Below are 72,089 nucleotides of genomic sequence, written 5' to 3' on the forward strand. Positions count from 1 at the left end.
CCATCCTGCGCAGCTCTTCCACTGCATCTGGTGCAGCAGCAGGTACACACACACACACACACACACACACACACACACACACACACACTTTCTTCTGTTTATGAATATTGTGATGAATGAATACAGTATTGCCACATAATTCTGTTACAATGCTAGGAATAGCACATGTAAGACACTTGTTTTGTCTTTTGTCCCTAACACCACATTTCGGTGTAAATCTGTTGAACCTCAGGTAATGGCGGTGGCCGGACTCGATGCTAGCAGAATTCGCCGCCTGTCTCCTACTCGGTCGCTTCGCTCCTGGGTCACGCCTCCTGCCTCACCCATCAGCCGCGACTGCTCGCCCTGCTACACGCCACTCATACAGGTCTGGTTCACTGTGTAATAAAAGACCACATTTAAAGATAAATCGTAGGTCGTTTCATCAAGATTAGGTGAATATTACCTTAGATGTGAAAGTAAATGACGAAAATGTATTAAATAAATAAATAATTATTATTTTTATTATTTTTTCTGTTGATGTACTCATCAAGCCTTTGAATGCTGATATTAGTCAATCAATCTGATACCAGGACTTTATTAAAGAAGCATCTTAATCAGTGTGTGTGTGTGTGTGTGTGTGTGTGTGTGTGTGTGTGTGTGTGTGTGTGTGTATGTGCTGGTGTGTGTGTGTGTGTGCTACTCAGGTGGACTGGCGCAGTCCCGGCAGCATCAGCAGCATCCCCGGAGCATTGAAGAGGAGTTTGTGGTATACAGACGGCCAGGGCGGTCCTCCCAGCCGCAGCCACTCTCCGTCACGTCTGCAGTTGCCTGCAGAGAGCTGCTCACACCTTCTGCAGAAGAGAGGCAGCGCTGACAGTGTGGTGGAGGCTGTGAGTAAAAACCCCCAAACCCTCGAACATTAGGACTAGGTGACGCTGTTGGCTGAGTGGTTAGAGCAGTCTCCCCATGTAAAGAGGCTGAAGGTCCTCGAGGCAGCGGCCAAGGGTTCATCTCAGACCAGCAGCCCTTTGCTGCATGTCTCACCCTCTTTCTCTCACCCCATTTCCTGTCTGTTCTATATAATAAAGGCTTCGAAAACTGCCAAAAAAATCTTAAAAAAACAAACATTAGGACTACAGACCACTTTGATAAGATTTCATTGATATGTCTTTGGAGGTTTGAGAGTTTGACTGACCTAAAAATCACAGCCATTCTCTTTTTGAATTAGAGTAGGGTTGCAATGGATAATAAATAAGCTCATCCACATTTGAACATTTCTTAGAACACGCGCACACACACACACACACACACACACACACACACACACACACACACACACACACACACACACACACACACACACACACACACACACACACACACACACACACACACACACACACACAATCAGACATCCATAATTGTCCCTGAGACCTCGAGAATCTCACATTTATTTGAATTCTGACATGAATGAAGTGATAAAATCATCAATTTCAGTTTTGTTCCACTTCCTTGTCATCAGGTGTTGATCTGTGAGGGTCTGGGGAAATTCGCCAAGGACCCCAAGTTCGTGTCAGCGACCAAACATGAAATCGCAGACGCCTGCGAGATGACCATCGATGAGATGGAGAGCGCCGCCAGTAACCTGCTAAATGGGAGTATGGCTAATGGCAACAGTGGGGGAACGGGGAGCGTCAGTTCGGACCCTCATTCCACCGTGCTTCACAGAGACCGCAGTATCCGTGACTACAGTGACGAGGAGCCGTATGTGGCTCTGAAATGCGAGGAGGACCTAACAGACGAGATGATATGCATTACGTCGCTATAGCAGCGGCTCACACAGGATTATTTAGGTTTTTTCAATTAAAACTCTACAGCTTTTCCACAGTGAGAGGATGTGTCTGTTCAGGAGCACCCTTCAGGACAGAAAATGTTAAACATGGATGGATAAGAGAACAAAGTGCCTTGTTTTCTCTTTCTGTGGAGCGGAGAATGGAAATGCAGGAGAGATGAGAGAAACGGATGGCTGAATCAATCTACTCGCCAGCCTGCCTGTCATTTAGCAGGAATTCAGGATACTCCTTTTTTATTAACAGCGGTTTCTATGCTGCAGAATAACCTGCCAACCTTTGCAGAGTCAGCCCGTATAGTTAGGATATAGTCTAGCTGCTAAAAGCCGGACAGTTTGGTAAAATACTGGAAGTTGATATAATGATAGCAATCTGTATTTGTATCCATATCGAGTGAACAATGTCGAGATCTTTGGCCTGTCATGGTTCTGCTACACTGTCCTAAAATCGTGTGTGTGAACAAGGCCATGAATCGTACACTGTCCTCTCAATATGAAGAGCCGAACAGAAAATGTTTTAAACACAGTGATGTCTCAAAGAGGGAAGATGGCTTTTGCAACGCTGAATTTTATCCTCCCGGAAAATGTCTTTGGCTATCCAATGATTCCCTGTTTTCAGTTGAGTTTCATGTCATGTATATATAATGTGTGACTTTAACCTTTAGTGGTCATGATACAGAACAGACGCTGGTTATTTCCATTACATTTTGGCCTCCATGACTCAAATAACACAAGAATGGTGATTAACACACATATATTATATTTTTTGTTCATTTATTTCAGATAAGCCCAGTGCAGAATGATTATCAGGTTGAGCTGGGTTCAGGGTTAATCTTGGTACTCGTCTTGAAAAGGAAATCACATATCATTGAAAAAAAACCTGTTTCCTCAGGCATATCCTTCTGTTTCATGTGCTCACTGGTATGACACAGACAGTGTGTTTAGGTGTGTCCCCTTTTATACCAACAACAGACACTAAACTTACACCCATTTTACAAACTTCATTTCTTTAAACACCCTGAAAATAAAGGAAAAAATAGGATTACAGTCACACTTGCTTACTCTGACCCACTCGAGGCTATTTGAACGTGGAGTTATGAAAATAAGACAAACGGCCTGAGCGCTCACATATGGCTAAACAACAGTTTATACTCCTGTATGTCACTAAAGTATGTTGTGACAAGACTGCTGGTACGCTGCATGCGACAGAAAACAAACAGAGATTCCTGCCTGATAAATAATCAATACGGTATTGGTAACAATCCTACAACCAGTCTCAAATCAAGCATCTAAAAACATTGCTTCCATATTTATGTTCCTTTCCACATCACCACATTCAATTGGTTTCACCTACTGTTCTTAGCAGCAATGCAATTAAGAGGACACATTTGCAAATTTGTCACCATCTGCATGCCACAACAGAAACACTCTTGACTACATATAATTCCCGGGTATTTGTGTTTTTGGAGTGAGATGATACAAGTCAGCTGTTGCCTTTCATTTGTAGGCTTTTCCCCTTTAGTTCCAACACCAGTTTGAAAACAGCTGCCGTCTGTGAAGGGAGAATTACACGACCCACTGTTTGTCTACCACTGCCAACTGTAATAATGTCTTCAGGTCAATTTTTACAAAGCAACACTGGGTCCTGGAAGGACATTCTCGTTTTTCCTCAATCTAAGCACTGTTGTCAGGGCAACATATTTGATCTTTGCAATCAAAGGGCTCCTCAAAATTTTAAACCAAAACAGGGGATCATTAAGTGCATTTACACGCACATCAATATTCAAATACTATTCCTGATATGACGATTTTATTCCATTTTTAGGTTGTTGAAGGGTATAACATTTCTTGTCTACAATAATGTTAAAGGATTGATGCCAATATTACATTTTTTTTTTCTTGTTTACACCTAATAGTGAACACATACAGGTTAATTTAACCTGGTATCTGGAATACTCTTCATATGTACTGTAAATGCACCATTTCCTTTGTATCTATACAGGTTTTAGTGGCCAATACAGCTGATATATATGACTTATGCATTTTCTAACTGCATGTAAAGTTGTGTTTAACAAATTTCAATTACCTCTGTAACTATCCGGGTGTGTTGGTTAACGTGTCTGGGCCACTGTGGCAAAGGCTGCATTTGCACAAAATGAAAAAAAAACAACCTGAAAACATATTTAAGTTTTTATAATGTAAACATTTCTGCAGTGAGTAATCAGAATCAAAATTCTGTGTTTTGATTGGTTAAATGATCGGAGATGCAGACTCACACCTCCAAAATCTCAAGTCACCTCAGTGTTTGATTGACATGTGACTGTGTAGCAGTGAAATCACACAACCAACATCAGATTCATTTTTAAAAACATATTTTAGAGCAATTAAGAAAAGCCATCAAAAGCCATATTACACACATGCTGTAAACTGAAACGTGTATAAGTGCTGCAGGTGGTAAACCCGGTCGGATTGACACTCTGGTTGTCATGGGGATCAAACCTGTAATGGTTTCTCAGATGGGAGAAACAAATACGAATTTCAAGATCAAACCGTTTTTTAAATTAAAAATCATGTCATTCAGTGTTATCATTGATTGGTTTTAAAAACATCACTGTTTTAATAAAATCGATTCTGATTTTCTGATTTTATTTTATATTGGCCAACACAGCATAACCTTGTCAGTCCACAGTAAGAGTCCATAAAACCAAACATTGTGGCTCCCAACATGCCAACAACACCAGAAATAAATAATCATCTGCTGCTTATTCACAGTAAAAGAATCCAAATGCATCAAAATTTAGACTTTTATCAGAGAACCATCGTGACAAAAAAACAACACAAAGCTTTGTTGCGCAACTGACAGCTTTATTTTTTTCTACTGTTCCACTGCTTTACAGATGTCCGTGAAATGACAACAATGTAAACAATCTGTATAGTGTTTGTAAAAAGTAAGTGATGAAGATTTCTACCCATTTGTTGTATGGAAATTAAAAAATATACCTCTATCTACTTTGTAGCATAATTACTAGTACCTTATAGATTTTGTACCAAGGAAAAACAAAAACCCTGTTTTGTACATCTGAATTCTTGACAATGAACCTGCTGAGGATTTTTCTAAGGATCACTGAATAAAGTCATGAGGACAAAGGTCAGGACGGTTTCTAGTGTTTGTTCACAGTCGATACAAGAAAAAAAAATTAAGAAGTGCAAACATAAAGGCTGTTTAGAATTTCACAATCATTTCCCCTTAAAAAATCCTTGTGTTACTCCTTCATTAGGACCCAAATGATTTAAACGTTCAAGTCATATTGTACAACACTGCATATAATGTAAACAATAATTGTCACTATAATAGAAATACTTCATAGAGTAGTGCAAAGATTAAGACCATTAGAGTTCATTCTAGCACTTGGCTGATAATAAAAACGTGGTGAATTGAATTTAAATCAATACTTCATGTATGAATTTGAGGATGATTTTCAGTGAAGCTGATTCTAAAGTGTATTCAGCACCATTGTGTTTCAGTCATGGCTGCACTGAACAAACACATCGGTGACATACTGTAGGCCATATTCAATCATTCACATTTTTACAGGCATGCATGATATTTGTTATACACAATCATCTTCAAAAGCTTCGTTGTAAACATCCACAATAGATCCAGAAAACATTATAAACACAAGAGTAGCATTAACATCTTTTTTTTTTTTAGTTTCTAAAAGCTTTCAGTGTATTAATTACATCAAGAGTATTTTAACACAAGACCTACACTAGCCAGATATAATGAGCAATCTGCATGTATTGCTACTTGAATAAAACAGCTACTATATCGTCCTGAACCAAGAGGCAACTAAAAGCTGTGAGCTGCACTAATGCCAGTGGGGTGCAGGTGAGTCTACTATAACTTTTTCCCACTACCTATTCCATATTAGCATCATCTGATAGTTAAAGTTTCTGCACATCTCTATTATTAAATAATAATTATCTGAAAGCGTATTTAAATCAAACCTATGTGTAATTGTAGCCCCTTTGCTGATTTTAATTGTGTGCAACACACCAACGACAAAAGTATTTTATCAGTAGTGGAATCAGCACGTTTTCAGGAAGGAAGAGGATTGTTACCTTGGAGACGACTGATTTGACAGAACAGACAAAACAAAAAAGGTGCTGCTGAGGCTGTTTGGGTAAACGGTCTGCATGAAACATGTTGCTGATCAACAGTGAGACCGCACGCACGCACGCAAAATGCAGCTGTAAACAGCATTTGATAAAGAGATATAATTTACAAAGGCAGAGGAGAAAATAAAAAATATTTTTCTAGTAGTCTTAGTTTCCTCCGAACTTGGCTCATCTGTGGCTGAAATGAAAAGCTTCATTAGTGGATTCACTTTTTAGAGTATATAGTTGTTTTAGTATTTTGACAGGCATTGAATTTTTTCATTGCAAAACTAATGGCCTATTTAAAGCAGTTAATGCGCCGTAGAATTTAACCAGAAACCCCGCTATGGGTGGGATGACGGATGACAAAGTGTGGTTGAAATGTTATCCATTAGAAGGAGGGTTAGATCACCGTTAATGTCAGAGAAGTCTCTTGTTTTGTGAAGGTGTGTACTTTGAAAGACTTGTGTTCTTTACACACATGCACAAACATGTCACAGTTGATGTATTGTTCTTTGGTAACAAGGTAACGCCAGGCAAACATTGTGAACAGCAAATTTCCATTACGTTCACAGTGCCTTTGTCTAGCATCTTTCCCAGGAACCATGCAGTGCCATAATGTGCCAGCTTGCTGCTGACCGTATACATGTCTTAATTTAATTTGGAACAATGAGGCAGGAAGTTTTCATCACATTAGCTTTAAGATTATTTAAGAAATGTAATTTAGGATAGAAAAATAAGACCATAAAAGGTAGAAAGCATACATCAGCCCTTCATTATTATTGTTAACCTGTGACTCACATCTTACACTGACGTTACTTTGTGTGTGCAAATCAGGGGTGTCAACAAGACAACACACTCACATTATTCACTTACAATATCAGATCCAGAGCAGAATGATCAGCTCCTGAACCCACAATTAGCTGTTCACTGCTGTTGTTGCCTAATAATGGATTGTGTTGTGAACTGTTTACCCTTTACTCCTTTTCTCTGTTCATCTCTGCGTCTCGAGTGTCGCTGGTCGGTAAACGGGAACCCCCGGGTCGACGAGAGGAGGGCGACCTCTGATGATGTCAGCGGCCTTCTCTGCCATCATGATGGTCGGAGCATTCAGGTTGCCGCTGACGATGCTGGGCATGATGGAAGCGTCTACCACGCGCAGCCGCTCCAGCCCCAGAACGCGCGCGCTGGAGTCGACAACTGTCATCGGGTCGGATGGGGAGCCCATCTTGCATGTGCAGGATGGGTGGTAGGCGCTGTCAGCTTTTCGTCGTACAAAAGCGTCAATGTCGGCGTCGGACTGGACCTGAGGACCGGGCTGGACTTCGGGACCACGGAATGGGTCAAAGGCCTTCTGGGTAAAAATCTCTCTGGAGTGTTTGACACACTCCCTGAACTCCCAAACATCAAGATCTTAGAGGAGAGAGGAGAATCAAAAACTGGCTTTATTATCGGCAGTTTTACATACAACCCAACTCCAGACTCCTGCTGAGATATACTTGAGCGAATACATGTTTTACTCAGAGTTACAGTAAGTACAAATGTTTCAAATTACAATGATCCTTCAAAATGAGCTAGGCCTTCAGAGGGACGGGAACTGAGCAGGTCTCTGAAAGTATGCTCTCTTGGGAAGTTCTCAAAATATTTGATGAATTTGGTGCTTGACAGTGACTGAATCTTACCGGTGGAGAGATAGTTTGGCTGCAGAATCGGGTGATCCAAAGGGTTGGCGCTTTTTAGCTTCATCCAACCGACACTGGTGCTTCTCATTGGTCCGACATGAACCTAAACCACAAACATAGAGGCTCATCTCTGTGGTAAGTTGTGTACATGCAGGAGTTAAAGGCCATATGTATTGTATGGTTAGATTGAGGAGGTGAGGAAATCCCTTCATGACACAACATATACTTTAAAACTTCTTTGTGCAATGAAAACTGTTGTGTTGCATCAGGAGCAACCAAACGGATACAGAACAGTTCCCTCAAAAACCTGTAATTTCGGAAAACTCCAGAACTTCGACTGGCCAAAGTGTTAAGAATCACTTCATGTTTTTGAGTGTGCCTACATTCACTTAACACTTTCAAAACAACTGATTTATTGTCTTTTCTAGTTCTACAGATGCATTACGCCATTTCAAATGTTATAGCATTTGAAATTCACGAAATGCACTCATTAACTCATAAAACAAACCCACACATTCTTCCAAAACAAACGAGCCAAAGCCTTTTGTAGCACATCAACAAAAACCTCACTTTAGAATGGACATGTACAAACACGAGGAGCGTGAAGTCAAAACCAAAAAACGTTTGTCTCAATAAAGATACCATCACATCTTCTACCTGCACAAAAGCGGCCAGCTTTTGCTAAACACACACCTGGTACGCCTCGATCTTGGAGGCAACTCGCCCGTGGTCGATGACCTGAGAGGGTAGGAAGTGAAACTGGATGTCAGGGTGTGTGATGTGTGGCCGACTACGGATGAACCCTCCGCTCTCCAAGTGGGCTGTTGCTCCATAGCCTAGGGCACAGTCATCATGGTTAGTGAGATGATGGGGCACGGTGTCATGAGACAGGCAGCGTCTGACTTGTCTAACTCAAAAACAAATAACAGTAACTTTAAACTCACACTATGAGTGTCATTGGTGATTTGTATGGGCAGATTGTGCGTTGGGATATTTCAATCTCTGTCTTGTCTTTTGGTGTGTTGGATGACTTACCAGTGCTGTGACACACGTATTTAGCTTGTGTCTGTAATTAAGAGGTATGCCCACATTCTGACTGTGTCAACGGGAAAAAAATGTTGATATGTCTGTATGAGACGCACCAGGCTTTCACCTGACTCCAGTGTTGAACCATCCACATCAATATTACATGTTCAGAGCAAGTTCTCTGGAAGTCAGGATGTAGTATACTCAGGGTGGAGGTCAGGGCGGATGTTTGGGTCATATACACAATGGACTTCAATGCAGGAGTCTGCGGTCCGGGGTGTGCTTGTGTTCCGTCACTTGTGAAAGTGAAATTTAATTACAAACGGACTTAGTTTAACCCAAAACACCATTTTTTTCCCCAAACACATAACCATGTACTTTTGATGCCTAAACCTAATCACTGTTTAGAATGAATAGTTTTTGTTTGAATTCACAACGTTAAACACGTGTCTAAAAATTCACTCTGTGAGATTTTCATCTAGTTAATTGTCTTTTAAGTTCCTATCTATCAGAGTTTAAACAATGGTGATTGATCCTATGACCCACTAATGAAAGCACTTCTTATCGCCTTTTGCCAAATATTCCAATCTGTGTGTCTGTGGCAACATTCCCAGGTTAGATGTAAATACGCCGCCATGCTAGTGACGCTGCTGACAGCGGTTGGTCTGTCGGCCCAGATCGTCACTGACGGTTATGCTACTTTCACTTGTAATCGGAAATCTGGAGCTTTACTCTTGTAAAACCTATAAAAAACGGAATATTGTTATAGATGAGACAGTTTGCTGTCTAGTGGTTGTATTATGTGTTTTTCTTCTTTGTAATTGCAAGATAGGCAACCTGTCTTTCTATTATTTTTTAAATAGAAAAGTCAGTTTTTGTTATACTAGCAGTGACCACCATAAAGCTTCCGTTGCATCTGGCTGGTTATTATTATGTGGAGGAAAGCAGCTGAGTTACATCTGGAAAACCGTGCTGTGAATATCTGTATGTTAATGAGGAAAAGTAGTTGTTTTTCAAACTTCACAATCTCTATGTTTTAAGATCCAGATATTAACCCATACCTGTCCATAACTGATATTTCCTGTATTGATAACATTTGATAATAAAGTGATATTTACTCATGTTCAGTGATTTAAATCAACAGAAATTCATTATTTTGTATAACACTTGGGAGAATGTGTTTTGGTTACCAGTGAACATTGTTAGCCACTCCAGGCCTATCTTGACCATGTGAAAAGGTTTCTGGGCCTTGTACAGGGAGATGGGCTGAGTGCACTGCTGCTGGACGTACAGCTCCAAGTGATCCTGCAGATTACTGCCAACACCTGAGAAACGACAGAGACAAGAGGGGCATTAATATCAGTAATTATAATATAATGCAATATAAGTCTAACCATGAAAGAGGTGGACATGTTTCACTCTATCAGTCTGTATTGGTGTTTGTTGAAATGAGGCTTATTAAAGGCTTATATTGTTAAAACTAGATTTACCATCTTGCGGTTATATGCCTATGCTAAACAGTCAAGTTGCAGTTCACATTCATGTCTGTCTAGACCTACATAATATATGTAGTGAAGACTTTGAATCAATTGAAACATGAATGCTTTACACACATCTGCAACACAGCAGCACAAAAGATCTAAACAATCACCACAGTATCCACATTAGTGTTACCAGTTCAGTATCCAACCATCTGTTCCAATAATGGAAAAGCCTTTTTGCAGAACATTATGATGTCACTGTGAAGTTGGATGCGTAAATACCATCACCGTCATCATTTTATCCTATCATATCATAATTAGCGAAAAAATTCTCACGTTATGGCCAAAAAAGTGTTTTGAGAGGTCACAGTGACCTTGACCTTTGACCTCCAAAATCTAATCTGTTCATCCTTGAGTCCAAGTGGACATTTGTACCAAATCTGAAGACATTCCCTCCAGGCGTTCCTGAGATATTACATTCACAAGAATGGGATGGATGTACTGTACGGACCAAACCCCGACCACAGCAATTTCCTGGTTGATCCAATACGGAAGTGACAAAAAATGCAGTTCACCGAGTGGCCACTAGGGGCATGTTTCATAACAGAGCAATTCCTATTGATCCTGGGCTCGTTACAAAAAAACATTCTAGTATTTTTAGGTCATATCTCCATGACAACGATTGGATCAAGTTGAAAGAATGGACCTTGACGGGCATGCTACGTTTTTTCTACAGTCTATGGTACGGACACACAACCTGAATACACATTGCCTCTGGCCATGGCTGTCCCTAGCCTGGAGGCCAGGGAGGCTCTCACTGCACAAAATGTACCTGGTAAGTGCTGAACCACTGGGATGCCAAGTTGTTTCAGGTCATCAGCCTTTCCCACCCCAGACAGCATGAGAAGCTGAGGGGAGTTGATGGCTCCTCCGCTTAATATCACCTCTTTATCTGCAAACGCCTGAAGAGAGAGCAGAAAAACTGACGAGTGAATCAGTGAACAACAGTCTACATCCATGCTCGTGGCAATGGGATTTTCCCCAGCAGTCACAATGGCAATTATAACATGGAACTGTCAACCTCATGGTGGCACCAGGGGAAGAGTCAGGGCGCCATCAAAGTCATTAGATAATATTATATAAAATTGTCTGGAACCCTTAAGGTCTGAACAATAAATGTTGATTTTGGACAAGGGAAAATTCTGGAGGAATAGTCAGGAGGTTACCAAAGTCATTATGATTCATCCTTTGGGCAATGACGACATCTGCGCCATATTTGATGGCAATACGTTTAAAATGTAGAGGGAGAGTTCAGGAGACTGCTAAAGAATTTTAGCCAATACATCCAATAGTTACAGTGTATTTAGATAATAACAACAATAAGACATGCGCAGTAAGTGAATAGTACGTCGGAGAAAGGTAACCTCAATTTTGTTAGCTACTTTTTTAGATCATTTTTCAAAAATGAATATCACCTTTCACAGCATAATTTTCTTTTTCCCATTATTCAAAATTATATCCGTCTTACCCTCTTCTTTTCTCCTTTCTGTGTGTATTCCACACCCACGGCACGGTTCCCATCAAACAGGATCTTGGTTGTCAGGCAGCGTACCTCTGTTTTCAGGTTCGGTCGACCCAGGGCAGGTCTCAGGTAGGCACTGGCTGTGCTCCACCTCTTTCCTGGACAGATTTGGGCAGTGAGAGGTTGATGATATATAGAGTTTGTACGGGGATGTATAAATACTGCATTTTAATTACATGTGTTTCAATCAATCATTGGTTATCGGTTACAGTATTTTTTTTAACCTTTATAAATGGTCATATCCATCCAGCCCAAGCCCTCCTGTTGGTGTCCGTTCATGTCATCAGTAAAGGGGTATCCTGCCTGCTGCCCTGCCTCAATAAAAGCTTTGTGAAGAGGGTGGTTGGTCTTCCCTCTAGACACATGAAGAGGTCCGCTGCCTCCCCGGTACCTTCAGTACACACAAGAGACGCACATTTAATGTGTGACAAAGATGAAAGCAGTTCGGTCACAACAATCGGCCCATGGGAATATAGTATATATCAATATTGCATCGATATTAAACATTTCATGAACAGCAGTGGTACCTTTCTGTAGCCTGGCATCACCAGACTAATTTGTAAGCGTGCATTTGATCTCCAAGGAGCATTATCAACAATACAGATGCCAAAATGAGAATGCCTCTGGAAGCAATTAAATAGACCTCCAACCAATCCCAGCTACAAAGTGACATAGTGCTGGGCGACACATGCAAGCTGAGGTGGTGCTTGATCAGTTTTGAAGCAGGAAAAAAAATGGCAGCCGAGTCACAAATGTTGTCAAATTAGAGCTTTTGATACTCTGACACCGAAGGGTTAAGCTACCCGTGGATGCATGATGTAATAATTCCAGTCTTTGATAAATTACACTACATAGTACGTGATGAAATCTAATTCGTCTGTCTTTCTCTGCAACACAGACACACGCATCACGTCCATCTGATATGGATTTCCCAGAATGTTATATTTGTTTCCAGAGCGCACAAGTCTTTACCATCCTAGTTTTAACAAGCATGATAATATCTGAGCTGACATCTACTTTCTTCATTTGCATGTTTCCCGGTTTCTTGTACTAAAATTAGATTGGTGACGCACAGCTTTTAACCTTCGATGCTCATATGGCCAGGTTCTCTGTGTTAAGATATTCACTGAGCTAATGCATATTTACATTACATTAAATGTACCACCCAGGATGCATTTCAAGCCTGGTGATTCTGTGGGACTGAACAACTAGCACTGCCAGAGTAAGGGGTCCCTTTAACCTCAATTCATGCATACTAAAATTATTTGAACAAAAGTCAAAAGATACGCCAACAGCTGGACAAATAAATAAAAAGTCCTGCAGATGTTTTTGTTAAGTACCTGTTTTCTCCAAGCTCATGACACTGAGCTTTCCTGAAGTACGGCAGACAGTGTTCGTAATCCCAGCCCTCGGCCCCCTCTCTCTGCCAGCGGTTGTAGTCTTCAGCGTGTCCACGGATGTACACCATGGCATTGAGTGAAGAGGACCCACCCCAGACACGACCCCTCGGCCAGTACATCACCCGGTCGTTCATGTGAGCCTGAGGTAAAGTGTGGTAGTACCAGTTATATCTGAGGAGAAAAAGAAAAGAAGTACAGTATAGTATCAAAATGGAACCATTATCGGTCTGCTTACCGGTCCTGGAAAACAACTTTAATAATATGGTATTATATTGAGACTGATATAAAAACACTGTTGCATCAATTTTATACATGGATGATTAATTTGTTCAAATTATAATAATAAATGAATAATTCTGTAATGACAGAGCAGATTTCCTTCTTTCATATTAACAAAGACTGTGACAAAGCATTTTGAGTTGGCTTGTTGGTCAAAATGTTACACGCTTTCTACATATGTGTTGAAGTTTGTTGTGTTTGTACACACTTGTAAATATTGTAGTGTGTAGAATGACTAGGGAAATGCATCAGCACCAAAATATTTCACGTGAAATTATTGAACTACTGTACTTGTCATCACAGAGGTTGTAGGTCAGCGCAGCTGGCATGTGGATCTTCCATGAGAGTCGTATGTTGCCAAGCAACATGTCCTTAGGCCCAGCTTCCAGCTGCAGCACAGACTCATGGGCATCCTCACTGAGACGGTTGGCAAGGACGCAGCCAGCGGACCCTGCCCCAACAATGATATAACTGTAGGACGGTGTTTTCTGATTGGCTGCAGGTGAAGATGAAGCATTCAAATGAGCAGCGGAGGCACTAAAGTGTCTGTAATTGTTGGAGGGGGAGCAGGAAATGGACTGGCCCATCTTTCTTATCCTGGGGACAAATTCTAGCAAACGGGTAGAAAAGCACCTGCTGTCCCTCATAATACTCCCTCGAGTCGCAGACACAACTCGTCGGGCTCCAGTTTGGCCTGACATGGCCAAAGACAACATCCTGGTTCTGGGAGGGGTGTCTTCATTCACTGTAAACCACAATAACAAACATAAAAGGATGTACTTGAGGGTGGAAACTGAAGCTGGGATTCAAATATATCTGACGGTATGCAAATTCTGGGTTACAGAGAGGTCTCTGGTTGACATTTTAGTGATTATTACTTTAGCCACAATTTGTCCTTTTCATAGTCTCTCTCAAATCTCACTATTTTAATTTACAGGCAGTTAAATGAATAACTTGAACGACCTGACCTTGAGCCTGGTTATTTGGCATGCATGTCTCAACCACAAGAAAGTCATATACCCAAATAAATCCCTAAGATCAAATCCCTCAGACCCAATCAGGCCAGGTTAAAAAAGGGAATGTGATCATTCTGGTGCAAAAGGAAATCTTTTGACTGCATGCATGTGTGTGAGAGAGAGTAAGTGTGTAAAATGTTACAGAGTGAAGGCTACAATAAACTCTCTGATCTTGCAAATATTTGATTAAAGGGCTATTCTGTAGTGCGTTTCACTCCATAAAGAAAGTGGAGTCCTTGCATTCAGGACAAGGCAGGAATATATAGGTCAGGGCTGTCACTCACCACCAGTGACAAGCTGAACTCAACAAACAGCCTGAAATGCCAGTAAATACTTCATAAACTGAAACATCAACACATTCACAACAAGTGGGGAACAGCAGGGTGTCTCCAAGTTTCACTAACTTGTTCTGCTGAGTTAGTCTGAATTGAATGTTTACATGGAAAGAGAAATGTCGCAACCGTTTGCTTATCAGTGTAAAGCAGTCTCGGGTCTAACGGTCTGCTGCAGGACCTGGCTACATTTTTAGACACACTTCTGCTTCGTTAAAACAAACTTCAAACGCTTAAAAAACACGTGTAAAGTGTGTTTAACATCTTCATTGGGGGTTGGTCTGACGTTGGCAGCGACGTTGAGACGTTTTCGGGACTTTAACCGTCACGTTTATTAAGATTTAGTGTTCACGTCGTGTGAAATGCACAGCAGGACACGGACATAACTGGATGTAACTTTGAAAACTACGCTAAATTTAGCCCGAGGTGGTGTGTGGTAGTAGTCTCATACCGACGCAAACGTTAGCAACTGGGTTAAGCAACAGAAGAAAGCAGACCTTACCTATTTTTTCCACTGAAACCGGAGGTTCCGACCTTACGTCGGTTAGTTAACCCGAGCAAAAGCTCCAGTGGGCGGGGCTTAGAGGGCTGCGTTTATAAGTGACGGACAGACCCGGTGTGTCATTTTAACTGACAGCTCATTCAAGCGCACCGCAAGTGAGCAGCCAGCCAGATGCTCTGGATTGTAAACGTTTCCTCTATTTCTCTATTAGTTTGATCTAATCCTCCTTTTTTTTTTTAAAGGTCCAACAGGTGTCGATGATGTGGGGAGCCACGCTGATCTTGTTCTGCTATGTCGCGACCCAGGGGACAGCACATGAGATTGTAAATGATCACTTTGGATGCTTCATGCTTCATGCTTAATTAATTGTTTCAGTTCAAATCAAAAGTGATTTATCTATGTCTGGGGTTTCTTTGCAGAAAGTGGAGTGTCGTGGATTTTACGGTAAGTTATTTAATATATTCATACTCATAACAGTGGTGTAAAGTAACTAAGTAACATTTACTCAAGTGCTGTAGTGGTAAAGTAGTCCTTTCCTTGAGTAATTCCATTTTTATCTACTTTATACTTTTACATTTCAGAAGAAATATTGTTCTTATTACTCCAATAAATTTATTTGGTAACTTTAGATTATTAATACAAAAAATTATCAACAAATGAAATAACATATATTGGTAAGCTACACAGTTCTATATGAAGTAAATACAGTAAGACTCGCCTTTATCAGCTGTAACATTAAAGTGATATTAAGTTCAATCTATCAATAAATATAATCTGATATTATAATATTCTAAAATGGTTTATCCTACATGATGAGTACTTTTGCATTTTGTACTTAAAGTCCATTTAGATCCTAATACTTTTGTATTTCTGTATTTCTGCAGTGTGGTATTTTGACTTAGGTAAAAGCTCTGTGTACTTCTTCCACCACTGCTGGATAAGGACTCTGACCTCTTTCATGTGGGTTTTAAAGCAACTATGGGGTCTGATCCAAAACAGTGTTTGTTGGCAAAGGCAGAGATCATTATTTTAATCTATTTTGTACTGTTTGATTTATTTTTATTCTCCAAAGCTTTTAATCTTTTGCATGAAATGGAAAATGAGGCAGAATGACACAAAGTGGAAATTCCATTTGCTCTATATGTCACCCATGATCATATAAGTAAATTGAAATAAAATTGTATTCAATATGAAAAATAAGACAGACATTAAATGTAAAATATCTGACACACATTTTACAGATTCTTGTAAGTGTGAACATAATGTTTTTTTTCATTGAGTATTACCAGAAGTGTAACAGAAAGTACAATAGGCTGCATTTCAACTGCTGAATTGTCAGACAGCATCTGATAAAATCTCAGAATAATAATATGCACATTATAAAGTTCTTGTCTCTTGTTCCAGATTTCCCTCCTACCTCTAATGAGAACTCCCCATCTTTCCTGGAGGCCCTGAGAGTGAAGCAGGTGACAGTGGAGGGAGAGGTTATGATGAACATAAGCTGGGCAATCAACATTGATGGTAGGAGATAACACTTTTTTATTTTTATCCACATGGAAACATATAAATCCACTTAATTTTGTTGACTTTAAGACAGTTTTACATAACCAAACAGTAAGATGGTCCAGATGTCTCTGACATAGCATCTTCGTCCAGATGTCTCCGACATAGCATCTTCAATTAGTATTATTAAATATATCACTTAAATACTAGCATGCCGTGTACTGATTATTACTGATTATCTGTTACAATGGAAGCTGTTTATTAAATAACAGATGAGATTTGCCACTCTTTATTTTATTTACTTGACAAACAGGACTTTTGTTTGTTTGTAAGTGATAGCACTATAAACAAAAGGTAGAAATGTTTATATGAAATACAATATTTTACCTCGTACACTCAAAATATAAAATACAAGGCACCCTGATTATTTGAAGGTACTGCACCAAAGAAGTAGCCTATCATTTTAGAAATCATTATGAAAAATGCCACATTTCTATAGGGGCTTTAATGCAGTGTGTTAAAGTGAGAATCCCCAAAAGAAATCATAGAAAAATCATAAAAACAACCTCCATAGAAATACAGGTTACATGAAATGCTGAAACCATAATAATCAAAAGCTTGTATATAAGATGTGACAGGGAGAGCCACCTAATGCTAGAGAGAAAAACTGAAAAGTGTTTTATTTTTTATTTCTATTGCTGCAACATAACATTAGATGACACAACATAAATGATGGGTAAACAGTGGCACATACAGTACAGAGTTGTGTTATAGTTGGCGGGGACTAGGGGTTAATTGTGTGTGTGTGTATGTGTGTGTGTGTGTGTGTGTGTGTGTGTGTGTGTGTGGGGGGGGGGGGGGTTGTGTTGTTGTGTGGAAGGGTAAACATGAGAAAAGGAGGAGAGAATACAATATACTTATTATTTATACAAACTGTCTTCAGTCAGGCAGGTGTCAGGATTCTGGTCCTGTCAGTCTCTTCCCTCTTCCTTTTGTGTGAGTTTGTCTCCCTCTGTCGGTTTCTCCCTGCTTGTATCGTTCCCTTTGTGTTTGTCTGTCGGAGCTGGTAGGCGTGGTTCAGCCCAGCTATGGCTCATCTCCTCATCACCGTCTGGATAAATAGCCGGATGTGGCTCACATCCGGCGCCAGACTGTATTGCTATTTCGTTGTTCGTGTCTCTCTCTTGGTTGGCTACCTATTTCTGATGATCGTGTTCGCTATCCGTGTTGCGTTGTGTTTTGTTGATCGTTTCTTTGTTTATTTTGTTATAGTTTCCCAAGTTTGTGTTTTCCACCACCCGCGTTAGGTTTTCCCCTCGTCTTTACCTGGACCCTGTACCTGTTTCCCGTTCCCTGGTTTTTGTTTGCTTTCTCGTTTTGTTCATTAAATATTTTTTTAAACCTTACTCTGTGTCCTTGTCTGCATTTGGGTCCTGCTCCTCAGAGTTATTCCCCGCACCTTTCATGACAGCAGGATCACGGGGCGGGACTAGATGAGCTTTTGCTTTTCCTGCTTTCCCCTCTCAGTATTGTGAATTGTAAACCAAGATAATGTGTGATGATGATTTATCTAACTGAAATAAACAAACAAATAAATACATTTCTGGCATGTTCTGTCTCTTTGCAGCTAGTAATAAATATCTCACAGGCACTCGGATTGTAATTCAAGGGGAATCATACCACTGTAAATACAACCCTGATTTCGCTAAGGCAACATCACTCCTCAATGGATCAGAAAGGGTATAATGGATGGAATCTTGACTCATACATTTCTGTGTGTTGAATTAGCGATTGGAAATGATGAACTGAAATGAAAGGCATACCGAAGAGTATGTGAGGTTGAAATGATTGTCATCTCTTCAAATCCAGATATGGTTTCATCACTTACAAAAGGCAAGCTATGGCTCTTATCTCATCCAAGCTGCCAATCTCCCATTGCCTCCGACCGAGAGCGGCCCCTCTTACAACTATACCACTATTGTAATACCCCGTCGAGCAAGTATGTATACATTTTTTTATTTTTGCTTTTTTGATAGCTATTTTATTTGTATTTCATGTTGTTTAAAATGTTTAATACGTATTTCCTGTTTTCTTCAGGGGTTACATCAAAGCCAACTACAGTTCCTATAGGTGAGCAATCTCACTTGCTGGTGCGTGATGTGTGTATGTGTATACAATATACAGAACTTTACAACGAAGATGTTGATAATTCTATCTTTAACAATACTTTTTAAAATATTTCCCCGCAGTTGAGATTACAACTTTAGGTAAGACTCCACAATTACATACACCACTGTCAACCACTGTACACTCTCAATATAATAACATGAAGTAAAATGAGGAATATGTTTAGTGTGTATGTGTTTTTCCGTGCAGACTTTATAGAGTCCTCTTCAAGCAACCCTGCTAATGTCAACTACACCAGTTTAACAGTTGCTGTTTTTGGAGGACTGGCCGGTTTGATGATCCTGAGTTCCTGCTTCATAATCTGTGAATATAACACTTTTCAAATGCACATTTAGTTGGAAGAGGTGCTACATTATAGCCACCAAAATTGCAGATGATGAATAGGAAGAAAATCCTCACTACAGATGCCTGGGCTCACTTGCCAATCTTGTACACATGCTTTGGATATGTCCTTATTTAGCCACTGGACCAAAATATTTATAACTTGCAAAATGCTTCCTGACCCTTTCTGTCAACTTGCAAAAGAGCTAAAGCTTTAACCATTCTTGTGGCTAAAAGTCTTGTACTCTTGCAAGTTCCCATACTACTGTAGATCTGAAGGTTGGATGAAAGAAGTACTGAAATGTATCTATGTCATCACAAACAGGAAATCCCCTCTGGGTTATGTAAAATATTTGTCTTGCTGCATGGTACTGAAGATAACTAACATCTCTTTATCAATACTCTCTTACTCTCTAGATAAAAGCTGTGGAAACAACTTTGCCACCTCATTGAGTTTCAAAAGGTTGCCTACAACTCCGGTGGCTCCCGTCCCTGTCCTCGTGGTGTACCCTGCTGTGAATTCAGCCTTCCAGGGGGCTGTGGTGGCCCTGGCCGAGTTCCTGCAGTGGCACGGCGGCTGCAGCGTGGTGGTCGACATGTGGCAGCAGGGGAAGATCGCAGAGCTGGGGCCGATGTGCTGGCTTACAGAACAGGCCAAGGCTGCCAGAGTTCTTATTGTCTGCCCACAGGTGGAGATTGTAAGTTGTTTGTTATATTAATATTTGATTTCCCGCTGTCTGACTTGAAATTATTTTAAAAAAAAAATGATATATGTATATAAATTCACCCCTCTGTTCTCAACCCTCTTCCCAGCCCAGCCACTCTCCTCCCATCCACACCTTCCCAGAACCCACCATCCCAGCTGCGGCTCATGACCTTTACCCCCTGATTCTCAACATGGTGGCGAGCCAGGCAAAAAACGCCACCGACTTAGCTAAGTTCTGGGTGGTGCAGCTGGGCGAGCATCACAAGAAGCCGAGAAACCTGGCACCGCAACTGAGGGCCTGCAAGACTTTTTGTTTGATGAAGGACTTGAACAAGCTGTGCAGGAGTCTTCATACCCAGAGTCAGGATGACAAGAAGAGACCTGATCTGATCAGACCCAGGATTGCGTACAGTGAAAAGTGCACCGTGAAATTAAGGGATGCTGTTAAAAAGCTCAGTCAGCCAAGCATTTCCAGAGAGATGGAACCATTGAAATCTGTGGTCGCCATAGTTTGAACATCTGTAATGACCATGTTTAGTTTGATGGAGAAGGAGGGTGGGTCAAATAAAGCTGTTTTTTGAATAGCTGAGTCTTTCATTACGTGATCTAAAATATGTTTATTCAATTACTTTTTTTTTCATGTCATAGAACTACGCTTATTTTGGTTACTAAAACACTGGCATGGACAATGACTATATGTGTCTCTGTGAGTATTTCATCTGGTTTGCTGGACTGCATACTGAATTAAACTATTTTGTAATAACTTTATATTTTGTAATAGTACAATTTTGTTTCATGTGTCTCCATCATCATGTAGAAATTGTAAAGTGATGAACAAATAAAAAACAAAACCGAAAACAAAGCTTCTCTCTCTCTGTTTGTTATGTTTATTTCAATTTAAATATTCCTTAATATCAGTTAAAGAGAAATATGTGGTTGCTAAGGTAGACTCTTGCATTGTGTGAGCCTGAATAGGTAGCCTATTATTATAATTGATTATAACTTCAGTCCTCATGACCAGTTGCATATGGCTGTTGGTTAATAACTGCAATTACTGAGCCAGTTTGCAGACAATGACCCTTCCTACTTGTTTTTTTATCATGCTCATATGTCCATGCTACATTTTATTTTTAGGATTTTTAGCCTAGGCTGTTACTATTGATTATCTTAGTTGTGGAAAGTTTATATTTTTTATTTTTATACATGAAAGTTAGCAAAGCAATTTAAATATGTTTGACGCACAGGAAATATTATCTTTTTTCAAAACTTTATTTAGAACAATTCAGTCCATTACAACCTCTGGTAGGAATATTAAATTTGCATTTCTCCAAAACATTATGAAACCTATTCAAATCAGCAAGGCTCTTTTGACAATACATCAAGGTACATACACAAATAAATAAAAATAAAATAAAGGTCACAAACATAATAAAGTAAAAATACTTAAAGGTTGAATATTTAAAATCTTCATTAAAAGCTATTCTTACAAAATAAATAATACACCTATGGGGCGTATTGTGGGGTACAGAATGGGAGTAATGCTTTTCCATAAGAAAATACATTTAGTCTGAATTATAATTTTTTATTTTTTATTACGGGTTTGACACGAGCCCCACCACAGGGACTTCCTGAAGGGCCCAAAACTGCAGTTCTCCAAGTGTCCACTAGGGGTAGTTTGCACAGTAGACGAAATTGAACCTGACGAACCTGGCAACCTGAGTGATGGGATTATATTTTGTTGTTGCGACTACGATCTTGAGACACTAGTTGGCGGTGTTCTGCTCATTCTCCATATTCAACCTCTAAGGCAAGGCAGTACCCCCTTCTATCAGTCAATAACACAGTCCTTAAATAACTTTATTTGCACGAATAAATCAAAGTATTACTCATTATTTTTAATTGGGAGAACCTATCAACATATCACTGACATTTTTATAACAGAAAAAGAACTGAAAATATGTCATTGGACCATTGACAGTATGCATCTGACTCAGCGGACCAAGGAACAAATCTTTCGACGAATAGAAATCGCTGGTGTGTACCACGTGATCAAACACGGAAGTACAATCTGCCGTTGCCACAGTTGTCCTCGCTACCGCTTGTATTTTGCAGCACTTCACAAGCTCAAGGAGGGCTCGACTCATTACTTCTGACTAGTTAGTCGAGTTTATCAGTCACCATGACTCAGGCCGAGAAAGAGCAGGACAGCGGGAAGGAGAAAGAAAAGGAACGAGACAAGGAGAAAGAGAAGGAGCAACAACGCGGGGTGAAAAGACCCATCGCTCCTCCGGCCATCCCAGACCCCCTCCAGGAGGTGAGATGGGGACTGTGTCTCACTTGTTGTCTAATGCTCATATTTCCATACAGTTACATTAGCCAATGTCTTCGTCTTATTGTGTGTGTGTGTGTGTGTGTGTGTGTGTGTGTGTGTGTGTGTGTGTGTGTGTGTGTGTGTGTGTGTGTGTGTGTGTGTGTGTGTGTGTGTGTGTGTGTGTGTGTGTGTGTCTGTGTGTCTGTGTGTCTGTGTGTCTGTCTGTCTGTCTGTCTGTCTGTCTGTCTGTCTGTCTGTCTGTGTGTTTGTAATTTATGCATGTATCAAAGACTGTGTGTGTGTGTGTGTGTGTGTGTGTAATTTATGCATGTATCAAAGACTGTGTGTGTGTATGTAATTTATGCATGTATCAAAGACTGTATGTGTGTGCGTGTGTGTGTGTGTGTATACTCAATCAACAGTTTACATTGATTTGAAAAAGCTCATATTGATATGAGAGATATTAGAAATGCCATTTTGGTTGACAGTGTTGCAAAGACGATTTGTTTAAACCTCTCTCCCTTCCTCGATAAACCTTTAGTTTTATAACTGTAACAGTCAAGTACAAGTTTTTGGATGACCAGGTCATATACTGTTGTGTACTTTTGTTGCTACAGCATCCAATGATTACAAACATTAATGTGTGTCCAACGTTGAGGTTACAGTTTGGGCAAGACCATTTTCCAGTTTCCAGTTCTGGTGTTCTCATACTTTTGTGATTTCTTCTACCGTTGTGCCTGACATGGCTATGCTTATGCTGACCATCTCTATTTGCAATCCTCTTTTACAGCAAATACAGAGCAATTTTATAGTTGTCATCCACCCTGGTTCAAGGACACTCCGCATTGGGCGAGCAACAGACACTCTTCCGGTGATACTCCCACATGTGATAGCACGCCGACACAAGCAAACTGGACAGTCCAGATATGAAGATGCCTGGCTGTTGAGAGACGGTCTAAATGTAAATCACTCATCATGACTATATACACCCACAATACAGTCTTTTATTTTGTGTTCTAGTCCACTTTCCTCCAACTTATTTCTAATTTGTTTAATTTTTCATTTACCCTCCTTGCATCTACTTACTGTTCAACAGAAAGCAGAGAGTAATGAGCAGAGGCAGAATGGGCTTAAAATGGTCGACCAGGCCATCTGGTCCAAGAAGATGTCAAACGGAGTGCGGAGGACACCTGTGTCCGCTGAACAGGTGTGTAATATGAAAGAGAGAGAATCACTGCATATGTAGTATTGCAATATGCGACAGCCAGCAGCAACGTGGTATGATTTACATATTTTATTTAAAATTATTTGGAGTACTTTGGGCTGCATCATTTGTGTGAAAGGTTCTAGAGTAAATAAAGGGTTGATGGTTAATTTTAAAGTGCAACCCTGTTTCCTAAAGATTTGGGACGCCATGTGACATGTAAATAAAACCAAAATGTGATGATTTGCAAAACATTGAAAGCCCATTTTTAATTGAAAATAGAACAAACCTATCAAATGTTGAAACTAAGTAAAAGCATTGTTTTTTGAAAATGAAATGCACTTTTTGAATTTGATGCCATCAATAAGTTTCAAAAAAGTTGTGGCAGTGGAAACAAAAGACTGTAGACGATACTCCACCAGTTGTTTCCTGGAGAAGAAAACAACCCAGGCTGAGTGTTTCTTGAGTAAAGATGTGGAGGGGTTCATCACTCTGAAAGATCATCAAGCAAAAATGGGAAAACGTTCCTCTTTCTAAATGACAGAGTTGGTCTCCTCAGTTCCCAAATGCTTACTGAATGTCGTTGAGAGAAGGTGATGCAACAGTGGTAAACACAACCCTGTTTTTAATGTGTTGCTGGCATCAAAGTCTAAATGAAGATATCATTTTCAAAAACAATTACATTTTTCTGTTTAAACATTTGGAATATTGTCTTTGTGCTATTTTAAATGAAATATATACAGGTTTCAATATTTCACAAATCATGACATTCTGTTTTTATTTACATTTACAGCATCCAAACTCTTTTGGAAATGGCATTGTATAATGAATAACACTAGTGTTGTGCTAGTGTCTAGTGCTGTATACTTTCATGCGCAGACCTTCATTAAATAATCTATTTTGTGTGTGTGTGTGTGCGCGCTAAGGCCAGAGCTTATAACTGTCAGATCCGTCCGGCAGTACTAGACAGCAGCTCCAGAGTGAAGTGGACCAACACAGCCCACCAGCCTCCTCATCTGATGGGAGAAGAGGTCAGTGCATGTGTCTGATAACTCCCATAAAATTAGAGTATTTATTAGGTATCTAAAGCTACTACCCAAACTCTATGTCTTTTTTATTTATTTTTCTCTCTCCCCTCACTCTTCCATCCTGCCATCACCCAGGCTCTTTATGTGAATCCATCTGACTGTTACAACATCCACTGGCCTATAGTGAGAGGTCAGCTTAATGTGCATGCCAGTCCCGGTGGCTCACTGACCGCCGTCCTGGCTGACCTTGAGACGATCTGGAGCCACGTTATTCAAAAGCAACTCGAGATCCCCCTCAAAGACTTAAAGGTAGGAGAACCCTCATCACCTCCTCATATCTCTATCTTCTTTGGGGCTAAGTTGAAAGTACTTTTTCTTTCTCACATGAATGCTTTGCTTTGTGACTGGTTGTCAGTATTACAGGTGCATCCTATTGGTTCCCGATATCTACAACAGGCAGCACATCAAAGAAGTTGTCAACATGTTGCTGCTCAATATGGGCTTCTCAGGTACTACACATATTTATACATCTATGACAAAAACACACTGTTGTATTCTGCCATAGCCTATTCCGGGTAGGCCAAGGAACCATCTAGTATCTCTGTCTTTGCATCACCCTCTGTCCTTTTGTGTGTTTCTATGTTTAGCGATCATCGTGCACCAGGAGTCAGTGTGTGCTACATTCGGAAGTGGGTTGAGCAGTGCTTGTGTCGTGGATGTAGGAGACCAGAAGACCAGTCTTTGCTGTGTAGAGGACGGAGTGTCCCACCGGAACTCCAGGTGGGACTGGGAACCACTTTTATGTTCAATTTATGTCTATGACATAATTAATTTATCCAGGCTAGAATTGCAGATATCATGAGACCCAGAAAAGTGACATACAGCAGATAACAATACTGAATGTTTGTTAAAAAATGATGATCGTCCCTGGTCAGTTCATGTTAATGTCTGTATTATCTGAAGCCCCCGAAAGTTCATGGTGGGAATTTTGGTTTCTGAAATTCTTTTGAATTCCCTCACAACAACTTTTGCATTAAGTTTTTCATTCCATCACAATATTTTTGTATTTTTCTTCTGATCCAGTTATAATACACTGCCAGTTTAAGGAAACAAATCATTTCAAGATTTGTTTTGCTACTGTGATGTATCAGGGCCTCCATAGTATTACATTGTTCTTGTCTGTTGGATTTCGCAGGCTGAGTTTGGCATACGGTGGCTCAGATGTGACCCGTACTTTCTTCTGGCTCCTGCAAAGGGCAGGCTTTCCCCACAGAGACTGTCAGCTATCCAGCAGGCTGGACTGTCAGCTCCTGCAGAATCTCAAAGAGACCTTCTGCCATCTAAACCAAGTGTGTGTTGGTCATGGGGTGGTGTTTCAAGAAAGCATTAGCACCTTTTGTGTCTGTTTAGATTAGGGATGGGCACGAGTAGTTAATTACGAGATCAAGGGATCGCACCAATTGAGTACAGGTTTTCCTAAATCTATTTTTAGAAAACAACGTATCTTCCTGCAGGAATTATGACACCTATCTGACACCTAATGCTTATTCTCAATTTAAATAGTCACAGTAACCCTTTAAGGATTTATTTTTTCACAACCACAACTTAAAACATTGTTTCCTTACAAAAACATAATTAAATTTGGGTTTGCATTCTGTTAATGATCATTCATGCTATGGAGGTATGGTATGGCAGGTGCTGCTTTGCCAGAACGCTCAGTTTTTTGTACCGAAGTACTATTGGACTTCAACCACTCCAGTGGGTTTTTCTGAGGACGAATGCATGGCTCACTCAAACAAGTTTCTAGCTCATTGGCATCCCTATTTTTTTTAACTAGTCCTCCCTGAAGAGGGTGTCCAGTGCCTCTGTGCTTGCCTCCATGTCGTCTGGGCTTGCACAGTAACCCTGTCATGTAGGTCACACAACTTTTCTTGGATGGTGAAGCTAAGAGCCGGTTTCAAAAATCCAAAGTGTTTGTGTCTCGGGTCAAGCAAAGAAGCAAGAGTTGCTGCGCGGGCACACAAACACATATACAAAAAAACTTGAGTGCCATTGTTTACCAAACAGGTTCCTTGAAACGAGACTAATCGAGGAATCGATCACTCATGCCCATTCCTAGTTTAGATCATTATTGTCATTCTCAAGAATGGACAGAGAAAACTTCTGTTATTCAGATAAATTCCTAAATGTCTTTTCACAACTTATTCTTAATAGGACATATCAGGACTACAAGATCATGAATTCCAGACACGTTTCCCAGAAGCCCCAGCTCTTCTCTACCAGGTTCGACTAGGGGATGAGAAATTACAGGTACTTTGTTCAAATAGTGTGAAAAATTATGCTTTTTCGGTCTCCAGATTGTGTACTGCATTTACTTTTCATTTACTGCTTTATTTGTGTCTCCCCCTCACCTGTTTGCATATGTTAGGCACCCATGGGTCTTTTCTACCCGACCACATTTGGCATCGTAGGTCAGAGGATGACATCACTTCAGTACCGTTCCCAAGGCGACTCAGAGGATCCTCATGATGAACACTACCTGCTGACTACACAGAGCAAACAGGACCAGGTAACACACACACTCACATAGAGATTATATCATTATTATTATTTCTTCATAGATCTGTGATTCTTGTCTTGTTTGTTATTCTCCCATTTCTATCACCAGTCCTCCAAATCTGCTGCAGAGCGGAAGGGTGTTTCCAGACCAGCTGGAGTTTTAGATGGTGAGATGAGCAGTCAGGGGGGAACTGGAGAGCTCTCTGACCTGACCAGGGGCTGTGGGAGTGGTGGTGGAGGAGGGATAAAGGGGGAGATGGAGCTTGGGTCTGCCCAGGGAGAGTGTCTGATGGGGACAGGAGAGGCCGAAGAGCCCCTGTCTGCGCATCTCTCCAGGAAGACTGCTATCATGAGCCAGTTTGAGAGCAAAGCACTGGGCCTGGATAAGGCCATCTTACATAGCATCGACTGCTGTGGTAAGGAAAGACTGAGGGTGTGAAGTGAATTTTAAAAATAAAGGATGCAGAGGATAGATGTTTGATGGTGCTCAAGGTGTGCAATTTTAGCTAATCTCATATTTTTCATTTTCATAGGTTCAGACGAAACTAAACGCAAGATGTACAGCTCCATCCTAGTAGTGGGAGGAGGGCTCATGTTTCATGGTGCTCAGGAGTTTCTGCTTCACCGCATCATCAACAAGATGCCACCCTCTTTCAGAAGGCTGGTAGACAACGTGGAAGTTATCACACGGCCAAAGGTAACCTGGGATATATTGTACAGTCATAGAATAGGAATCTGTAATGCAGGCAAAGTAATACGTTGTTAAATGAGCTATATTTTTTACCATGTATGTCAAAGGCTGGAACATCTCCCCGGGGAGATGAAAATGAGCCAAGATTGCTAAACTTGTTCATTAATAGGCACTGTCCCTGTAAATCTAAAACCGTATAAATAAAATGAGTGTTCACGGCTCCCCTGATGTACTTTCATACTGATGTGATTGTGCTCTAGGACATGGACCCTCGGCTCATATCGTGGAAGGGGGGAGCATTGCTGGCGTGTCTGGACACCACTCAGGAGATGTGGATCCACCAGAGGGAGTGGCAACGCTTTGGTGTGCGAATGCTCCGTGAGAGAGCTGCCTTTGTCTGGTGAAACCAAACAGATTTGACTTGAAGCTAACACAGGAGGTGTAGTGTGAGCAGCAGCTTCAGTGCTCCGTCACTACCCGGGATGCTTTCAGGCACAATTATGCAGAAAGACTTGGCAGCAGAAAATTATAATGATGTTTTACAAATTAAAACAAGGACACCATCTCTGTGCATAGTGAGAGCATGCTGATAGCATCACTTTGACAAATTGCTAACACCATGTTTTCAAGCTTTCAGTTTTCACCAATCTTATTTTTCATCTGTTGGCTGTTTCATCCATCAGAGACCCAAATGAGGTCATTGTGGCTTTTGAACAGTCTTTAATAATGTTCTGTAAATATTGTACTTTTCCCATGTTAATGGAAGTTTGGACTTGTGTAAATAAACCTGGTACTTTGATACACAATTGTTGCATTTGATTGGAAAAAGGAACTCAATTTAGAAACTGAATTCATACAAAAGGTTTTAAAGGACAAATCTTTTTACACGTTTTTTTTTTTTAAAAGATTCTTTTTTTTGGCAGTTTTTCCACCCCTTATCATAAAGGACAGACAGGAAATGGCGTGAGAGAGGGGGGAGGCACGCAGCAAAGGGCCGCAGGTCGGAATTGAACCTGGGGCCGCTTCCTCGAGGACCCCCAGCCTCTCCACATGGGGCAACAGCTCCCTCTAACTCAATGTTTTTAAGTCTTGCATGCATTATGCAACTGTTGCAGCTGAGTTAAAAGGACAAATGCTTCCACTTGCTCTGCCACACTGTATTTCAGACACAAAACTGCCTACTTCTTAGACTGAATATTTTATCTACACATTATCCATAGTGAAGTACAGAGTCAAAAGTATGCCCCCTCCTTTTTTTTCTACATAGAGGCAAGTTGTGTTGTTACCAAATATGATAGTAATGGAACAAGACAAACTCAGTAGTAACATGTTTAAACGTCACATTTTTATTTAGACAAAAGGATACAAAACAAAGACAAACTTTATAATTCCCAGAAGGGAATCATCATAACTGAGATGTCAGTGACAGACTGTCAGGACAGGAAAGTGTTAGGGCAGAAACAGGGAAAAGGGGAGGAAATAATGTGAATAGCTGCTGCATCGGCCATTCTGGCCCCTGTGTGTAGGAATTCCCAGAAAAGCGTCAAGAAACTGCTGGTGGCAGCGGCAGCTGAAGAAGAGGGGCTTCAGCACAGAGACATCACCGTCGTTCTTTAGGTTCTCAGCAAACAGACACTGTGCCAGGCCCCACGCCTACACATTTAGTGTAGGCGTTTACCTAGAGAGAGGTGAGGGTTATATTATTATTATTATATTATAATTTACACTCTTAACAGCTTATACTTTAGGGCCACTAGTTTTACAATTCAAACCCCTTATCTCATTTTTTTGATACAGGCTCCAGAAATAGAGATGAGATATCAAGAAGGGTTTTCTGATGATTAATGTTTAGAGATGAGATATTAAGGGGTTTATCTGATGAGTAATGTTTTATTTTTTATTTTTTTAAATCCTCACCTTCCTCATCCTCCTCCACCCATTGGTGGCGCGCTCGGACCTGCACCATGGTTTATTCTTCCTATCCGTCTTCTGCCACCAGGGGGACCTGGAGGACTGAAAAAGAAAACAGGAGCGGGAACAATTTTTGTATTATAAAATGAGGCTAGAAGTCCTTATTATAGTTTTTGTAATTTCCTGGATTATATCAGATATTTGAAACTGGAGTGCAAAAGGTGGGCAACATAGATTGTTATGAACAGGGTGCAGGGTACACATCCAAAAAACTTCTTCAGGTGCTGGGTTAAAACCCCCCCCAAAAAACTGCGACTTAATTTATCAAGATATGAAATTACCCATATCGCCCAGCCCTATCTGCATATGACAGTAACATGCTACCACACTGACTACACTCCCGCCATCAGATTATAGTACCTTCAGTGATCTGGATAGAGGGACATGTAGGGCACGCCCCCAGTGTGTGTCACAATGAAGAAATGAGTGTGCCCCAGAGACCTACCCTCTGCCATCAGTGAAGCGTGACGTCCCAGAGTTTCCTTCCTTTGTCATGTCAGGATGAATTATTGACTTAAAACTGGTAGAGGACAAAGAAGATCAGAGGATGACAGTGTCATGTGGTGATAAAAAAAAAAGTGTTTACCTCAATTCATTGGTATATGACAAAAATCCTGAAAAAACACATGACATTCAGATCGGCCTGAGCATCCACCTCTTTGGCAGATGTTAGCCTGCTGAGGCCATAAGATGGTGAACATGGCAACGAACAATATACTTGCTAAACATCAGCATGTTAGCATTGTCATTATGTGTGTGCTGAAATTGAGCTCAAAGCATTGCTGTGCAGTGCAAAGCATGGAAACGTAAAATAACATGTAGCCGGTAGATTATTAGTCTTGTACTGACCCTACTATGCCATTACTTAAAAAAAAGTTTCACAGCAATTGTGATAGAATAACATCCGTATATATTCATTATCCTTTTGAGGGCAGTACTGACAATTAGCCTGAGATAAACAGAGCTAGATGAGGTACACGTGTTCACTTAGAGAAAACTCAGAAACAACCTCACAGTTTACATGAGACTATATACGGGAACCAGGATGACCAGCTGCTGCTGCTACAGCCATATAATTAATCATCAATAACTAGTAAGTAAATTAAATAAATAAATTACAAAACAATAGTACTAGTGAGATCAAGTAAAGACTGTTCTTGTGGAGGCTATGAATGAAATCCGGCTGTTCCAAATTTGGTAGAATTTTCCTTTTGGATTCTTTATTGATAGGTCAATTTTCCATCCTAAATATCGCAAGTCTAATTCCAATCAAATTATCCAGGGTAGGCTGAATCAGGCTGCCACTGTTTTTTTTAAACTTTTAGTTTTACTAGCAACAAGATAGTACTTACAACAGGCCGATAAAATCCACTGCTCCCCAGAAGAGATCGACCAGAAAGGACAGTCGCCATGGGGACTGGGACCTGCTGTCCAGGACCTGACCTGGGAGAGGTAGAAAGATGGATGACACAGCAGGGATCAGGTGATGGAGGAGTGTGAATTTATTCACATTCAAAATGAAGGGTATTTCTACACATACCTCCTCAGTTTACCCATAGATTGTTTACTACTTAACCGGTTGTACCTCTTTAAACTAGCATTCAGTAGACACAGGCTTCAGCGCTTAAACGCGAGACCAGGTTTGTCACCTCAATGTTTAACACATCACACTCAATACATTGCTGTAATTAACAATCAAAGTATATGCTGACCAAATAAGAAACACACTGGTTAGATAATATATTGTAGAATCACTAGAGACACTCAGCAGTAAGATCCAGCTAGGCTAAGCCTGCTAACAAGCTAGCTCAATGTAGCACCAACGCTCTGCTACAACTACACAATTCATATTGAAGTGTTTTAACTGAACATATTTTACAGAGAAAACTTTGGAAACAAGAAAGCTACACAATCCCCCCTAAAGACGATAAAACGATTGAAGATACAAGGCAAACCACTCACCGTTGGACACGTACACCATCTTTAGAAAGTATCCAACAGCTTTCACAGCTGTGTTTACAGTTGGTACGACTGCACTTCCGGGTCTGTTGTTGTTGCGTCATCCTCGGACGTGCATGCGTAGCCCTTTGTATTTTAGTACTGTATTACATAAATTAAAAAATAAACTTTGTTTAAATAATAATAATACTAATAATAATACTAATAATAATACTAATAATACTACTAATAATAATTAGAAGCAGGGTCAATATTTTCCAAAGATTTTTTTTGGCCTTAAAAATAAATACAGTATATTTGTACGAAAGGGACGTAGGCCGTTATTATTTACTCTGGGCGCGGGCACGCGAGCCTGAAGACGGCATAATAATAATAATCTGTTCCATTTGTGTGCGTGCGTCCACGAGACCTGTAAGTACTATTATATATGTTGCTAGTTCATTATCCTTTGTTTTCATAAGTTGATAATTATATCCACCTAGCCTGGGTGTGCTGTTTATACTAATTAGTTACACTGCATATAATTTATAGAAAGCTGTGTTTACTACAAATATTAAGGTGCACATGTCAATATATGTGTGTATGTAATGTGGGCATAGGTTTTCCTTTTTTTTTTTTTTTTGGGAAAAACGTGCCCAATTTATAATATAATTTACATTATAAAGTAGACAAAGATGCTATATCTGCACCACCCCCATACTTTACTGACAGTGTTCTGAAACCTGGAGTTCGGGTGTGGGTAGAGCCTGGGTGGAGCTGAGATGGGATGATCAAGCAGCAACCACCTGCTCACCCGCAGGAGCATGTGTAACCTGCCGACTGAAGCACAAACCCAAAACATACAGTACTTCATAGACCTTAATGTCTTAATAATTAAACAATACATATTTTTCACTTGGAAAACACACTTTAAATATATTTAATACTGATGACCTGACATCTTGCGGAATAAATAATGACTTCATATTTCCAAAAGTAAGCTGGGGGGGGGGGGGGGGGGGGGGTGCGCATAAATGCGCATAAACTTGAATAAAACAAAAAAAAGCTGGGAAAAGCCTGACGGGAACCATTTTAAACTACAAGAGATAATCGTTTCAAAACATTGTTTGTTGGACACACCAACACTCAGTTGCATGCTGAGGTGTAAGCCCAGTATCAGCACTCACACACCCACCGTGTTTTATAGCTAACACAGTACAATTACCAAACATACATTAAGAGACATTCAAGCTAGCCAGGTAGAAAGCTACTTCATTATTTTTTGTATAATATGATTTAAAAGCTGTTTAGTTAGTACTTTCAGATATGGAAAAAGGCAGCAAGCTCAGGAAAGCCTGGCTTCTTTCTTAAACATTTGACTTAGAATTAAAAAATGGTGAAAATAATGAGTAAGTGTATCACATAATACTCTGAACATATATTTCTATAATTTTTTGTGAATCCAAACAATACATTTTCCCAAAGTAATGTAAATTGAGAATAAATATGAACAGCAATTAATTGCTTCTTAGTTTCTTGGTATGCGAGCGCAAACAAAATAAATGTACCAGACACTCCGTTCTTCATCTTCTTCTGCTTTATGGTCACGACACAGACTGAAGGTCAAAGGTCAAAATATCATAACAAAACAAGATTATTTCTATAAAGGGTAATAGTACATCACTTTCTCTGTTCCCATTGTACTTTTCATATAGCATGTTTTATATTATTTTTAATTTGGTTTCATTGTATGTACATGCTATAACAATGGTGCTTTATTTAAAACTAAAGCAAAATCTACCACATTTCAATGTTATTGTCCATGATGGTTGGAGAAAAAAAACATTTGACAGCTGCAACCAAACACAATCAAAGTTGGGGGAAAGCCTGGAAATATGCTCATATTACCCATTAAAAAAGAATGTAAACTAAACATAAATGTTCAAAAGTGTGCAAAATGTGGGTTAAATGAAAGCTGTGGCTTTATGTAAACATCAGTCAGTCTAAATGTAATATAAAGTCTGAAACCCTGCACACAGACTAAAGTTACTCCTTGTCTTTGGTTTGGGATTTCGTGCTCTCTTCATCAGGGTTTTCTGTGTTGACCTCAGAGTCAGATGCTGGTTTCTCTGTGGTAACTTCTCCATCTTCAGCCACTTTTGTCTTCCTTTTCCTTTTTGTCTGTGGCCTGTTCCCACTGCTCTTCTTTGCTGATGAAAAGTGTCCGTCTTTGTTATAGTCCCGAATGACTTTGAGGACAGTTCGACTTGATACACCACATAACTGAGCAGTCTTTTTGACTGACAGGCCTGCAACTTGGGCACCGACTATCTGGCCTCTGTCAAAGTCTGTTAACTCACTCATAATGGAAGTGGAGGTGTCAACAACAAAAGTCGAGCTAATGTGATGCTTCACAGCTGAAGTTATTCTTCATGTGCCTTTTCCATTATGTTGTCCACTGAGGTGCAGAGTGTAGTTGGAGTTTATTGGTTCTCATTTGTCTGTAAAGAGATAGAAATGGGGTAATAATTAATAATGATTTCTTGACATTCAGATATGTTTTCAATTTAGGGCAGCAGTAGATTGATAAAAAATTAGATATTTACACAGAGCTTCCTTCTCATTAACACACTAACAGTGATAATATACTATTCCTTATTTTGATACGGACCTTTCTGACCCCACAAGGAGCCCTTTAGGTTCCCAGACGTCCCTTTGGGAAATGCTAATGTTGAATATTAAAGGAAAAATCTAGCATACCCATGTTCATAGTACAGAATATCTGTTCTCATTTCATGCATTTTATATAGTGTACTGTTTTGTGTGTGTTTTTGTATCTACCTAGAGCAGGGGTGTTCAATCCTGCTCCTAGAGAGCTACTGCCCTGCATGTTTTAGGTTTCTATCTGCTCTGACACACCTGACTAATGAATATCAAACCTGTGACAAGCTTCAGCTGCTGTTCTCGTGGGGACTATGATTGAAATCCAGCAGTTCCAAATTTGGTAGAATTTTTCCTTTCTGATACTTAATTGATAGGTCCATTTTTCCATCCTAAATATATCTAGCGTAATTCCAATCAAATAATCCAGTGTAGGCTGAATCGGGCTGCCATTACTTTTTTAAACTTTTAGTTTTACTTGCAACAACATAATACTTATGTAGCAGGTCCCAGCTAGGCCACTGATTGATAGATTATCCTGACTGGAAACACAGAACCACAACTGCTCATTCTCCAAATCGTTCGGATATGTTTTATTCTCAAACTTTGCATTAAAGCACTGGTATAATAACCACATTTGATTGCTATTCACATAAAAGTCTATTATTTACACATTTACCAAGAAATAAACATTCAAATTTGTATTAAACCAAAAATAAAGATTTTCCCTTTAATCATGTCGTCTGTCTATCATCAATCATGTAATCACTTCTCCTTTAAACACAGATCACTCTCTATCCCCTTATCAAACGAGTAAAACTGTTTATTCAGTACATCAAGTGTTTACTCAATATAACAGAATGAATCTACCTTGCAGGTTAACTATCTCACATTTACACTGCATGAACACAATGAAATAATAACCATTGCTTGCCTATGTGATGCTTTAACCCGCGAACCGTGTGATTTACGTGCACGCCTTTAACCAGGGCTGCAGCCGTAGCTGTGCTTAACCTGCACTTTAGCTTAGACATTTCGAAAAACACACTCCACACATTGTAATCATTTCACACATTGTAGTATTACCCCACAAAGGCAGAGGAGCCAAAAGAAAATACACAAAACGGCGTTGGAAGCCATTATGGCCACTACAGTAGCACTTAGGTTGGTTTACACACTTTAAACGGGGATTCATATGAGCTTATAAACATCTGGAGTTAAGAGGAAAAAGATAATAACCAACCTGGAAACACAGGACAGCAATAAGTGAGACTGGGCCACGGCTGCTCATTCTCCAAGTCGTTCGGATTGTGAGCCTCACTTCCGCGACGCACTGTAAAGAGGCCCAGTTACGCTGCAGGTCGGTGCTGCCACCCAGTGTCCGTTTTCCGTAACTTCAAGTCATTGTGTGTTTCTCTTTCTTAGTCTTAAATGGCAGAATAAAATAAGACAATAAAATGATGCAAGAGCAATAAACCAAAATGTGGAATCGAAACAATAATAGCAAAACACAAAAAACTTTTGTGAGTATCACACTTACAACAGGCCGATAAAATCCACTGCTCCCCAGAAGAGATCGACAGGAAAGGAGAGTCGCCATGGGGACTGGGACCTGCTGTCCAGGACCTGACCTGAGAGAGGTAGAAAGATGGACGAGACAGCAAAGATCAGGTGATGGAGGAGTGTGAGTTTATTCACATTCAAAATTGAGGGTATATCTACACATACCTCCTCAGTTTACCCATAGATTCTTTACTACTTAACCGGTTGTACCTCTTTAAACTAGCATTCAGTAGACACAGGCTTCAGCGCTTAAACGCGAGACCAGGTTTACCTCAATATTTAACACAGCACACTCAATACATTGTTGTAATTAACAATCAAATGATACGCTGAGTAACGAAGAAAGACACTGGTTTGATAATCTCTTGTAGAAAACTCACTAGATCCAGCTGGACTAAGCCTGCTAACAAGCTAGCTCAATGCAGCACCAACGCTCTGCTACAACTACACATTTCATATTTAAGTTTTAACGTAACATATTTTACAGAGAAAGCTACACATTTCCCCCTAAAGACGATAAAACGATTGAAGATACAAGGCAAACCACTCACCGTTGGACACGTACACCATCTTTAGAAAGTATCCAACAGCTTTCACAGCTGTGTTTACAGTTGGTACCATAGACATAAAGAGTAGACGCCTCATCGAACGTTGGGCCTATTGGCGCTGACGAGCGGTGGAGCCGCCATCTTGGCCCGGTCGCCCGCTCCACTCAGTGTAAGGACAGGACACGGTTCAGCGTATTTTAATATTCACAGTGGGATTAACAGTAATAGAATATTCTGATATATGATTTATGTGATGTATGATAGGTGTTTTACAAACACTATAAATATAAACACAACAAGAGAAATCATTTATAGAGTATTAATAGGCTATATTTCATACATGAATACATAAATCTCTCTCTCACTCACTCTCTCTCTCTCACACACACACACACACACACACACACACACACAAACACACGCACGCACACACACACACACACTCAGAGAAAATTAAAATACATATAAATCAAGAGTATCAATACATTAGGTCAGAGAGAGAGATGACATTTTGGACACATCTAAATACAAGTCAAACAGACACACTTTCATTTAAAGCACTAAAAAAAACAAGAGCCGAACCCTATATGTTAATAAATATTCAGAAATGATCCATGCTCTGCCAGTCGCATAGTCGTGGTAGTGGAGAGGAGAGGGAGGGTCCACATTTGAGCGAGTGTGTGTGGTATAAAAATATATATAACATTTTGTTAAATCGATCATTTTCACACTGTTTTGTTCTTGCACAGTTACCAATTTGAACGTGTGACGTTCGTCCTGCTTTAAGTGGAGATGTGGAGAACCAAGTAAAAATGTATGGGACATTTAGTTCAGCTGTGAGAATATCGGGCACAGAGTGGAAATACATGTTAAATCTCTAATTCATTCTTTATAATAAAGCCCACATCATGTTGCTCCTGTTTGATGAAACAGTTTAACAGCAAAGGATATTGGTCAGATTCTGTCACTTCTCCTTTGATAGTCTAAACTTTAAAAAAAAAAGTGACATGACATGAAAAATGATCTCATAATTCATGTCAATGTCATGTTCAATATTTAAAAAAACAAAACAGAGAATATCTGAGGTGACCTGAGATGAACTGTCTCTGAAGTGTCTTCCTCTCATGAAACCACAGCACATCCTCCGCTGACCTACTGCTGGAAATGTGCAATCCATTTACACTAGACCACATGTACGACAACCCCTCTCCTCCCTGCTTCTCCTTTAATATCTACACAGGCTTGCACACACACATCTGTCCGGGGGGTGAATTAACTAACATTCCCACAGAGGCTAATCTCCACGCCTCTACTGTGACAAGATAATAATAATAAAATAAGGGACAGCAGCTCCTCTGGCAGCTAAATATGTATCTAGTACCTGCCACAGCCTGAGGGAGTCACTATAACATTCAAAAATGCATGGATTTATGTATAATTGTTTAAAATTGTACTGTACCGTACTGATTATGAATTGTAATATTGTAATATTAGATTAGAGCAGGAATACGCTGCATAGTGCTCTGGCATCTTGTTCCTTCTGCTGCTCAACTCATAGGCTCAACGAGTCACTCATAGAACTGATCTGGTAGAATGACCGGTCCAAGATGGCGGCCGCATTTCTCGCGGCCCAACGTTCGATGCGGCATCTACTCTTTATATGTCTATGGTTGGTACCATAGACATAAAGAGTAGACGCCTCATCGAACGTTGGGCCTATTGGCGCTGACGAGCGGTGGAGCCGCCATCTTGGCCCGGTCGCCCGCTCCACTCAGTGTAAGGACAGGACACGGTTCAGCGTATTTTAATATTCACAGTGGGATTAGCAGTAATAGAATATTCTGATATATGATATATGTGATGTATGATAGGTGTTTTGCAAACACTATAAATATAAACACAACAAGAGAAATAATTTATAGAGTATTAATAGGCTATATTTCATACATGAATACATAAATCTCTCTCTCACTCTCTCTCTCTTTCTCTCTCTCTCTCTCACACACACACACACACACACACACACACAAAACACACGCACGCACACACACACACACACACACACACTCAGAGAAAATTAAAATACATATAAATCAAGAGTATCAATACAATTAGGTCAGAGAGAGAGATGACATTTTGGACACATCTAAATACAAGTCAAACAGACACACTTTCATTTAAAGCACTAAAAAAAAAACAAGAGCCGAACCCTATATGTTAATAAATATTCAGAAATGATCCATGCTCTGCCAGTCGCATAGTCGTGGTAGTGGAGAGGAGAGGGAGGGTCCACATTTGAGCGAGTGTGTGTGGTATAAAAATATATATAAAATTTTGTTAAATCGATCATTTTCACACTGTTTTGTTCTTGCACAATTACCAATGAGAGTGTAGCTCTAATTGGTAAAGACAGTGATGTTGTAGGAGTACTTTGTATAGTATCTAAAATGACTGTGTCTTTTGTTTTTAGGCAAGGTCTAATTATGTGAATGTCTTCTTTATTACATATTTTAATTATGTAGTAATTGTATTTAATGTGCAAACAAAAACACGGGGCATAGTTCAGTAATATCCATTTTAAATTATACAAACCATTTAAGATTTTTCCTTAGTTAAATAAATGTATGATTTTTTCTTTTCAGACTGTTTCAACTTCTGTGGTACAACTGAACTAAAAAAGCCTGGACCCATCAGTTCTGGTTTACAAACATGTGACGTTCGTGCTGCTTTAAGTGGAGATGTGGAGAACCAAGTCAAAATGTATGGAACATTTAGTTCAGCTGTGAGAATATCGGGCACAGAGTGGAAATACATGTTCACGCTTGCCTCGTAAATCTCTAATTCATTCTTTATAATAAACTCCACATCATGTTGCTCCTGTTTGATGAAACAGTTTAACAGCAAAGGATATTGATCAGATTCTGCCACTTCTCCTTTGATAGACTAAACTTTAAAAAAAAAAAAGTGACATGACATGAAAAATGATCTCATAATTCATGTCAATGTCATGTTCAATATTTAAAAAAACAAAACAGAGAATATCTGAGGTGACCTGAGATGAACTGTCTCTGAAGTGTCTTCCTCTCATGAAACCACAGCACATCCTCCCCTGACCTACTGCTGGAAATGTGCAATCCATTTACACTAGACCACATGTACGGCAACCCCTCTCCTCCCTGCTTCTCCTTTCATATCTACACAGGCATGCACACACACACACACGCACGCGCGCGCACACACACACACACACACACACACACACACACACACACACACACACACATCTGGCCGGGGGGTAAATTAACTAACATTCCCACAGAGGCTAATCTCCACGCCTCTACTGTGACGAGATAATAATAATATAATAAGGGACAGCAGCTCCTCTGGCAGCTAAATATGTATCTACCTGCCACAGCCTGAGGGACTCACTATTACATTCAAAAATGCATGGATTTATTTATAATTGTTTAAAATTGTACTGTACCGTACTGATTATGAATTGTAATATTGTAATATTAGATTAGAGCAGGAATACGCTGCACAGGGCTCTGGCATCTTGTTCCTTCTGCTGCTCAACTCATAGGCTCAACGAGTCACTCATAGAACTAATCTGGTAGGATGACCGGTCCAAGATGGCGGCCGCATTTCTCGCGGCCCAACGTTCGATGCGGCATCTACTCTTTATATGTCTATGGTTGGTACGACTGCACTTCCGGGTCTGTTGTTGTTGCGTCATCCTCGGACGTGCATGCGCAGCCCTTTGTGAATAAAGTTTGTATTTTAGTACTGTATTACATAAATACACTTTGTTTAAATAATAATAATAACACTATGATGGAAGTAGGCTCATTCGTTTTTATGATTTCTTTTGGCCTTAAAAAAGAAATACAGTATATTTGTCATGTGTGTCAGTGTTGTTTATTCAAGAAAAACACATTTCTATCAATTTTGTCTCTTTTACTTAAGATGCAATTGGAATATAATTGTTTCTATTAGGTTTTAATCCAAATTCATGTTCATTTTGGAGGCAGTTGTTTGCCATTGTATTTTCCATTTTATGCAATGCTATAGTATAGACCTTTGCGAAGATGTAAACATAAACATTCTAAATGTGTCCTAGTTTGATTCCTGTTGCGGTGTATGTGAATGACATCAACTGACAGGAAGTTAACAAGGACCAAGTATGTTGCCTAGCAACGGAATTCAGTTGTAAAGGTCTTTATCTGACAGCTTTAACGTTAGTTACCATCTATTTTTCAGATTAGCTTTTCACACTCTTCCTGAAATTTGGCTGAGACTTTTACCTAAGATTTTGAATTCAGGACATTTACTTGTATTGGGAGTATTTTCAGTGTGCTATTAGTAAAGTATCTGAATATCAACTGTTTTGTACCAATTGTAACTGAATTGTAACATGTTGTACTGAGAGGTGTTTCTTTCATATTGCCGGACCTTACCTCAGTGATGTAAATGGGGTGTATAAAATATAAACACCTTTAAGACAACAGAGCACAGTATATTTCTACTTTAACAACAGAAATCCTTTTTTTTCTTTTTTCAGTGTAATATTTTCTTAGGCAGTACAAACTTAACCTGCCAAAGCTATGCACATGAAGGTGCTATGAATGTGAAATTAAGTATACACAAGCAAAGGTAGCATGGGAGTGATGGGAGGATTCGGATTCAATATGTTATGGTGAGAGTCATCACATATCACTCAATACATTTACAGTAGAGAAAGTATTGCCTGTGAATGTGTCCACTTTATAATATAATTTACATTATAAAGTAGACAAAGATGCTATATCTGCACCACCCCCATACTTTACTGACAGTGTTCTGAAACCTGGAGTTCGGGTGTGGGTAGAGCCTGGGTGGAGCTGAGATGGGATGATCAAGCAGCAACCACCTGCTCACCCGCAGGAACATGTGTAACCTTCCGACTGAAGCACAAACCCAAAACATACAGTACTTCATAGACCTTAATGTCTTAATAATTAAACAACACATATTTTTCACTTGGAAAACACACTTTAAACATATTTAATACTGATGACCTGACATCTTGCGGAATAAATAATGACTTCATATTTCCAAAAGTAAGCTGGGGGCTTTTACGGTGACAGTAGATGAACTATATTTTAAGACGTACTTCAACTGTATTTGCTGCTTGGTTTCACACCATATCCACAATACATTCTTCTGATACATATAACCTCAAAAAGGCCATGCTTTACAGTACAACACAATCGGATACCATCTCAACGTGACATTCATCTACGGAGCAGAAAGAAACAGCATTTTATGATTAATTATCTGTACTGAGTTTTGCATTTAACAAAATCATCTACAATATCATTTCAACTATTTCCGCTAATTCTGCACATTTGACATTTAAGCTGTTTGCTTGTAAACCTGAAAAAAAAGAAAAAGCTTGGAAAAGCCTGAATATAGCCCCATTTTAAACCCATGCAAAATAAATAATAAAATCGATTAAACTCTTAATGTTATTTCAGATCCATGGTCCCATTTAACAGTTGGTGAAATTCAGTAATGAAGGCATTCTGTGGTTTACCATTAACATGACCGGCCTGGACGTGTTAGAAAGCCTGAAATACAACACATTATTCCTTTTCACTGATGTGAGGTTCAAGTCCTGTGCTCTCTTCACCGGGTTTATGTGTGCTCTACTCTTCTTCTCTTCTCCGGGATTCCGGTTGTATTCTCTCTTCAGAGTTTTCTACGTTGTACTCTTCGACACTAACCTGGGGTTCAGATATTGTTTTAGGCTTTTGTGTGCCACACTCTTTGTCATTAGTTTGCATTTCAGGTATTGTGCTCCCTTCACCAGGTGTGTCAAACCCTTTGCCAGGTTCAGGTTTAGCTTTCTTTCCATCTGGCCTCTGTGTGTCAGTCTCGGTCTCCGGTTTCCGACTGGCGGCTCCTCTAAATATACCAGCTTTGTGAAGCTCACGCCGTATAGTTTTGACCGAGACAGTGTGAGAGAGGTGTCTATTCAGCTCTGTGGTTATTTTTGAGGCCGTATACTCAGGGTGTTCATCGACTATCCTGAGAAGTGTCTGTCTGTCCTCTTCGGTGAGCTTTGACTTGCGCCCGCTGTTCTTCTTTGCTGATGCAGTTCGTCCATGTTTGACGTACACGGTCATGACTCTGGAGACTGTTCCCCTTGCCACATTAAACAGCTGTGCAGTTTTGGTGACCGATGCTCCTGATAGCCGCGCAGCAACTATTTGGCATCGTTCAAACTCTGTCAAGTCACTCATACTGCTACTTAAGTGTTGTCTGTCTCTTTTTGAGCCTTTAGGCAATCCCAAATGGCAGGCAGAGGCAGGTGGCAGGCCCTGTAATTGCTACTTAGGCTCTCCAAAGTCCTGTGTCATATGGTGTCTCCATTATTATGTTCAGTGGATCAGAGACATCCAGGGTAGGGACACATCCATCACTGTGAATATAAATGGATGAGGGGGGATAATAAGAAATACCAGAAATATTCGTTTCAAAACATTGTTTGTTTGACACACCAACACTCAGTTGCATGCTGAGGTATATGCTCAGTATCAGCACTCACACACCCACCGTGTTTTAGAGCTAACACTCCCTGAGACATTCATCCAACAGTGCAGTACAATTACCCAACATACATTAGAGACATTCAGGCTAGCCAGGTAGCAAGCTACTATATTAGCTTCTATTAACAACACACGTTTACAGAATATAGCGTTTCCATTTGAATGCCACCTGAAACACATAAGCGTGCTTTGTTTACCTATTTTACTTACAACTACAGAAGTATAACCGTGGCCGGTCCAGCGCTACTTTATTATCACCGGACTGTTTATCCCACCGGGGAGGAGGTGACTCGTACCTCCGGTCGGGGGTTTTCAGAATAAAAGGGTCATGAAGCGGGCAGGTGGGTTTAACATTTGATATCTAGACTGGAAATTACAAATATCCACAATGACATTCTTCCTTTCTACAGTTGTAACTTTAGATATCTACAATCTTATTTGTCCTACTATAAATAACGTCACGTTTGCCGTCCATGAGTATTGGGCTTTCAATTCTAGATATCCACAATTACATTTGAGTTATCTATAATAAATATTCTGGATATCCGTAGTGTCATTCTTACGCAGACAAAAAAAATCCCATTTCAGATATCTATTATCCAATTGTTACTAGGCATAATTTTAATTTCAGATATCCCGTTATATCCATAATGTAGTTTTGACTATCCAAAGTACACTCTGACTCGTAAAAATGTCATTATGGAAATGCATTTACTATTAAGAATGATATTATGGATATCCAAAATGTTCATTCTTGGCCCAGGTATAAAACATTTTCAGAAACCTTTGATAGTACAGGTTAGGAGCCGACACAAAATAATGTACATTCTACTTGATAAGTTACTTACACTGAGGTAGTATTTTTTATGGATTAAGCTTGAATGGAAACTTGTGATTTATAAAGGAAACACTTTGCAGCCGGGAAGGTGGTTTGTTTCTTAGGAATTCTTTTACAATCTTTATTGACGAACATGGATATACAGCAGGTAAACAGCATCTTCTGTACATCATTTTTGAGTTGACAAAAACAAACAAGCCAGGAAAGTCAAGGAGTTACCAAAAAGAAAATGTAACCCAAAGAAGCAAAAAAAGATTAAAATACATACAGTATTTTGTAAAGCTTACAGAGTAAATATGATTTAAAAGCTGTTTAGTACTTTCAGATATGTAAAGATGCAGCCAGCTCAGGAAAGCCTGGCTTCTTTCTTAAACATTTGACTTAGAATTAAAAAATGGTGAAAATAATGAGTAAATGTATCACATAAAACTCTGAACATATATTTCTATAATTTTCAGTGAATCCAAACAATACATTTTCCAAAAGTAATGTAAATTAAGAATAAACATGAACATTAATAAATTGCTTCTAAGATTCTTGGTATGCGAGTGCGAACAAAATAAATGTACCAGACACTCAGTTCTTCATCTTCTTCTGCTTTATGGTCACGACACAGACTGAAGGTCAAAGGTCAAAATATCATAACAAAACAAGATTATTTCTATAAAGGGTAATAGTAGTAGTAGTTCAGTTTCTCTCTGTTACCATTGTACTATTCATATAGCATGTCTTATATTCTTTTTAATTTGGTTTCATTGTATGTACATGCTATAACAATGGTGCTTTATTTAAAACTAAAGCAAAATCTACCACATTTCAATGTTATTGTCCATGATGGAGGGAAAAAAAATTGACAGCCGCACCGAAACTCAGACCACTGTTTTATATTAATCTAAAGTCAATAAAGCTTCTAAAACATAATCAAAGTTGGGGGAAAGCCTGGAAATATGCTCATATTAAACATATATGTTCAAAATGTGGGTTAAATAAAAAAGCTGTGGCTTTATGTAAACATCAGTCAGTCTAAATGTAATATAAAGTCTGAAACCCTGCACACAGACTAAAGTTACTCCTTGTCTTTGGTTTGGGATTTCGTGCTCTCTTCATCAGGGTTTTCTGTGTTGACCTCAGAGTCAGATGCTGGTTTCTCTGTAGTAACTTCTCCGTCTTGAGCCACTTTTGTCGTCCTTTTCCTTTTCGCCTGTGGCCTGTTCCCACTGCTCTTCTTTGCTGATGAAAAGTGTCCGTCTTTGTTATAGTCCCGAATGACTTTGAGGACAGTTTGACATGATACACCACATAACTGAGCTGTCTTTTTGACTGACAGGCCTGCAACTTGGGCACCGACTATCTGGCCTCTGTCAAAGTCCGTTAACTCACTCATAATGGAAGTGGAGGTGTCAACCACAAAAGTCGAGCTAATGTGATGCTTCACAGCTGAAGTTGTTCTTCATGTTGTGTTTCCAGTATGTTGTCCACTGAGGTGCAGAGTGAAGTTGGAGTTAATTGGTTCTCTGTCTGTAAACGGATAGAAATGGGGTAATAATGATTAATAATGATTTCTTGACATTCAGATATATTTTTTCCAATTTATCCACCAGAGGGCAGCAGAGACAGTAGATTGATAAAAAATGAGATATTTACACAGAGCTTCCTTCTCATTAACACACTAACAGTGATAATATACTATTCCTTATTTTGATACGGACCTTTCTGACCCCACAAGGAGCCCTTTAGGTTCCCAGACGTCCCTTTGGGAAATACTAATGAATTCAAAAGAAACAGCTCTACAACTTTGAAGGCTGTGCATCTCTGAAGCAGCTTTTCATCACACTGGAGTTCCTCTGCTGCTGCTTCTGATGGCCATGACCCCAGACTGAAGGTCAAAGGTCACAGGCTCAGCCAAAACAGGGCTATATTTCCAGAGCAGAGGGCTCAAAGTTCATACATAACATTCAGGTGAAGGGAACAGTGATCCCACAACAAGAGGAGCTTGCGAGCCAGTAAAGAGAGTATTAATTAAGGATAATGTTCCACATTAAATGTGTATTTATATGCATTTGTTGTATGTCATAATTTAACAGACACTGGAGCACACATAGTGAGATGACATTGTGGACTGCCTATTTATAAATACCTTCAACTTCTTTCCCTTCCATTATCTCCAGCATACCCATGTTCATAGTACAGAATATCTGTTCTCATTTTCATGCATTTTATATTGTGTACCGTTTTGTGTGTGCTTTTGTTTGTCTACCTAGAGCAGGGGTGCCCGATCCTGCTCCTGGAGAGCTACTGCCCTGCATGTTTTAGGTTTCTCCCTGCTCCAACACATCTGAGACAAACTTAAAACACGCAGGACAGTAGCTCTCCAGGAGCAGGATTGGGCACCCCTGACCTGGAGTATTTGTATCATTGTGTACTGTACTTTGTTGTATCTACTTGTTTTGGGGACTAGATGGAAAATATTGTTTTACTAAATCTGGTGCATGCATCTTTTTATTTTCTGAATAATCAATGTAATTTTGCATGTTGTCTCTTGAGAAATAAAGTTTAAATAATAAAAAAAGATAATTTACATTTTAGTTACTATGTTTTCAGTTCTCATTGATTACTGCATGGCTGGGGATGACATTCAGCTGTCCTCAGAGATGGTGGCTCTCCATGCTGTGCACAGGTGTCTCAAGTGATGACGATGTAATGAAGTGTAAAGGTATTTGAGAGGGAAATAAATAGTGTTGTGCGGTGCAGTGCCTGATTTTTCTTGATTTAACACTTAACATACGCACACTGGTGATGTTACACACTGAAGCACTGCAGACTCTCCAATCAACTGAAATGAAGCCCCCTTCGAGTCAGACATAAGTTTCCGTGTCTGTGTTTTGTCTGCCTCATAGGTTTGCTTTTTAGGATATAGGGTATGACGACACTGACACATCCTTCTCTTATAATAAAGATGGATCAAAGTCACTGGATATTCACAGGCATATTGTTTCTTACAATCTGGGTGTTGTTTTTGTGGTTTTGGTCATCAGCAGTGACATTGCTGAGATCTGAGGTTCGCAATCACTTTGCTCAAAGAGGCTTTAATTGTTTACCTGACGCTCATGTTTGCAACATCGATTGTACAGATGTAGAAGGTGAGTGGTAAGAAAAGGTTTTAGGGAAGTTTAGTGTAAGAAAGAAGGTGACAGGATGAGGTTTGAAAAAGAAAATGAGATTAGTAAGATGAAGAGGGACAGGAAGATGAAAGAATGTCAACTGAGGTGGAGAGAGTTATTGGTGCAAGGGGATGGGAATATTTATTCTGAAAAGCCTAAATGCCCATCTTTTAGTTTCATTTCAAACATGAATGGGGCGTGGACTGGTGGCTGGAGAGGTGCCAGTTCATCTCCTGGGCACTGCCGAGGTGCTGTTGAGCCAGTCACCGAACCCCCAACTGCTTGGGGCGCTGGTCACTGGCAGCCCCCTCGCTCTTACATCTCTCCATTAATTGCATTTCCCCATTGCGGGACAAATAAAGGAATTCTTCTTCTTCTTCTTACAATACTCTCTTAATGTCAAGTATGATAAATAATAAATACTAGAAATGAGTGTTCTAACAAATACAGAAACAAACACTGTAAATAAATGTCAACCAAATAAGCCTTTGCTAAAGACAAAAATTATCATTGTCAATCAAAATACGTAGCTACCATAGTAACACTTTTTGGTGCTTTTTGACACCAGGGGATCATTGAAGGCCTCTGAAAACAGTGGAGCCCTTTTCTGTTCAGTGAATAGTGCGTGATAGTCATAGTGGTAAACTAAAACTCAAATGAAAGGGAAAAAACGAAAGTGACTGTGATCGTTCATCCGTGGTTTCCCCACTTGTGCGTGTGCGCACACGCACACGCACACGCACACGCACACGCACACGCACACGCACACGCACACGCACACGCACACGCACACACACACACACACACACACACACACACACACACACAAACACAGACGAGCAGACCTGTCCTTAATGTTCCCTCCACTTAGACTGTGTTTTCACAAGAGTGTAATGGATCACACATCACATTAGCCAAAAGTGGGTCGGCACTCTCACAAGAAGAAGAGCTTTCAACACAGTTATCACTTTAAATGATGAAATATATGGAAACAAATTCACACACTTTGTCTGTTTTCCACTCTCTTATCTTATTCTTTCATTTATACATTATTGTCACAATTACTTGTCATGCTATAACCCTGTTATATATATATCTATATATATATATATATAATCTAATCAAGAATGTTATGTATATATATATACTGTATGTATTTCAATGTGTTGTCATTAACAGGTTCGTAGCAAGTCCTATGTAAAGTTATGCACAGAAATTCAAAAGACCAGAAGTGCAACAATGCGCATAAAACAGCGTTATGTGACCGATTTTAGCCAACAAACATGTTGTCAATTTGGCGACTTTCTCGCTAAATCTCACTTTCCAAAGCCTCTCTGTGACTTTCCTTTTTTCAAAGGTGACTAGTGACAAATCTAGTGACTTTTTCTGTTGTTACTGGAGACCTTTGTGGTGTTTGGAGACTCTGACGTGACAGCATGTTACTGTCCTCAACGAGCAAAGGAGGCTTACGTAAGCCCCTCACTCACAGGCGGCCGGTCTCACAGCAGTCGAAGCTGCAGTCAGAGCAGAGAGGAAATCTGGAGGAAACCCACACCACTCCGTGTCCAGGCTGCAAATGACTTGTGCATGCCCATTGATCTCACCCTGGGTTTCAGAGCGGGATGTAAATTACATAACAGTCTTTTGATTAAATTTGATATTCTAACATTTAACAATACGGCCCCAGGAATTTGGGCCGGTTGACGAAAATGATCCAAAATGAGGGGCTGGAAAAATATGAGCATCACATTAATGGTTATTCTAAAACACTGCAGCAACATAGGAGTGCATTTAATGTCTTTATTTTATCAATGTAAATAGTATAGGCCTCAAAGTGAAACAGCACAACAGCTGATCAAAACAAGTAGTGCGCTACCTCAAAGCAACAACCTGTCATGAAGTTATTTTGAGAAGTGAGGGCCTATTTTAATAGCAAAATAATCACCACAAGAAAATGTTCAGTTCTAAACACATTTAGGGTGTTTTTTACTCACTTTTTGTCTCTCCCACAATGTTATTCCTCTCCCTATAGCGTAAATTACAATTGCATGCAATTGGCAAATTGGGAAAAATAGGCGATGACGTCATAGCGACTTATGGCGACTTTTAGGACAACCAGAGTTAGCAACACTGCCAACAAAAGGTGAGCGTTAGGGTTGGGGTTAGGCATGAAAAACACTTGATTAGGATAAGAAAAAAAGTCGTAACGGACCAGAAGTCAACAGCGAAAAATCGCCAAACCAGATGGCAAAAATGACGGGAATTGAACACTGCACCCCTGGCTTAAAGTCCTATATATATTGTCATGTTCTTACCCAAGGAAAGGCAGAGTACTTCTTAAAGTTTAAAACGTTTATTATAAAAACAACAGCAAAGAATCTTCAGCCTGGACAGGGACTCAGTCACAGTCCTCTGGCCAGGCTGTCACAGGCCTCTTGGCTGTCAGCCAAGCTTTTGCTGTGACCACAGAGGCAGAAGGAGCACCAAGCTCCTCCTTCACAAAGCATTTATAGCGCAATAAAGTCATTGAGTTGTTGTGTTTGGTTCAGAATGTTGCTAAGGCAGTTCCTGGTTCCTGGTTCCATCATTCCCAGACTTTCTCTCATTCGTTCAAGAGTTGAATCCTCGGCCCCCCCTGGTCACATGGATCCGCCAATGAACTGACAGCTCCTGTAGAAAGAACACTCCCTACTCTAGGGGGCTGACCCCCTCATTTTATTACACCCAGTTTTAAACTGGAACGTATCTGCAACATCCTTTAAATGGCATCCGTGTTTAATTTATAATATTGTGAATACATGCTAAATCATTTTTATTTAACTTAGATATGTACACAGTGACTTTAATTATTTTGCGACAAAAATCACAATTCATGTTTAAATATCCCTACAATATATTATATACAGTATATATGTGTACTGTATGTATATACTGTATATCAACAAGATGTTAAATGCATAAATTGAAATATTTTCCCAGCACAGACAAATGACACTGACAAACTGACAGCGTGGTAACAGTCTGAGAAAGTAGTAGAACATGCCTGTAACCTAATAATGTGTCCAGAAATTGGAAACACAAATAAGTGTCTGAGCATGTGTAGGTGAGAGTTTGTGTTTGGAAGGCTTTAGAAGGACTGAGTGTAATTATGGACAGATTAGATTATTTGTCTAGTCTGCATTTCATTAATGGTCTTTCAGGCCTGCTGGAGACATATGGATGAGGTTTAGGATAAGAGCAGTGGATAAAGAGAACGGAGAGGAGGAATTAGGATGGAAAAATTAGCAACAAGGAGAAAATGATGAGGAGCATGAAGGAATGTTAGCAGTCTATTGAGCTTTCCTTCTTTAACCCCCCTTCCCATCCCACCAAAGTACTACTAAGTGGGTTTCAGCTGTTAATGGTTATTGGAGATTAGATATGAGACGGTGCTTGGCTGGTGATCGGAGTAGACTTAATATTTGGCTCCAACTGATAAGGTAAAAGAAAGGGCATTGCCAGGAGGGATTGGGACTGGTCTGCATGTTTATGCGTGGATAATGATAGTCTAGGAATCACTGGACGATTACCTCATTACAATTAGGAGGGGATTAAAAGGGGAAAAGACAGTTGGAAACAGAAGGAGAAGAAGCATTTTTCCGCATGCTATATCTATGAAAATGAGTAGTAAATACAGTACATGTATTCTATATGGAGGCATTGTTGGTGTTTTTGAGTAACAGCTTTTAAAAAAAGAAATACCATATAAACTGCAATGCTTATATTGTTAATGCTGCATGCATAAACAAACCCATTTCATCCAGATAACAATTTCCCAATATAAAGTTCTGAGCAGAAGTTGGAGAGGACCGCAGACATGGAGGGGACAGTTCTTTGAGACATTTGACTCAAATGGAAGTAGCTATAATGTAAAATCACCCCATAAAAAAATCCCGAAAATATTATCAGCAAAAGAAAATGGAAAAGTATTAATTATGTGTAGCCCTGTACAAAAATCATATAAGTTACAGAGCATAAAAAATAACTAACAGTATAATATAAGTTCATAAATAAATAGAGTTTATAATAGTTAAAAACTGTTAAAATGTGTTCTGGTTAAAAGCATAAATATAATATGTACAGTTTAATAAATAAGACTATTTACAGTTAAAAGATATATTCATATAAAGGTCTTTAAGTTCAGTAAATCTGTAAAATAACTGTGATCCGAGATAAAAAGAGAGAGGAAGAAGCCGTGTTTATTTGTAACCTAACCTGTTACCTGTCAATCATTTCATTCCTGTTTTACCTTTGGTGGTTAAAACTCACGAGACAATCAGAGTAAAGTCACCGTGTAAGGGGCGGGACTAGTGCCGCAGGTTAGTGTGGGAAGTCGGAGCGCGCGCGAAAAAAGGACCAGAACCTATTGACCAGAGAGCTAAAGAGAGGAGGCATCGTGTTGTGGGAAGCATTAAGTTTTATCGTGGAGGTCGACTACTCGTGGTCCTGATATAAACTTCTGTGTGACCTGCAAGAGGTGAATATAATGTGTATGCCTGTATTTTGTGCTATATCTAAGTGTTATAGTGAACCGAGACTGAATGTGTAACGAGGTTAGCGACATGCTAGCTAGCGGTAGCATTCAGTGCTAATGTGTCTGCATATCGTAGCTTTTGCATCGTGATATTTCTGACGCTAAGCTAATGCTAATTCGCCATGAAATAGCTTTTGATATTGTGGCTCAATCCAGATAATATGCTTCAAGGACACGGACGTTGGAGAGAGAGACGGGTTTCCAGCCGATGGCCCTGCTGTGCTGTGCTGTGTGTGTGTTCTTCTGCCCTGTTTCTGCGTTCGGCTGTGTCGTGCCGAGTCCTGCTGCTGCTGCGTGTTTTTCCTTCGCTATGCCATTGCCCGCGAGTGTGTGTTTGGATCATCACCGCCATTGCCATTATCACCGTGAGACTTTCATCCCCCATTCCCCTTCTACCCCTACTAACTGAAACTCTGAAATCGTGAGTAGTAACATACACATGCACGTGCTTTTATTTTTGTGCTCAGCTTTGAGTGAAGCGGCCATTTCAGTTTTTAGGCCCCACCGCACACAAGCTTCAGTAAACAGGCCTGCAACGGGTTTAACTCTTTGAAAGTGTGTCATATGAGTGTGTGGGCCCACAGGTACAAATTTTGAGGTTTTGTGTTGTTGATGTGGATAATTCTGTGTTTTTTTTATTTTATATATATCTTTCCTAAAAAGCATTCACTCTTATTTCATCTTCTGTAAATAAATACCTGTTCAAGGACTATTTTTGCATTTAAAATGTAGTTGTGGTGGTCATTATTATTGAAGTAATAAACATTATTAAAGGTACACATTCTAAAATTAACATAAAAAAAGTTGTATTTTCCTACAACGAGCCCAGGCCCAGTCTCATAGTATTAACCACTCTAGTTTTATTTTAACTACATGGGACCTGGGTTACATAAAATGGAGGCACTGCTGGGATTATTTAACATAAATTGAGATTTATTAAGGTAAAATAAATTAGACAAGTAAAAGTAACTTGACCCCACAACTTTAGTGTATAGTATAAAAGTAACGTGCTAAACAGTAACTAAAAGTAATTAAAGTACAATAATGGCAGTCCGAACAAGCAGTCCATCACAACGTGAGCTAATTAACTGGTGCATAGGAGAATCAGTAGACTTAAAGCATGCCTTTCTGTTATATGGAGTGCCTGAAAGTGCTTCGAGAGGAGACATTGAAGATACAGCAGGGACCATCAAAGCCTTGGGAAAAGTGACAGTTAGAGGCAAAATGTTTCACCCTCAACAACAATCGTTGATGGTGTTATGTGAGTTTCGTGAAGAGATCGACCCCTCTAAAACCCCACCTGAGATAATGCCTGTAAGTGAAGGAAGTGGTTGGAAAACTGTACTACACAGAGCCTCAGTCTGATAACTTTGAAGAGAAGCTACTTACCTTTTTGCAGAGTGAAGGGAGAACCTTAGAGGACATCCAAGGTCTATGTCCCCATTCTACAGAGACCAAAGAGAGTAACAGCAACCCTGAAGACATCATCCGTGCAGTCGGTGATGTTATGAGCAGAACAAACAAGCAACCTGACAGTCAACCATACAGACGTCTGCGGACATTCTCCGGGATCAGTCCCACCCCCACTGGAGAAGAGACCCTAGACAACTGGTTGGAGCAAGCAACACTCTTAGTACAGGAAGGTGAGTGTTCAGACAAAGAGAAACGACGTCGGATACTGGAAAGTCTCAAAGGGCCCGCCTTTGAAATCATTCAAGCTGTCCGCCTGACTCAACCTGATGCTAGCCCACGTGAGTACATACAGGCTATAGAGAGCATTTTTGGTACAGTAGAGTCCCCAGAAGAACTATACCTGTCATTTAGAGCCCTCCACCAACAGCCTGGTGAACGTCTGTCTGAGTTCCTACGAAGAGTAGAGAGATCCCTTGTCAAAGTAGTACAGGGAGGTGGTTTACCTGTTAGCGCTGCCAACGGCGCTCGTTTAGAGCAACTACTTAGAGGGTCCACCTCTGAACTCATGTTGCTTCAGTTGAAAATTAGGGAGCGGAGTAGTAATCCCCCTACATTCTTGAACCTGTTAAGAGAAGTGATGGAAGAGGAAGGTCGCCAGTCAGCTAGACAAAGCCAAGTGTCACACCTGCGTCCTCAGCGTGTACGCACCGTCCAAGCTGAAAAAGAGAAAGAACCTGAACCAGTCTCTAAGAGTGAACTGCAAGCTCAGATTCAAGAATTGAGAGCGCAGTTACACTGAAAAAAGTATAACCTTGCTCAAACTAAAAAAAAATGATGTCCAGATATCACATCTAAAATATTTGACTTCACAGAATCTAAATTGAGTAACTTCATATGACCTAATTATTTTATGTTGATGTAAACAATAATACTGCACTTGACTCAACCTTAATTTTTTGCCTTGATCCAAATTATTTTCTTCACTTTTAGTTATTGAACCAAACTAATAAATTGAAATTGAACCAACCTAATGTATTCACTTTTAACTGATTTAACTTGAATTGTTTGCATTGACACCAGTTAATTAATTTACATATATCCAAATTATATTTTTTACATTTTATTTGACCCAAAAATAATTTGTTTCCCACCTTATAAACTCTATAAAAAAGACACTTCGCCAACAGATTACATTAAATGTATTTATTAATATTAAACATATTAACCATATGCAACATTAACATTATGCAATCGGCCTTCATTTTTTTTTTTAACTAAAAGAGGGCAGATATGTGTGTAACCCAGGACTATGACTAAACCTGGATGCTGACTAAAATTATACACTGTATAGCATCCCTAAAGGCACTGCAAGGTGGCAAGGGGAGGAGACGGTGGAGAGAAGAGGAGAAAGGCTGGAGAGGGTGATGTGGAGCCAATTGAAAATTAAATAAAACACAGATGCTTCAACAAAGGGTGATATTGTTGTCATTTCCCTGTAATGCCTGGGATTAAACATCCAGACATAAAGTTACTTATTTTTTATTTGTATGTAAAATCATTACAACTTGTATAGCCATGTAAGAATACAATTTTCAGGTACTCTCTTTTATTTACTCTTTTATTTTTCATGCCAATCATTCATTTAAACTAAGACTATCTTTGATTTCTTGGGCTAGTCAGGCCAGGAGAAGATATGGAGAGGGGAACAGAGGAAAGGATGAGAGGCAGGAGAGAGGAGGAGAGAGAGCAGGACAGGGCCATGAGGGCAGGGGAGGATATACTGTTAACACACAGGAATAACAGTGAATTGTTTTTGAGAAAACATGCCGTTTTATCACCCTCTGGCAACTGGAATCTCCCTTTGAACTGGGCAGTCTTTATCAATATTGTATCTGAACTTAGAATCTGCTACAACGTTTTCAGCACAGATCTTTAAGAAATACAAGTCAGATAAAAAAAATAGATTAGCAAATGAACCAGGACAAACACACACGTGGTAATAGGCCTATACACAGGCTCTATACAATCTGAACTGTAATAACCGGTAAATGAAATTACATGAAATATTATTCAAAACACTCACTCAAAGCCCAACAATATAACATAGCCTTAAATGGCTACAGCACCCTTGGCTAGGTGCAACTAAGTGCAGAGGTTCTAAGTGCAGAGGTTCTCCCCCTCATAAAGTGCTGACTTGTGGTTACTACAGGCTACCTCAATATAAATGCAACATCTACTGTGTGTGTAAACACACAAGCGTGTGTACGCATGTCACACATACTACTGTGCAGTGTGGAGTTCACCATTCAGTTTGCGAATCTTGGAGCTCATCTTGTTGGAACCAAGCTCCATCAGGATCTTCTGAAGAGCCTCAAAGGTAAACCTGAACCCCTGTGGATATTCCATGTTAAGAGCATAACAGAGTCCAAAGAGCATTACCACTCCAGCTGCCACAGAAGGCAACTCACTGAGAACTTCCACACCATCAATGATGATCCCGATCTCTTTTGGCTGTTGTAGAAGGCTGGAGTTCTCTCTAAAGACGAAGACCGCCATGGTGGTACTCTCCAGCTCGGCTTGATCTTTCTGGGACATCTGAGGTCAAATATAGGACAAAATGTACAAGTGAACAACTGATTATTAATCACCACATCCAATAGCAGGGCTTTCAAGCTTCCCCCAGGATTATTAAAGTTGCATCTCATCACGGAGAGAAAACAGATTTGGACATACCGTGTATTCTTTTATCAGGTCCTCAACACATTCTCCCAGGTATATGATGAGAGATTTGAGGACACACTCCCTTCTGAGATCAGCATCCTGCAGGGACAGTGAAAAAGGGTTACTATGCAGTGTGGAGGATAGGCAAGCTTTTGAATTTCCAGCTCTACCACAAACAGTCGGTGCTTGTACGATTGGATCCATAGCACAATTAATTGAAATCAGAGCGTTACAGGATATGTCAGAGACCACTGACAGTCTCTCTTACAAGAGAGATGATTGGATGTCTCTTTGCCAGGTCAGGCCAATCCTGTCTTTTACAGCGCTCTCTCAAGACCTGCCAGTGGTCATTGACATGTTCTCATCCTGGATGTCTCTGCTTTCACTAATTTGTGCTGTGGATGAATGTGGATTTGAGCTGGAATCAAGGTATTGTGCAAGCATCTCGCTGGTTTGTGGAAGAGCTGGTATTTGCACTGGTCACTTCACAAATACAACAATGGCAGTAGCTCCCCACCAAGGGAGAAGGCCACAGCAAGGTGAGGAGAGCAGTTCCTCCAAATCCCCCAAAATGCAACTCTGTGTGCACCAGAGGAAGGGCACCTGCTGCTAGTGTGTAAAGAACATTTGCAAAGCCCACACATCCTTGCTTGACACACACACACTTCATACCAACAGTTTAAAAAGATACAGCATTTTTCAAATGACTATAACCATAATCACTGAAATAAAAATGGAAAAGGATACCTATCCCCATCAGACAAGGGTTAAAATGCTAACTGTTGTTAGTGGTTCATTATATACATCATACCTGATCAAGAAACTCCAGGATCATGGCAGTTTTTGCTTTGGTTGCCCCTCCTCTCTTTTTGATGATCTTCAGTAGCTGCGTGGAGTACTTGTCCAGCTGGGCCATAAATCTCGACAGCAGGGGAACTGCAGTACCCCGCAGAAACTCTGCATTGATCTGTACATGAGGAAGCAGTGCACAATATATATATATATATATATATATTTTAATAATTTTTATTGAAGACAAACTTCGCACAAGCATTCATTTCCCACCTCCAAAGTATGAGTTTTATGTAGTCTCTCCTTTACTAAATTGTCAATTATCAAAATGTATAATTCTTCATACACAAATACCCCTCAATGATCATTTAGGTCCCACTAGAATGTATGGTCTATAACAATCATGTAACAATTGTTCCCCATTTGGTTGTGTTTTGGTTATGATTTGTTATGATTTGTTGTTGTTCATTGTTACGTCTGTCAAAATTTAGTTAGTTTCATTTATTGTCCACGGTGTGGAAATTTGTTTTTGGTCTCATAAAAACAACAAGCAGGACAACAACACTTACACACTTAGTAATTTCAAACTAAATATAATTTTTGATGAAAAAGCAATACTATTAATAGTCTTCACAAAGCCCTGTGGATGTATTATTTCTGAAAAAATGTTTGTTATAATTAGTATGAAAGAGGTTAAGAAAGGTATACCTCTTCCACCTGAAATAGAGCTGGCCATCTTTCCATGAGGTTCTCGATGGAAGGGTTCTGATCTACAACCTCTTGCCTCCTAAACTCGAAGGTCCTGGCCATCTTCTCCCGTATGGTTTTGTCATTGTTTCTCTTCTTTACTTCAGTCAGAAGCAATGTTCTTTCTTGTTCCAGGCTTTCTGGAGTCTCAATGCTGGGCTGAGGATAATAATTGGCCTCACCTCTTCTTGCCTTTTTGTTGTTCTTTGCTGGGCGGGGAAGGGGATCTTCTCGTGACTTGGATTTGAGTGTGTTCACCATGAGCTTAGATGCAAGTCCATGTGACTTCAACTGAGTGCGATAATTGCACATCTTATTCTTGAGTCTCATTTTCCATCCATAGCTCTCATTGAAGGAGTCTGGTTGCCTAAGGCAGGGATGCTTCCTTGTGAGAGCCTCTGCGACATCACTCACTTTTCATTAGGAGACAATGACTTCCCTTTTCCAGCCATGATTCGCGCACTTGCTGCCGGTGCCCAGCCCTCATGTTAGCTAACTGTTAGCTCGCTCGTTAGCTAGCTGTTAGCTCGCTCGGCAGAAGCAGACGTCCAGCAAGGAATCGCGGGAGTAAAAAATAAAATAATATTTTTTAATAATTTAAAATTATTTTCGCACGTTTTCATTCATAAAATGAGAAAAAAATGAACACTATAAGCGGATTTCTTGATCACTATAAGCGAATTATTTAAACAGCATTTGTATATAAATGATTCTGTCCCAAGACTTTTGATCCGTATAAGCGGTTGATCACTATATCCGTGATCACTATAAGCGGTTTCCACTGTATCTGTTTAGCCTGGAATGTAGCCTTTTGGCTAACGTTAGCTTACATTACCGACACTTGTAAAGAGTTAGAAAATATATTTATTATTATTCACGGTCATAGCTGCTACTGCCAACTAGCTAGCCAGCTAACGTTACTGCCAGCTAACGTTATAATCATGCCAGGTAACTTATCGCCCCATATAAGTACTTAAATTGGGCTCTTCTTTGCAATTTTAACAACACGAAACACTAAAACATTAATTAATGGCAAAGTCTTTGCTACTTACGTTTATTTTTCGACGAAATCCACCCAGGACGTAAAGGATATCACGATGTCCAGCGTCTGGTCAGCATGCCGAGAGGGAGCTACCGGACTTAACATGTGCGCTGACTGAGCAGTGTGCAGTGCGCATGCGCAGTTCATTTGACTCAACCTAAAAATATTACCTGCAGGTCATGAAGAAAAAAAATAAATTGAGAGAAATCAAAAACTTTGTTTTGGGTCCTTTGGACGTATATTTAGTTCAGTATAAATCAAACTTGATGTATCTAAATGCAAAAAGAATGAGTTTTACAATCAAATCAATAATTTTATACTGTTTTAAATGGCAGTTATTAGTTTGAATGAACAACTGCATGTTACACTTTTTTCAGTGTAGAGCAGAGAAGCAACCTACAACATCAGCCACCATCTGATGAGCCCTTTAAAGGTCCTAAAGAGAAACAAAACCAGAGAAATGAGTCACAGAGTGAACTGCAATCACTAAGGAAACAAGTGAAAGCCCTAGAAAGTAAAATGAGTGTAATGACAGTAAAATACACATCAGACCCCTCACGAGAACACGTACCCCAGCCCCACCGATACAAAGCAGCTACAGGTCACAAGCCCGCTCAGTCCAGAGTCTTCTCTCACCGACAAGACAATGATGAGTTTTTCTGTTATCGGTGTGGAGAAAATGGCCATATAGCCACCAGATGTACTGCCCCTGAGAATCTTCAAAAAGTCATCAGAAAGCTTATATGCTTGGTGCGAGTTTCCCCTCCCCCCAACAAAGAGAGCCCAAAGCCTGCAGCTGAAGAGCAGTGTGTAGCTAGAACCAATAAGGTTGAAGTCCCAGAGAACAACACTGACTTACCTGAAGGTCTTGTAGGTCCATCTTTTATTCACACCATTAAAGTTAATGATGTGGTCTGCGATGCTCTCATCGACAGTGGATCTAATGTAACTATCATCTTTGAAAGCGGGTACAACAGACACTTACATGATGTCCTGATAAAACCCCTCTCTGGCCTTGGACTCTGGGGCCTTGCTGACGCCGAGTATCCTTACAAAGGATACGTTGTTGTTGAGATGGAGTTTGCAGAGGAGATCACTGGTGTGTCGGGACGAGTAGAAGTGCTCGCCTTGATTTGTCCTGAGCCAAGAAACCAACAACAAACCCCCGTGCTGGTTGGAACCAACACATCTCTGTTCCGCCGCCTATGGGAACTGGTGAAGACAAAAGGTGACAAGAACACTGTGCACTCAATGAGAATTCAGTCTGTTTACGCCCCAGTCAAAGCACAAGAGCAGTTAACAAAGAATGAAGTTTTGGGACAGATAAAGTGGAAAGGACCTGGTTCACTCTCCATTGCTCCAGGTGCAAAGTACTATGCAACGTGCAAAGTGGAAAGACAGAGTGCCCCGTCCAAAGAGCTTGTACTGATTGATGCACCCACTGCCCAGTTACTCCCCGCCGGTCTGCTGGTACAGCCTGGTGTGCTCTCAGACGCCGACATAGACAACAACAGTTTCACTGTCCTCATTCAGAATGAGTCCAAAAAGACAACTTCCATCCCAGTTGGGACCGTCGTTGCTGAGATGTATGCTGTGGACACAGTTACCCCAGTCCAGCCTTCCGACCTCGCAGCTGAAACCATAGACCCAAGTCTTTTCAATTTCGGAGACTCCCCCATCCCCGAAGAGTGGAAGAGTCGGCTTCAGCAGAAGTTGGCTGAGAGGCGGAATGTTTTCTCACTTCATGAGTGGGATGTTGGTCGCGCCAAGGGTGTTGAACACCACATACGCCTGCATGACATCAGACCCTTCAGGGAAAGGTCAAGGAGACTAGCCCCTGCAGACATAGACGACGTGCGGCGGCACATACAACAACTACTGGCCGTTGGCATTATCACCGAGTCCCGTAGCCCCTACGCCTCACCGATCGTCGTAGTCCGCAAAAAGAACGGGAGTATCAGAATCTGTATCGACTACAGAACTCTTAACAACCGCACCACACCAGACCAGTACACAATGCCACGCATCGACGACGCCTTGGATTCTCTATCAGGCAGCCAATGGTTCTCAGTCCTAGATTTGCGCAGTGGCTACTACCAGATAGAGATGGCTCCGGAGGACAAAGAAAAGACAGCGTTTATTTGCCCTCTCGGTTTCTATCAATTTGAACGCATGCCGCAAGGAATCACAGGAGCGCTGGCAACGTTTCAGCGCTTAATGGAAAAAGCTGTTGGCGATATGCATCTTCTGGAAGCTCTCGTGTACTTGGATGATATCATCATTTTCGGCAAGACACTCGAAGAGCATGAGCAGCGCCTTTTCAAAGTACTGGATCGACTGGAGGAGGTCGGATTGAAGGTTTCTATTGACAAATGTCAATTCTGCCAGACCGAGGTTAAGTATGTGGGTCACATTGTTTCCGCTAAGGGAATAGCTACTGATCCAGTCAAAGTGGAAGTAGTCAAGCATTGGAAAGAGCCCACTCACCTGAAACCGCTTAGGTCCTTCCTCGGATTCTGCAGTTATTATAGAAGATTCATTGCAAATTACTCTGCTATTGTCCGTCCTCTCTCAGAGCTCACCAAGGGTTATGCCCCCACTTGGAAAGACCCCAAGTTCAAAAAGAGTGTCGACCCAAGCAAAGTCTATTTCAAGCAATCAGAGCCCTTCGGAGAGCGGTGGACTCAAGCCTGCCAGGACGCTTTTGAGCATATCCGTGACTGTTTGATCAATGCCCCAGTGTTAGCATTCGCTGACCCCACGAAGACGTACATCTTACATGTGGACGCCAGTATGAATGGCCTAGGCGCTGTCTTGAACCAGGAATATCCTGAGGGCCTAAGACCAGTAGCCTTCGCCAGTCGGAAACTTAAAGATTCAGAACACAACTATCCAGTCCATCAGCTGGAATTTCTGGCATTAAAATGGGCTGTTGTGGACAAGTTTCACGATTACTTGTATGGAGCTAAGTTTACTGTAAGAACTGACAACAACCCATTAACATATGTGTTGACCTCTGCCAAACTCAGTGCAGCTGGACATCGTTGGCTCGCCGCCCTTGCCACCTACGATTTCACCATCCAATATCGACCTGGGAGGCACAATATCGATGCTGACTTGTTGTCTCGACAATACACTCCAGAGGAGGCTAAAGAGTGGACTAGTGTTCCACCTGCTGGCATCAAAGCCCTCTGCAAAAGAGCCTGCATCAGTGAAGACAGATTGGTGGATCAGCTGGGAGCTCCTGCTGCCGCTGTACCAGAAGCCTACGTGTTTCCAGTGAACCTCAGCATGAATGTGCTGGACCAGCTAAGTCCAAAAGATATCCAGACATCACAAGACATGGACCCAACAATTGGACCATTAAAGAAAGCACTGGAGAAAAATAAAGGACTGACTCGTTCAAAAAATGAGTCACCTGAGACTGTGTTGCTCCTACGTGAAAGCCGCAAGTTGGAGTTAACAGATGGATTACTCTACAGAGTAAAAGAAAAAATGTGTGGAAAACGGATCAAACAACTGGTCTTACCAGCAAGACACCGCCCAATGGTGTTGAGATCTCTACATGATGAGTGCGGACACAGGGGAATGGAACGCACCACCGAACTGATCAAGGACAGATTTTATTGGCCGCGGATGACAGCTGAGGTCGAGCAGTACATACGAACCTGTGGTAGATGTATCTCCAGGAAGACACTCCCTCAGCATGCCTCGCCCTTGAACCAAATAACAAGTAATGGCCCTTTAGATTTAGTGTGTATTGACTTTTTGCAGATAGAGCCTGACTCTAAAGGTGTTGCTAATGTGTTAGTAGTGACAGACCATTATACACGTTACGCACAAGCATTTGCTACAAAAGATCAAAAGGCTTTCACCGTTGCAAGAGTGTTGTGGGAGAAATATTTTGTGCACTACGGCCTACCTGCACGGATACACTCGGATCAAGGCCGAGATTTCGAAAGTCGCCTGATAAAAGAGCTCTTGTCCATGCTTGGGGTCCGGAAGTCAAGAACATCCCCATACCACCCTCAAGGGGACGCACAACCAGAAAGGTTCAATCGAACACTCTTAGCAATGCTTGGTACCCTGGACACTGTAAAGAAACAATCTTGGAGTCAACATATCACCTACCTGGTACATGCATATAATTGCACAAAAAACGATTCCACGGGATACTCACCGTATCAACTCATGTTCGGAAGAGACGCAAGGTTACCCATTGACATCTGTTTTGGAATCTCGCCAAATGGTGACAGTGAAACCTCCTACCAACAGTACGTAACTAGGATGAGGAAAGAGTTGCAAAAAGCTTACCAGTTGGCATCTGACGCTACTACAAAGAATCATCTGAAAAACAAAGCACGCTATGACCACCGTGTGAGAGACTTACCTTTGGAGAAAGGAGACAGAATTCTCATTCAGAATGTGGGTCTCAAAGGCAAGCATAAGCTCCAAGATCGATGGAAATCGACACCATACATTGTTTTGGAAAAGTTGCCTAACCTGCCTGTTTACAAGGTCAAACCAGAGCATGGTACAGGTGTTGTGAAAACTCTCCATCGAGACCACCTGTTGCCCATCGGTTACATGGTCAGGATGTCAAACCCATCAGAGGACACAAACTCAGTTCAGAGACCTGTAACACGAGCTCAACTTACCCGGAAACGTCAACCAACCAAGTCTGAAGAAAGCGACATGGAGTCGTCAGACTCAGAGTTTGAAACTGTCCATAATCCTCCAGATTTTGATGTGGATGAAGTCAGGAGACAAGTGGAAATGATAAATCAAAGATCTGTGGAGAATGAAGAGAGTCAGAGTTCGGAGGAAAGTGAAAGCTCTGAAGAGGATGAAAAATCTGAAGAGGAAATCTGTGAAGCTACAGAGAATCAACAACTTACAGAAACAGAGTATGAGGAACCGCCTGAAGGTGCTGCACCTCCTCTGTCAGACGCTGATGTCGCAGAGACAAATACTGAATCTGTGGAAGAAGATTTACAAGATTCAGAAGAGGGAGAAAGCTCACCTTTGTCAAACAGAACCAGACATGGCAAAGCTGCTAAAAGCGCGAGAAGTGAAAGGTCTTCTACAGTCCGGAAATCTCTGAGAAAACCAAAGCCATCCGTGAGATTCACTTATGAGAAACCTGGTCATCCATCTTGTGAACCAGTTACTATCATGCACCATGGCATGGTCATCCAACTCAAGTTAAACACTCCAGACAAAGACAAAGAACCAAGGAAAAAGTCCAAAACATCCAAAAGGCACATGGAAGAAGAGAAAAGGAATCACCCTTCCAAGTTGAAGAGAGACAAAAGGTGTGATGAGGACATCTACACATTCAGAAGAGGGAGGGTGTAGCCCTGTACAAAAATCATATAAGTAACAGAGCATAAAAAATAACTAACAGTATAATATAAGTTCATAAATAAATAGAGTTTATAATAGTTAAAAACTGTTAAAATGTGTTCTGGTTAAAAGCATAAATATAATATGTACAGTTTAATAAATAAGACTATTTACAGTTAAAAGATATATTCATATAAAGGTCTTTAAGTTATGTAAATCTGTAAAATATCTGTGATCCGAGATAAAAAGAGAGAGGAAGAAGCCGTGTTTATTTGTAACCTAACCTGTTACCTGTCAATCATTTCATTCCTGTTTTACCTTTGGTGGTTAAAACTCACGAGACAATCAGAGTAAAGTCACCGTGTAAGGGGCGGGACTAGTGCCGCAGGTTAGTGTGGGAAGTCGGAGCGCGCGCGAAAAAAGGACCAGAACCTATTGACCAGAGAGCTAAAGAGAGGAGGCATCGTGTTGTGGGAAGCATTAAGTTTTATCGTGGAGGTCGACTACTCGTGGTCCTGATATAAACTTCTGTGTGACCTGCAAGAGGTGAATATAATGTGTATGCCTGTATTTTGTGCTATATCTAAGTGTTATGGTGAACCGAGACTGAATGTGTAACGAGGTTAGCGACATGCTAGCTAGCGGTAGCATTCAGTGCTAATGTGTCTGCATATCGTAGCTTTTGCATCGTGATATTTCTGACGCTAAGCTAATGCTAATTCGCCATGAAATAGCTTTTGATATTGTGGCTCAATCCAGATAATATGCTTCAAGGACACAGACGTTGGAGAGAGAGACGGGTTTCCAGCCGATGGCCCTGCTGTGCTGTGCTGTGTGTGTGTTCTTCTGCCCTGTTTCTGCGTTCGGCTGTGTCGTGCCGAGTCCTGCTGTGTCGTGTTTTTCCTTCGCTATGCCATTGCCCGCGAGTGTGTGTTTGGATCATCACCGCCATTGCCATTATCACCGTGAGACTTTCATCCCCCATCCCCCTTCTACCCCTACTAACTGAAACTCTGAAATCGTGAGTAGTAACATACACATGCACGTGCTTTTATTTTTGTGCTCAGCTTTGAGTGAAGCGGCCATTTCAGTTTTTAGGCCCCACCGCACACAAGCTTCAGTAAACAGGCCTGCAACGGGTTTAACTCATTTAAAGTGTGTCATATGAGTGTGTGGGCCCACAGGTACAAATTTTGAGGTTTTGTGTTGTTGTTGTGGATAATTCTGTGTTTTTTTTATTTTATATATATCTTTCCTAAAAAGCATTCACTCTTATTTCATCTTCTGTAAATAAATACCTGTTCAAGGACTATTTTTGCATTTAAAATGTAGTTGTGGTGGTCATTATTAGTGAAGTAATAAACATTATTAAAGGTACACATTCTAAAATTAACATAAAAAAAAGTTGTATTTTCCTACAACGAGCCCAGGCCCAGTCTCATAGTATTAACCACTCTAGTTTTATTTTAACTACATGGGACCTGGGTTACATAAAATGGAGGCACTGCTGGGATTATTTAACATAAATTGAGATTTATTAAGGTAAAATAAATTAGACAAGTAAAAGTAACTTGACCCCACAACTTTAGTGTATAGTATAAAAGTAACGTGCTAAACAGTAACTAAAAGTAATTAAAGTAAAGTACAATAATGACAGTCCGAACAAGCAGTCCATCACAACGTGAGCTAATTAACTGGTGCATAGGAGAATCAGTAGACTTAAAGCATGCCTTTCTGTTATATGGAGTGCCTGAAAGTGCTTCGAGAGGAGACATTGAAGATACAGCAGGGACCATCAAAGCCTTGGGAAAAGTGACAGTTAGAGGCAAAATGTTTCACCCTCAACAACAATCGCTGATGGTGTTATGTGAGTGTCGTGAAGAAATCGACCCCTCTAAAATCCCACCTGAGATAATGCCTGTAAGTGAAGGAAGTGGTTGGAAAACTGTCTACTACACAGAGCGTCAGTCTGATAACTTTGAAGAGAAGCTACTTACCTTTTTGCAGAGTGAAGGGAGAACCTTAGAGGACATCCAAGGTCTATGTCCCCATTCTACAGAGACCAAAGAGAGTAACAGCAACCCTGAAGACATCATCCGTGCAGTCGGTGATGTTATGAGCAGAACAAACAAGCAACCTGACAGTCAACCATACAGACGTCTGCGGACATTCTCCGGGATCAGTCCCACCCCCACTGGAGAAGAGACCCTAGACAACTGGTTGGAGCAAGCAACACTCTTAGTACAGGAAGGTGAGTGTTCAGACAAAGAGAAACGACGTCGGATACTGGAAAGTCTCAAAGGGCCCGCCTTTGAAATCATTCAAGCTGTCCGCCTGACTCAACCTGATGCTAGCCCACGTGAGTACATACAGGCTATAGAGAGCATTTTTGGTACAGTAGAGTCCCCAGAAGAACTATACCTGTCATTTAGAGCCCTCCACCAACAGCCTGGTGAACGTCTGTCTGAGTTCCTACGAAGAGTAGAGAGATCCCTTGTCAAAGTAGTACAGGAAGGTGGTTTACCTGTTAGCGCTGCCAACGGCGCTCGTTTAGAGCAACTACTTAGAGGGTCCACCTCTGAACTCATGTTGCTTCAGTTGAAAATTAGGGAGCGGGAAGTAATCCCCCTACATTCTTGAACCTGTTAAGAGAAGTGATGGAAGAGGAAGGTCGCCAGTCAGCTAGACAAAGCTAAGTGTCACACCTGCGTCCTCAGCGTGTACGCACCGTCCAAGCCGAAAAAGAGAAAGAACCTGAACCAGTCTCTAAGAGTGAACTGCAAGCTCAGATTCAAGAATTGAGCGCGCAGAAGCAACCTACAACATCAGCCACCATCTGATGAGCCCTTTAAAGGTCCTAAAGAGAAACAAAACCAGAGAAATGAGTCACAGAGTGAACTGCAATCACTAAGGAAACAAGTGAAAGCCCTAGAAAGTAAAATGAGTGTAATGACAGTAAAATACACATCAGACCCCTCACGAGAACACGTACCCCAGCCCCACCGATACAAAGCAGCTACAGGTCACAAGCCCGCTCAGTCCAGAGTCTTCTCTCACCGACAAGACAATGATGAGTTTTTCTGTTATCGGTGTGGAGAAAATGGCCATATAGCCACCAGATGTACTGCCCCTGAGAATCTTCAAAAAGTCATCAGAAAGCTTATATGCTTGGTGCGAGTTTCCCCTCCCCCCAACAAAGAGAGCCCAAAGCCTGCAGCTGAAGAGCAGTGTGTAGCTAGAACCAATAAGGTTGAAGTCCCAGAGAACAACACTGACTTACCTGAAGGTCTTGTAGGTCCATCTTTTATTCACACCATTAAAGTTAATGATGTGGTCTGCGATGCTCTCATCGACAGTGGATCTAATGTAACTATCATCTTTGAAAGCGGGTACAACAGACACTTACATGATGTCCTGATAAAACCCCTCTCTGGCCTTGGACTCTGGGGCCTTGCTGACGCCGAGTATCCTTACAAAGGATACGTTGTTGTTGAGATGGAGTTTGCAGAGGAGATCACTGGTGTGTCGGGACGAGTAGAAGTGCTCGCCTTGATTTGTCCTGAGCCAAGAAACCAACAACAAACCCCCGTGCTGGTTGGAACCAACACATCTCTGTTCCGCCGCCTATGGGAACTGGTGAAGACAAAAGGTGACAAGAACACTGTGCACTCAATGAGAATTCAGTCTGTTTACGCCCCAGTCAAAGCACAAGAGCAGTTAACAAAGAATGAAGTTTTGGGACAGATAAAGTGGAAAGGACCTGGTTCACTCTCCATTGCTCCAGGTGCAAAGTACTATGCAACGTGCAAAGTGGAAAGACAGAGTGCCCCGTCCAAAGAGCTTGTACTGATTGATGCACCCACTGCCCAGTTACTCCCCGCCGGTCTGCTGGTACAGCCTGGTGTGCTCTCAGACGCCGACATAGACAACAACAGTTTCACTGTCCTCATTCAGAATGAGTCCAAAAAGACAACTTCCATCCCAGTTGGGACCGTCGTTGCTGAGATGTATGCTGTGGACACAGTTACCCCAGTCCAGCCTTCCGACCTCGCAGCTGAAACCATAGACCCAAGTCTTTTCAATTTCGGAGACTCCCCCATCCCCGAAGAGTGGAAGAGTCGGCTTCAGCAGAAGTTGGCTGAGAGGCGGAATGTTTTCTCACTTCATGAGTGGGATGTTGGTCGCGCCAAGGGTGTTGAACACCACATACGCCTGCATGACAACAGACCCTTCAGGGAAAGGTCAAGGAGACTAGCCCCTGCAGACATAGACGACGTGCGGCGGCACATACAACAACTACTGGCCGTTGGCATTATCACCGAGTCCCGTAGCCCCTACGCCTCACCGATCGTCGTAGTCCGCAAAAAGAACGGGAGTATCGACTACAGAACTCTTAACAACCGCACCATACCAGACCAGTACACAATGCCACGCATCGACGACGCCTTGGATTCTCTATCAGGCAGCCAATGGTTCTCAGTCCTAGATTTGCGCAGTGGCTACTACCAGATAGAGATGGCTCCGGAGGACAAAGAAAAGACAGCGTTTATTTGCCCTCTCTGTTTCTATCAATTTGAACGCATGCCGCAAGGAATCACAGGAGCGCCGGCAACGTTTCAGCGCTTAATGGAAAAAGCTGTTGGCGATATGCATCTTCTGGAAGCTCTCGTGTACTTGGATGATATCATCATTTTCGGCAAGACACTCGAAGAGCATGAGCAGCGCCTTTTCAAAGTACTGGATCGACTGGAGGAGGTCGGATTGAAGGTTTCTATTGACAAATGTCAATTCTGCCAGACCGAGGTTAAGTATGTGGGTCACATTGTTTCCGCTAAGGGAATAGCTACTGATCCAGTCAAAGTGGAAGTAGTCAAGCATTGGAAAGAGCCCACTCACCTGAAACCGCTTAAGTCCTTCCTCGGATTCTGCAGTTATTATAGAAGATTCATTGCAAATTACTCTGCTATTGTCCGTCCTCTCTCAGAGCTCACCAAGGGTTATGCCCCCACTTGGAAAGACCCCAAGTTCAAAAAGAGTGTCGACCCAAGCAAAATCTATTTCAAGCAATCAGAGCCCTTCGGAGAGCGGTGGACTCAAGCCTGCCAGGACGCTTTTGAGCATATCCGTGACTGTTTGATCAATGCCCCAGTGTTAGCATTCGCTGACCCCACGAAGACGTACATCTTACATGTGGACGCCAGTATGAATGGCCTAGGCGCTGTCTTGAACCAGGAATATCCTGAGGGCCTAAGACCAGTAGCCTTCGCCAGTCGGAAACTTAAAGATTCAGAACACAACTATCCAGTCCATCAGCTGGAATTTCTGGCATTAAAATGGGCTGTTGTGGACAAGTTTCACGATTACTTGTATGGAGCTAAGTTTACTGTAAGAACTGACAACAACCCATTAACATATGTGTTGACCTCTGCCAAACTCAGTGCAGTCGGACATCGTTGGCTCGCCGCCCTTGCCACCTACGATTTCACCATCCAATATCGACCTGGGAGGCACAATATCGATGCTGACTTGTTGTCTCGACAATACACTCCAGAGGAGGCTAAAGAGTGGACTACTGAAGTGGAGCCACTGTAGTGGAACTCTGAAATCGTGAGTAGTAACATACACATGCACGTGCTTTTATTTTTGTGCTCTGCTTTGAGTGAAGCGGCCATTTCAGTTTTTAGGCCCCACCGCACACAAGCTTCAGTAAACAGGCCTGCAACGGGTTTAACTCATTTAAAGTGTGTCATATGAGTGTGTGGGCCCACAGGTACAAATTTTGAGGTCTTGTGTTGTTGTTGTGGATAATTCTGTGTTTTTTTTATTTTATATATATCTTTCCTAAAAAGCATTCACTCTTATTTCATCTTCTGTAAATAAATACCTGTTCAAGGACTATTTTTGCATTTAAAATGTAGTTGTGGTGGTCATTATTAGTGAAGTAATAAACATTATTAAAGGTACACATTCTAAAATTAACATAAAAAAAAGTTGTATTTTCCTACAACGAGCCCAGGCCCAGTCTCATAGTATTAACCACTCTAGTTTTATTTTAACTACATGGGACCTGGGTTACATATGATTATAGATTATAGGGTATTGGATTGTTATAACTGATGTGTTTGCATGAAAGTATGTGGCATTCTAATGCTGCTGGCTAATGTGGAGCAAAGTTTAACTACTTTATAAAGTGTTGAGCATTTTCATATTTCAAAATTATAGGTTTCGTATGAAAAATGTTGATTATTTGTCTAGTCTGTAGTGGGGTTAAAAGCATAGTATTACATATAATATATAGTGTATAACATATAATCTCTGAAATGTATTACATGAGATTAAATTGAAATATTTTAAAGTAAAAGTGTTTTAAAACTGTAAGTAATTATAGCACATGAGTCAAATAACTTTAGTACATCTATGTCACCACCTTTTAATATCAGTTATTCTGTCTTGTGTCTTGAGTTCATGCTCACTTCATCCATCAAGTCAGTCACCATAATAAAACAAGTGGATGCAGGAAATTACGTGTTAACTTAATGAGTAGCTGTGAGTTTCTGGATGACAAATCACAAAACATTCCAGTAGCTCATCATTCTGATCAACTTTCTGTTTGGTATGTGTCTTCTCTAAGAAGGAGCAGTGGCAGAGGAGAAAAGTCACAAAGAAATTTGGAGAAAGCAAAGAGTAAAGGTGAGGAGAAGGTGAGGAGCGATTGATGGGACAAACTGAGGTGAAAGAAGAAGAGGACAGACGACTGTAAGGATGTGACCTCTCTGAGGGAGAACTAAACTGCCACTGGAAGGGTCAAAGGTCAGAGTCCGGCCTTTAGGGAAATGATCACGCACCATGTCCTCATGAATCATCATGGCAGTTTATAACTAAGTGTATGTGTGCGTCGTATTCCCATATGCGCTTATTAGTGTGTTTGCTCATGACTGCTCAGTGTATATGAGTGTGTGTCCAGTTTCTTACTGATGAATGCAAAGCACTTTCCTCTGGAGGTCAGAGGTTAAATTCTTCTACTGGAAACATTTAGACACTCAAGCCTCTTTCAGGCACCTGGGAACACCTCCTCTACACACACACACACACACACACACACACACACACACACACACACACACACACACACACACACACACACACACACACACACACACACACACACACACACACACACACACACACACACACACACACACACACACACACACACACACACACACACACACACACACACAAAAAGCAGAGCTGAGCAGCCTGCTAGCTCCTTGGATGCAAATAAATCCAGATCGGCTTCAACAAGTGACAATTCAGAGCTGCTGCACGCCACACAGTATGGGACTACAGGGGCTGATGAGCCACTAATCGCAGTGCAGTTCACCAGAATAACTGCCAGGAGACACTGAATTTAAAGGTATGCTGTTCCAGAGAGTGATCAGGACCTTTCAAGGTGATGCATTAAGGATTCCGCTGGGAAAAACCTGTGGGCATGAACAGTGAGAAGATGAATTATCATCCAGAAGAATCCAGCTTGAGTAATGGTTTATTTAGTTACTTTAGTTTTTGGCACATGGCTACTGTTGGTCTGAATACAACCTCAGTCTCTGTGGTGGCTTGAGTGCATTAGAACTGACGGCATGGCTTCACTATGAAATTATATCACCCAGGAGCCAAAACAAAGCACACTCTTGGAGTAAAAAAGAGCATAACTGTATCATAAACTACCATTATGTGCCCATCTGTACTCTGGCCTGTGAAATGTCCTTTACAGAAAGCAGGATTTAGTTTATGGTTTACCCATTTTTTCAACCTAATCCCTAAGAAAACAATAAAGGTTCCCTACTTGTTCTCTTAAAAGCTCTTTATCTGAATCTACTGGCAGCTCTAACACCTTATCACACACCCTAATTGTACACACACACTGGTTTATACAGATACGCCCACTCTAAAATACAAAGCTGTGAAAAGCAGAGCGGTGTCCCACATTGTACTGAATATGTTAATCATGAATACATACATATTCAATATATATATATATATATATATATATATATATATATATATATATATATATTTTAAAAGCCATTGGTATGGAGCAATGAGAAAATGGTAAAAACCTTACAATACAAACAATGATAAATTGCTAGCAGTAATATTTTAAGTGTGAAAAGTGGCACAATTATATATATTTATTTTATCTGTACAGAAGCAGAAATGCAAACACATATAAAAGCTTAAGTACAGCAAAGTACTTAAAACATACTGTATGACTAAAAATACATTGTTGTATCATTGACCTGCTGCTCTGATGGTCCAGGTTATAGTCAAAGTGGCTAGGGAATTAATGTAATGAACAGAAAGTCCCCATGAGGACACTTAAGAT

The 72,089-nt window shown here is 40.7% G+C and overlaps 6 protein-coding genes across 6 annotated transcripts in view; 4 read left to right on the forward strand and 2 right to left on the reverse strand.

The window, feature by feature from the left end:
• Positions 1-1,810, forward strand: part of cacna1db (calcium channel, voltage-dependent, L type, alpha 1D subunit, b) — a gene marked incomplete at both ends in the record, with an annotated part of 80,445 nt that extends 78,635 nt beyond the window's left edge. Inside the window, 4 exons of the mRNA XM_083920788.1 lie at positions 1-42; positions 233-367; positions 687-872; positions 1,505-1,810. The exon at positions 1-42 is cut by the window's left edge and continues 68 nt beyond it. Coding sequence (XP_083776914.1) covers positions 1-42; positions 233-367; positions 687-872; positions 1,505-1,810 — 669 coding nt within the window. The remainder of the gene's footprint in view (positions 43-232; positions 368-686; positions 873-1,504) is intronic.
• Positions 1,811-4,774: 2,964 nt separating this feature from the next.
• On the reverse strand, positions 4,775-15,331 carry chdh (choline dehydrogenase). Its single transcript, XM_083920204.1, has 10 exons — positions 15,290-15,331; positions 13,731-14,184; positions 13,101-13,331; positions 11,985-12,151; positions 11,707-11,858; positions 11,011-11,140; positions 9,888-10,022; positions 8,365-8,507; positions 7,672-7,774; positions 4,775-7,402 (listed from the first exon to the last, which is right to left on the reverse strand). Exons 2-10 carry the CDS (start codon positions 14,153-14,155, stop codon positions 6,984-6,986), a joined length of 1,905 nt encoding a protein of 634 aa, XP_083776330.1. The 5' UTR covers positions 14,156-14,184; positions 15,290-15,331; the 3' UTR covers positions 4,775-6,983.
• A 218-nt stretch (positions 15,332-15,549) lies between these two features.
• Positions 15,550-20,521, forward strand: il17rb (interleukin 17 receptor B; the record flags this gene model as incomplete). Its single annotated transcript, XM_083920567.1, has 6 exons — positions 15,550-15,612; positions 15,709-15,733; positions 16,694-16,810; positions 19,169-19,282; positions 19,718-19,998; positions 20,114-20,521. 6 exons carry the CDS (start codon positions 15,550-15,552, stop codon positions 20,519-20,521), a joined length of 1,008 nt encoding a protein of 335 aa, XP_083776693.1.
• Positions 20,522-22,117: 1,596 nt separating this feature from the next.
• On the forward strand, positions 22,118-28,458 carry actr8 (actin related protein 8). Its single transcript, XM_083919403.1, has 13 exons — positions 22,118-22,320; positions 23,108-23,278; positions 23,414-23,524; positions 24,448-24,552; positions 24,685-24,858; positions 24,965-25,058; positions 25,197-25,329; positions 25,745-25,898; positions 26,764-26,859; positions 26,978-27,118; positions 27,218-27,524; positions 27,642-27,805; positions 28,060-28,458. Exons 1-13 carry the CDS (start codon positions 22,186-22,188, stop codon positions 28,201-28,203), a joined length of 1,929 nt encoding a protein of 642 aa, XP_083775529.1. The 5' UTR covers positions 22,118-22,185; the 3' UTR covers positions 28,204-28,458.
• A 664-nt stretch (positions 28,459-29,122) lies between these two features.
• Positions 29,123-31,806, reverse strand: selenok (selenoprotein K). The gene is made up of 5 exons (XM_083920383.1): positions 31,733-31,806; positions 31,123-31,213; positions 30,216-30,290; positions 29,717-29,812; positions 29,123-29,477 (listed from the first exon to the last, which is right to left on the reverse strand). The coding sequence occupies exons 1-4, from the start codon at positions 31,749-31,751 to the stop codon at positions 29,722-29,724; spliced, it is 276 nt and encodes a 91-aa protein (XP_083776509.1). The 5' UTR covers positions 31,752-31,806; the 3' UTR covers positions 29,123-29,477; positions 29,717-29,721.
• Positions 31,807-65,533: 33,727 nt separating this feature from the next.
• Positions 65,534-66,543, forward strand: LOC310952082 (paraneoplastic antigen Ma1 homolog; the record flags this gene model as incomplete). The annotated part of the gene is made up of 2 exons (XM_083920568.1): positions 65,534-66,322; positions 66,421-66,543. The coding sequence occupies 2 exons, from the start codon at positions 65,534-65,536 to the stop codon at positions 66,541-66,543; spliced, it is 912 nt and encodes a 303-aa protein (XP_083776694.1).
• Positions 66,544-72,089: the final 5,546 nt, after the last annotated feature.

This window comes from Echiichthys vipera (genome assembly GCF_963691815.1).
Source record: "Echiichthys vipera genome assembly, chromosome: 9".
NCBI lineage: Eukaryota > Metazoa > Chordata > Actinopteri > Perciformes > Trachinidae > Echiichthys > Echiichthys vipera.

Coding starts and splice junctions, on each gene's coding strand:
- chdh (XM_083920204.1), bottom strand. CDS start 14,155: ATGTTGTCTTTGGCCATGTCAGGCCAAACTGGAGCCCGACGAGTTGTG. Junction 12,152..13,100: donor CATGAGCTTGGAGAAAACAG/GTACTTAACAAA, acceptor TGTGTACTGAAG/GTACCGGGGAGGCAGCGGAC. Junction 11,859..11,984: donor GGATATGACCATTTATAAAG/GTTAAAAAAAAT, acceptor AAATCTGTCCAG/GAAAGAGGTGGAGCACAGCC.
- selenok (XM_083920383.1), bottom strand. Junction 30,291..31,122: donor GTGGATTTTATCGGCCTGTT/GTAAGTACTATC, acceptor GTCCTCTACCAG/TTTTAAGTCAATAATTCATC. Junction 29,813..30,215: donor CGCTTCACTGATGGCAGAGG/GTAGGTCTCTGG, acceptor TTTCTTTTTCAG/TCCTCCAGGTCCCCCTGGTG.
- actr8 (XM_083919403.1), top strand. CDS start 22,186: ATGACTCAGGCCGAGAAAGAGCAGGACAGCGGGAAGGAGAAAGAAAAG. Junction 23,525..24,447: donor CACCTGTGTCCGCTGAACAG/GTGTGTAATATG, acceptor GTGCGCGCTAAG/GCCAGAGCTTATAACTGTCA. Junction 25,330..25,744: donor GTGTCCCACCGGAACTCCAG/GTGGGACTGGGA, acceptor TGGATTTCGCAG/GCTGAGTTTGGCATACGGTG.